The sequence below is a fragment of the Puma concolor genome, chromosome A3 (assembly GCF_028749965.1).
Source record: "Puma concolor isolate L17-30 chromosome A3, mPumCon1.1.hap2, whole genome shotgun sequence".
NCBI classification, from domain to species: domain Eukaryota; kingdom Metazoa; phylum Chordata; class Mammalia; order Carnivora; family Felidae; genus Puma; species Puma concolor.
This window is the reverse complement of record NC_141669.1, coordinates 93,775,083-93,846,700: the sequence shown is the minus strand read 5'-3', so window position 1 is coordinate 93,846,700 and position 71,618 is coordinate 93,775,083. Positions and strand designations below refer to the sequence as shown.

Genomic DNA, 71,618 nt, shown 5'->3' with positions numbered 1-71,618 from the left:
TGGCACCTCTCCTACTGTGTGACATTGAGCAGTCCCCTTAACCTCTCTGATCATGTTTCCTCATATATCAATATACAAATAACACCTAGCAACACCTGCCTTAGCTATACCTTAAGGATGTTGAGGATCCAGCAAGAAAACAGAACTGAAGCTATTTTGAAAAATACTAAAGACTGTAAGATATTATAATAAATTTCCATAATTATTAAGTCCAAGGACCACTAGCTGGAAGATGATACACATTTCTCTGTGTGCTGGTTAATTTCTGCTCATCATATTCAAAGTCATGTATTTGTGCTCAAAAGTGTCCCTGAATCAGTATATGGGTATCTATTATAAAATTCTTTTAACTTTTCTGTATGTTTGAAATTTTTCATAATAAAATGTTGACAGGGGCACCTGGGTGGCTCAGTCAGTTAAGCATCCGACTTTTGATTTTGGCTCAGGTCATGCTCTCATAGTCATGGGATTTAAGCCTCACATTGTGCTCTGTGCTGAGCATGAAGCCTCCTTGAGATTCTCTCTCTCTCCCTCTGTCCCTCCCCCTCTTGTATGTGCATGCTCTCTCCCTCTCTCAAATAGTAATTTGAAAAATGCTGACACTTAGTTTGTTCTCAGTTCTCAACAGTCTCTTATGCTTTGGCTCTCTCCCACTCTAACCTCTTTTTTTTTTTTTTTCCTTCCCCTCCCCCATGGGTTCCTGTTAAGTTTCTCAGGATCCACATAAGAGTGAAACCATATGGTATCTGTCTTTCTCTGTATGGCTTATTTCACTTAGCATCACACTCTCCAGTTCCATCCACGTTGCTACAAAAGGCCATATTTCATTTTTTCTCATTGCCACGTAGTATTCCATTGTGTATATAAACCACAATTTCTTTATCCATTCATCAGTTGATGGACATTTAGGCTCTTTCCATAATTTGGCTATTGTTGAGAGTGCTGCTATGAACATTGGGGTACAAGTGCCCCTATGCATCAGTACTCCTGTGTCCCTTGGATAAATTCCTAGCAGTGCTATTGCTGGGTCATAGGGTAGGTCTATTTTTAATTTTCTGAGGAACCTCCACACTGCTTTCCAGAGCGGCTGCACCAATTTGCATTCCCACCAACAGTGCAAGAGGGTTCCCGTTTCTCCACATCCTCTCCAGCATCTATAGTCTCCTGATTTGTTCATTTTGGCCACTTTGACTGGCGTGAGGTGATACCTGAGTGTGGTTTTGATTTGTATTTCCCTGATAAGGAGCGATGGGGGGGTGGGAGGGAGGAGAGGGTGGGTGATGGGTATTGAGGAGGGCACCTTTTGGGATGAGCACTGGGTGTTGTATGGAAACCAATTTGACAATAAATTTCATATATAAATAAAAAAAAAAAGAAAAATGCTGACAGATTAAAACAAAAAACTGTCCTGAAAACTGCAGTCTCACACATGTCTAAAGGCAATGAGTTTAGAGTTTCTGTTTTGGAGGAAAAAGAAGAGAAAGAAGAGAAGAGAAGAGAAGAGAAGAGAAGAGAAGAGAAGAGAAGAGAAGAGAAGAAAGGGAAGGGAAGAAAGGAAAAGAAAAAAATAAAGGAAAGGAAGACAAGAGGGAGGGAGGAAGGAAGGAAGGAAGGAAAGAAAGAAAGTAACTGGGGATATTATTAAATGCAAAACAAAATTAAAAAGCCATCAATTCTGATCCAGCAAGACATGCTGTAGTTCCTGGATATTCATTACAATCTTATTTATAATAGCATATCATTCTCCAAAAAAATAAAGATGTTTGAATTTGCTATGGCACAGTACTTTGAGGAAATGCTCTACACCCATTAAAACAATAAAAAAAATGATACAACAGCTTTCTGCCTATTATAGTGCTAACAAGCAACAGAAAGGCAAATTCTTACATGCTTATTACCACCAGGTTAAATAAAAAACAAAAAGAAAGACTAGAAGTAGAGGCACCCAAAAGAGCACGGTGATTGGATGAGGGGGCTGAGAATTCTAGGAAGACATTTTCTTTTAAGTATTTTTTCTTTGATGTGGTGATAATACATTTCCCTTTTTTTAAAGAATAAAAGATTTTTTTATTAATGTCATTTAGTGTAACTCTTTGATTTTGAAAAAAAAAAAAAAAAAAAAAAGAAATGGAGGGTTTTGTACAGGGGCCCTCCGGTTGGCACTGCTGGCAGGAGTAACTTTGTTTTGAAAGAAGACCTCATTGGGTTGCCAAATGCATTGTTCACCTGTAGCTGCATCAATGACTTTGAACACAATAGTTGCCAGGTTAAGGGGCACCCGCTGGGCAGCCCTACCCAGTGTTGGTTCAAGTCCATTGTTGCTTCCAGTACTCCTGCAAGGAGATCCTGTCGCCAAGCTTTGAAGTTAGGTTCACAGAGCCTGTTTTCTCTGAGCCTAAAGTTTATGTTGGAGCCAGATTTGGGGATGGTGGACAAGGTGTTCCACAATGATCCCAAAGATCAGCATGATCCTCCAGAAATGTGTCAGGAAGAGCTAGGGAGAACGGGCTGGGGTGTTACTGATAAGGACACAGGGCACAGGCGGGACCTTTATTTCAGAAATGGAGCCCTTGATCAGGCCAGCCTTCGGTGAACCAGCCTCTTGGCTTCCACTTAAACTGCCTCTCATAAAAGAGCCATAATTGCCCTTTGTTCTTAGGCAGCGAGAATCAGGGTCACATCTCAGAAGATCACATCTAAAGCTCTGGTTTCCCAACTAGGGCTGGCCAAGGCTGAAAGGTCATAATTCAAGGGCAGCATTGCACTGTGCACTTTGTCCGGGTAGCAGACCTGGGATCCCACCGCTGCCTTGTTCCCAGGTGCGTTGCTTGTGGTCTCAAATTCCCAGAGTCTTGGCTCCAGCCCCAGCCACTGTAGGGAAAGGTCCTGGGTGCCCATTTTGTTTTAGAGAATCTTAGGTTTTTTTTCCAGGCCATTGAGCCCAATGAGGCAACAACAATATATCTTGAAGAACTTCTATGTATAAAGGAGCTAAAGTGGTAGATATAAATACGACCCATTCTTGCCCTCAAGGAATTCATAGAGATTTAGGCTGTTGGGTGTCACTACTTACTTGACTTTGCTTCTAGAGACTTTGCCTCATTTAATGCCCACAACAGTCCTGTGATGTTGTTATGACAGCTCTATGGTATTGTGATTATATACATTTTACAGAGAAGGAAACTGAGACATGGGGAAACAAACACAAGCAGTCTGGCTCCAGAGCCTGGGGTCATAGCCACCTGTACTTCCAAGGGTGCCTCTCTTTAACATCTCTCAGTGACAGATGCCACAGGTATCATTAACTTAGGATGGGGAGGCAATAGCACTTACCCACATGTTTGGGAAGTTTGCTACTCCAATATGGGCTTTTCAATTGTCAGATCAAGGGTTCAAAGAGTTAAAGTCTTTATTTATTTCAAAATTTCACACACACACACACACACACACTATATATATATATACACACACACACACACACACACACACACATATATATATATATATATATATATATGTTTTACACATATATAAATATTTCTTCATCATCATTAAAATGATATAAACAAGGGTGCCTGGGTGGCTCAGTCTGTTAAGTATGTCAACTGGGGTCATGATCTCAAGGTTCGAAAGTTCAAGCCCTGAATCAGGGTCTGCGTTGACAGTGCAGAGTCTGCTTGGGATCCTCTGTCTCTGCCCCTCCCCGACTTGCTCTCTCTCTCTCTCTCTCAAAATAAATAAATAAACTTAACAAAAAAACAATGTAAACAAACTACAGAATGTTTCTTAATTCAAGAAAAGCCATTTTCCTGTAATCTCAATGTCCCAACCCACTTAGAGTGATGTTTTGGGGCTTTCTCTTTGCCTTCTCCCCATCACTTAGCAGGTGCAATAATGCAACATACAACAATTTTCCTCCTTTGTGTTCCTGTCACTTAAATGTTTACCAGGTACAAAGTTGCTCCATCATTTTTATATTCATTGTTTTAACGTATTCCTTCTAGTGGATGGTCAATAATTGACCATTTTCCTATTTTGTAGAATATTCTTCATTATAAATAACATTGTGAAGGGCATCTCTAGGTCTAAAGCATGTTTCACATGCCATATTACTTCCCTCACCTGAGTTATAGAGGTAAATTTACAGAATCAAAAGGTAGGAACATTTTTTTTAATTTTGATACACACTGCATATTATCCACCAAACTGTACCACAAGGCTGAATGTTTTACTTGTCAACATTTGATCACTTGTGAAGCATAATTTTGAAGAATGAATTAAGCATATGTGTGAACAAGGATATAGGAGAGTCCAGGCTGAAGGAAGGGAGAGTTTGAAGTTCATAGAACCACTGACAGGTGGTAAGGATGGCCTGGAAGAAGACGCAGGGGGAGGCAGAGGTGGGCTTGATTCTGGAGATCATGGGGACCCCCTCCAAAAGTGCTAAACAGAGTCTCTAGGGTTAGATTTGCAGGTGTGAATTTCTCTGTGGAAGGAAGCAGTGGGGAAGATGGGCAGGGTGGGTGTTGATGAGAAAGCAGAGCTCACAGGGGGCAGACAGGAGGGTGGGTGTGCTATCTAATAACAAAAGAAAAGGAAGGCTTGAAAAAAGTCTGGAAAGAGGTGCTCAGTGTAGCTTGAACATTAGGCACTGAATATCCAGGGAGAGCTATTGAAGAACTGTACACATGGGTTTGAGCCTGGGGGAGGGGTCTGGAGAAGAGGACTGGACTTGGGATCCCCACTGCTCAGGGTAAGCTGAAGCTCTCTGAGTGTTGTGATCACTCAGGAAGTGGTGCCAAAGTGGGTGGAAGGGAAAAGACTGGCAGAAATGCTGACATTTCTGGGACAAGATGGATGACAAAGATTCAGGAAAGGGGGATGAAAATGAGGAGTGGGCTGGAAAATGGAAAGAGACCATGACATGGTATAGCCGGCTCACAGGAGGATTCATTTTATTACTTTATTCTATTCTATTCTATTTTTTTATTATTTTATTTTATTTTATTTTATTTTATTTTATTTTATTTTATTATTTTATTCTTTATTTTGTTTTACTTTATTTTTAAATAATTTAAAAATATATATCTCATCTGATCCTGGGAGAAATTAAAAAAAAAAAAATAGGAAAGGGGGGGAGGGGGGAGGGAGGGAGGGAAGGAGTCAGGGAGGGGGGAAGGGAGGAAGGAAGGAAGGAAAGAAGGGAAGGAGGGTTAACTACATCAAATATTGCAGACATCAGCCACCACCCAAGGATTAATACTATTTGATGATTTTACAAACTCCCTGACTCTCAGTTTTCCTGTCTGTAAAATGGAAAATGTCACTCTGCCATTACAAAATTGTTGTGAGGTGTCGTTGAAAAAAATACAAGTGTGGGGTGCCTGGGTGGCTCAATGGGTTAAGTGTCTGACTTTAGCTCAGGTCATGATCTGCTGGTTTGTGAGTTCGAGCCCTGTGTCGGGCTCTGTGCTGACAGCTCCGAGCCCGGAGCCTGTTTCAGATTCTGTGTCTCCCTCCCTCTCTCTCTGCCCTTCCCCTGTTCTCTCACTCTCTCTCTAAAATAAAATAAACATTTAAAAAAATTTTAATAAAACAACAAAAAAAGAAAAAATACAAGTGTGACAATTTCCTATAAGCCAGCATTCCCCAAGGTGTATTTTGTAGAACGTTCCTCGGCTTGTGAGCTGTGAGATGGCAGATAAGCGTGTTCACAGTCTGATGGAAAAAGGACACGTGATGTTAGAAAATATTCATCAACTTTCCGTGGTGCAATTCCTGTCTGCATTTAGTGGACTCACATACATAGTGAGTTTCCAAGACAGAGTTACAGTTTTCTCAAACATGGAGTACTTTTCACAGAACAGCTTGAGGGATCAGTGCCTGCAAAACCCACTCTGGGAAAGCGAATACATTGGGTACAAGGACACCCACCCTACCAAGCTGGAAGGACTTGGTGTGCTAACATGTTCAGAGTCCCTGGCAGAGTTGGTGGTCAGTGAGCACCCATTCCTTCCCCACGTCAGGCAGAGAAAGCAGGGGAGTCATTCTAGAAAACTGGAGCTAAAATGCTTAAAGGAGGGGCCCCTGGGTGGCTCAGTTGGTTAAGCGATCTCATGGCTCATGAGTTCAAGCCCCATGTCAGACTCTGTGCTGACAGCTGGGAACCTGGAACCAGCTTCAGAATCTATATCTCCCTCTCTCTTTGCTCCTTCCTCAATTGTTCTCTCTCTCTCTCTCAAATAAATAAACATTAAAAAATGCATAAAAGGAAGTATAAAAAGGCAATCTGGGACACTACATTCTGCAACCTCTTCTGGAAAGTAATGGTGATGTAGGTTCAAGTACTGGGTCTACTACTTCCTAGCTTTGTGATCTGGCAGGTGTGACTTCACCTTTCTGAGAAAGGATGTAAAGATGAAATCAGATAACTTTGTACGTGTTATAAGTTACTTCCTTCTGTGTAATGAATTACCCCAAAACTTAGTGGCTTAACCAACACACACTTATCCCAGTTTCTGCTGGTAGGAAAGCAGGTGTGGTATAGCTGGTTCTCTGCTTCAGAGTCTCTTATGAGACCACAATCGAGATGTTGGCTAAAATTGGGGTCTCATCTGAAAGCTCAACTGGAACAAGATCTTCTTCCAACCTCACATGTGTGGCGTTTGATAGGATTCAGTTCCTTTAGGGCCTCGGTTCCTATCCAGCTAGTGGCCCAGAGACCACCCTCAGTTCCTTACCATGAGGCCCTCTCCAACATAGTAGCAGCTTGCCCCACCAAAGCAGACAGAGAGGCTACTGACAAGATGGAGTCACAGTTGGTGTAACTTACATGGAAGAGACATGCCCTCACTGTGCCCATGCTCTGTTTGTCAGGGGCAAGTTACTCAAGGGTAGCTATTACACAGGGACACGAATGCCAGGAGCTGAGTCACTGGGGGTCATCTTAGAGATTGCATGCCACATATACAGAAGCTTTTGTATATTATAAGTTCATATATAATGTTTGGTTATTTGTGGTCTTTTAAAAATTTCTTTAATGTTTATTTATTTTTGAGAGAGAGAGTCAGAGCATGAGCAGGGGAGGAGCAGAAAGAGGGAGACACAGAATCTGAAGCAGGCTCCAGGCTCTGAGCTGTTAGCACAAAGCCTCACATGGGGCTCGAACTCATGAGATGTGAAATCATTACCTGAGCCAAAGTTGGATGCTTAACCAACTGCGCCACCCAGGTGCCCCTGGTTTATTCATACTTTTAAAAAAATCATGTTAAAATTGAATATTCAGTGATATTAGCTGATTATCACCTTAGAAAGATAAAATATCTAGGAAACATGCTACTGAGAAAAGACAAAGGAAAAACAACACAGAACACGAGATTCACACATGGCCAGCTATGGTAATGGTAACCAGCCCCCTAAAATGATCTTAGATCATGAAGGGTCCGGAAAGCCACTGCACCATGGTTTGGATGCTGGGGGATGAAAGTTCTTAGAATTTTATACCACTAACCACTTTTTTGTTTGTTTATCTTTTGAAAGGCAAAAAGATAATGAAAACTCATTATTTTCACATTTCACACATAGTAACTCATTTAATCCACAGGACAACCATGTGAATTAGGTTATCTCCATCAATAGATGAGGAAAGTGAGGCACAAAAAAGGTCACTGGATGGAGCCCATCATGCTGTAGCTAGTGAGTGGTAAATGGGGGCTTCCAGCCATCTGTGTGACCCCATGCCTACATCTTAACCTCTATATCTTATGGCCTTGTAAGAGTGGGCCTGTAGTGTCTCTGGCCACCTAGTGCAAATTAATATAAGAGAAACCAGGCTCTAGACAAACACTAGAGATTTGGTGGAGATGGGTAGGATGAGAGGTGGGTGGGCGACAGACAGATTCACTACCATGTGGATTTGCCTAAGGTTCTTGATCGGTTCTGCATATCTGTGGATGTCAGTTGGCCAAAACTGGCTGGGTTCTTGCCATAAATCACAGGGGATCAGGGTCCTGGTTGCTCTGCTGTGAGTGACGATGAATTTCTTGGATTTCCTGAACGGCAAGGTAAGAAAGGAAGATACTTAAACTAAAAAAAAAAAAAAAAAAATCTCTAAGAGCCTTTCCCATTATCAAGCGTCCACAAATAAATAAGCCTGAGTCACCTTGAGAGGCAGTGTTGGGGAAGGGGCCATGCCCCAGTTGGTAGAGATCACAATGGACCTTTTTCAGACTGATGATTTGTGAGTGTAGCACAAAGCTTGGAAGCCTGACAACATGAGTGCTTGTTCCTGCACTTGGACAAATATCCCCAAATTGAGATATTATGAGGTAAAAGATGTTATTGTGGGGTACCTGGTAGACCCTGATGACCCCCAGAGAAAGGCAGCTTTTCTTCCAGGAAGAAAAGAACAAAACCTATCTTTCTCAGAAAGGAATCCTGGTGGTCACAGGGACAGTCCATGGCTATACTGAGGATATCACAGCACTGACAGGCAAGTTTAGAAGGAGCAGTTAGCAGTCACCATGTAACTGAGGAAATTGCTTGGAAGAGGGGCTGAGAAGGTGAGACCCCCAGCCACAATTACTCACCTCCTAAAAAATGGGAAGGCAGAAGGGGAGGAAACCACCAGTACCTGTGTCATTGTTCTGCTTAACTTTGGGGCCTGCTAATTAATCACTGAGCCAAATTAGCTGGGCCAGGAACAAAGATTGGTGGGGGCAGGGAGTAAAGAACAAAGCACTCTCTAGGGACGTGAGTTCATTCTCCAGGCCCGATATCTGGAAAGCTAACTGGAGAGGCGTCTGCAGCCTGTAGCCCTGGCATCAGGCTCCCATGAGGATCCTGCCATAAGATGCTCTCCAAACTTGTCTCAGGAGGAATTCTCCTCAGCACCCTTCAAGAATAATGCAGCCAGCACACATACTCGCGTGTACACACCCATATCACCTTCACCACCATTCTGCCATTTTGAGACACATTCCCTCAATAATTCTAAACATTGCTCTGACTTCTGGGAGTAAATCCAATCACACCCAGAGATGCAGTGGGATTATTAGAATCTGGAATCAAGGAACAAGATCCAAGAGACAAAAGCTTTCTGAGTTCCCCAGCAGCAAAAAGACTGCCTTGATTATAAATCAATGTCTTTTCTCTGGTGTTGATGTCTCTGTGGACAAGAGGAGAGTTTTAAGTTTTATGACCTGAGAAGTTCTCTTCTCTTTTCCCGCCACTGGGAGGACTTCATTCAAGCTCCCCACTTCTGAGTTGTGTGATCCCAGACTAGATGTTCAACCTCTTGGGGCTTCACAATCATTCATATAAGTCAGGATTATCACAGAGATTTGGTGTGTTTGCTGTGAGCACTGAGTCATTATAATGTAGAAGACAAGTCTTATTTTTGACCCTTCATTTTCAAAGCATTTCTGAGATGATTCTCAAAGGCACTCTTCTCTTGCCTTGTCCAGGCAGATAAGTAAGGGTTTTTCACTTCCTTGCCAGCATCCCCAGGCAACCAGCACTTTGCATCACTCAGGATTCTTGAGGATAACTGCCAATATGGCCAAGCCCCTTGGTGTCCAAACCACTGGCCAGCTTACCTCACAAAACAAAGACTAAGAACTTGATTGATTTAAGGTCAACCATCCTCTGTTTACTCTGTGCCATGCTTATCCTCCATTTTGGGACTTGCTGTTAAGGTAGATGTTTCTAGTAACCCCTGTGTGTGCTGAGTCTCTACTTCCCCCCACCCACATTTCCCTCTGTTTCTTGTCCCTCAACTGGACTCCTGGCCTTGGGCCCTTATCCTGCTCCTTCTTGTCTTGCTGGTGACTGCTTGGCTCCCATTTCCAGGCTCCAGTGCTCAGAGCTGACCCCCATTGGAGATTCCATAATTGCAGCTCAGACAATTCAGAAACTCAGACCAGGAAAGGGTCTCAGAGAACAGATTCCATGTCTAACATCTTAGCATAAGAAGTTCTTCTAAACCCAGCTGGCCAGCACAACTTACTGAGTTCCCATTATATCCCAGGCTCTATAGCAAGTCAGGATATTAAAAAAAAAAAATTTAGTAGAACCTCAGTAAAGTCATCCTCCAGTGAAAGATACAAGCACATAGACATGTACACACAGCATGAAGTGGTTGTTCCTCCTGGAGGCTGTTCATTCAGGCTATGAACATCCCCACAACAGGGCCTCTCTACTTTTTGATAAGGCTTAGTGCGTCATCGGGTATTTGTAATTGCTAAAATGTCCTTTCTAATTTTGAGCCCATGTCTCCTCTCTTCTACCTCCACCTATTGAGTTTAGAATTTGAGCCAAGTCAGTCTGTGACCAGACCTCATTCTTACCCCCTGTGTGACCTTGAGCAAGTCTTGCAAACTCAGATTGCTCCACTATAAACTGAGAATGATGATACTCATCTGGATGTGCTGTATCACATGAGATAGTGTTTTGCCCTATATCCCTGTTTTAAATAGTTATCAGTCCAGATGTCTTCTCTGTCTTATTGGAGCTAAGAATTCATTTGGCTGTACTCCCTCAGTTCTCCCTCCCCAACTCTAGCCTCTGCCACCAGCCTCCCTCCCCCACAAGAAATGCTAATGTCCTTCTGGTTGTCTAACCCAGTGGACTCTTCTTAGCCTCCCTCTGGAACTTCAGAAATGGTTCAGCACCCTCTCTTTCATCAAAAAGTCTGCTCACATGGCTTCTATATCACCATGTTCTGGAGAGTCTCTCTCTCTCTCTCTTTCTCTCCCTCTCCCTCTCCCTCTCTTTTTCTGGAAGACTCTTCTCAGTATATGTCATGTCCTCTCTTCCTCAGCCTTTCCTTTATCATCTGTGGCTACTTCCTGGCCTTCCCCCCAGCCTTCTGCCTGTCTCGTAAAAATTGTAGCAGTGAAGACTGTCAAATGCTTTGTCAGATGTTTCTCTAAGCACTTGCATGTATGTATCCGTTTCATTCCCAAATAAAGTCATACATGCTTGACTTAGTTTACAGGTGAGGAAGCTGAGACTCAGAATAGTTAAGAAATGTGCCCAAGGTAGGTCAGTCTGAGAAAGCATGCAAATGTAGGCTGCCTGGTTGTCTCCTGACTAACCTGTCTCTGTGTGAGTCTGTCCCTGCTAAAGGGTCTGTCTGCCAATCTGTTGCCATATGCCATGTGAGCGTCTCCAGGAAAGATTGTTCTTTTAGGCTCTAGATCTAAATGTTAGCTCTTCACAGGGTTTCTCCACTTGATGGCCCACAGCTACCTCAAGTTGACCATGAACTCATTTTCTTTCCCTACAAACCCATTCCATCCCATCTTCTCTCATCTCACCCAAGTCAGACGCTGAGAAGTCGCCTGCCCCTTTGCCTCTCACTTGCCTCTTGCAGCCAAGACCGCTAGTGCTGCCTCTTGCATGCTCCTCACTTCTGCCCTCCACTCCATCCCCTCTGCCATTCCCTCACTTCCTGAAGCCTTCATTCCTACCCTGGATTTCTGTAAATCTCCTTCAACTCCTCTCCCTCTCTCCTGTTGGACCTCCTGCAATTTGTTGTCCTGCCTGGTGCCCAAATGCCTCTTCTAAAACTCCCTACTCCTGGCTTCCAACCCTTCCCTGACTAATCATTATGTTGGAGATAACATCCACATTCCTTAGCATGCAATCCCAACCACCTCATCCTCTGTTCCACTACCTTGCCACCAGTCCCTGCTTCACCCCCAGTTCCCAAATCACTGGATGGCTTGAGGTTTGAGGATATCTGTGAAAACAGTGCAGAGCAGTCATGGTTACCAGGGGCTACACAAATGTTTCTTGTAATCCCTGCAACTACCTGGGATGAAGAAATTATTGACGTCTCATGAGTGAGGACACTGGAATTCAAGAAGGCTAAGTCACTTTCCCAGAATTTTCAAAATTAGGTCTGTCTAGCTCAAAAGTCCATGTTCTTCACCACCATGCTCTAGCAAACTGAATGACTGCTCAGTATGGACCACCTTCTATGTCCTCCCTGCCCACCCTCCACCCCCACTCCTCAATTCCATGTTGGCTGATTCCTTTAGGTCTTAATTCAAGGGTCAGCCTTCTGGAAATCCATGGTTGACCTCTGGTCCCAGGCTGACTCATTATTCTTTTCAATTAAAGATTCCTTCAGGGGCTCCTGGGTGGTTCAGTGGGTTAAGCATCTGACTCTTGGTTTCAGCTCAGGTCATGATCTCATAGTTTCATGAGTTCAAATCCCACGTTGGGCTGTGCACTGGCAGCATGAAGCCTGCTTGGGATTTTCAATCTCTTCCTCTCTCTCTCTCTCTCTCTCTCTCTCTGCCCCTCCCTCCCTCACGTTGTCTCTGTCTCTCTCAAAATACATAAATAAACTTTGAAAAAATAAAGATTCCATCATTTATAGGATCCATCCTTGGCTTAATATTATCTCTTTAGAAATAACGGGGCGCCTGGGTGGCGCAGTCGGTTGAGCGTGGGACTTCAGCCAGGTCACGATCTCGCGGTCCGTGAGTTCGAGCCCCGCGTCGGGCTCTGGGCTGATGGCTCAGAGCCTGGAGCCTGTTTCCGATTCTGTGTCTCCCTCTCTCTCTGCCCCTCCCCCGTTCATGCTCTGTCTCTCTCTGTCCCAAAAATAAATAAACGTTGAAAAAAAAAAATTAAAAAAAAAAAAAAAAAAGAAATATCCCACTGTGGTGAACGGACACATCCCCAATCATATCTCACATAGTTTACACCATACACACACACAAGATAACTCCCATGCAAACAACTAGGTTCATCTCCACTAGGCTGGCTACGCTGATCAATTTCCAATTCTAAGAGGTTAAGCCTCTTGAGGGCTTGTTATCGTGTTTTGATACTCCAATAATGGATACATGGTGAAACTCAGTGAAGGAAACGTGAGTAGATAAATAGTAAGTGGTAACAAAAATAGCTGGCATTTTCTGAGCACACACAACACCAGGCATTGAGCTAGGTATTTAGCATGGATTATCTTATTTTATTTGTTCCCAATAAAAACTATGAAATGGGAAGTTTTCTATCCACATTTTATGAACGTGGAAATAAAAATCAGAGAAGTCAAGGAAGTAACTTAAAGTCCACAGCTGGAGTGAGAAAGGATAGAGATTTTAAACCAGTTTGGTTGATGTCAGAGTTTGAGTTCTTAACCCTAGCCTGCCTTTGCAAAGACTGAAGACTCTTATTTTTCCTCAGAAGTGATGTTCATTTAGTTTCTTACTCTCCCACTTTTGGGGCTGCTCCCCATCCCCCAACCCCACCTGAGGCCAAACCCATCAAGATCATTCTCATCCTTCATTCTTATGTCAGTACCTCTTTTTCAAAAATTACACAAAAACTTAAGAACAATTCAAACATAGCTTGACCTGTATGGAAAACAATAGGATTAGTGACTCTTTTGAGTTGGATGTCATGATTTCCACTTATTTTAGCAGCTGAGACACTGTCCACGTTAGAGGAGCATGTCGTTCACCTTCACATCTAGATCTTTCTTCCAAAAACTAAGCCAGGCTGCATCAATCTTCCATTTCTTTATGTTGAAGACTCTATTACTGGTAAGGTACATCTTTCACTGAATATTATCTTTGCAAAACAAAGTCACCATGGCAAGTATACATGAATTCAATCCATACCTCATGCCATATATAAAAGGAAACTCAAAAGGAATCATAGACCTAAATGTAAAATTATAACACTTCTAGAAGAAAACACAGCAAAAAATCATTGTGATCTTGGATTAGGCAAATATTTCTTACCTTTGATACCAAAAATACAACACATGAAAGAAGAAATTGAAAAATTGGACTTCACCAAAATGAAAACCTGTTCTTAAAAAGGCACCGTTAAGAAAATGAAAAGAGGGTTGCCTGGCAGGCTCAGCGGGTGGAGTATGTGACTCTTGGTCTTGAGGTTGCTGGTTTGAGCCACATGTTGAGTATAGAGATTACTTAAAAATAAAGTTAAAAAAAAGAAAAAAAGAAAATGAGAATAGAAGCCGCAACTGGGGGAACAATATTTGCAAAACACATAAATAACTTACTCAGAATACGTTTAAAAAAAAAAAACTTTGAAATTTAATAAAAAGAAAACAATCCGATAAAAAAATCTGAGCACACATTTCACCAAAGAAAATGATTTATGGGCAAGTCGGCATATGATAAGATGCCCAACATCATTTGTCACTAAAGATTTGCAAATTTCAACCACCATGACATACGAATATGCTCATATTAGAATCTGTAAAACATGCCAGCAACACCAAGATGCAGAGCCCTTGTGCACCGCTGCTGGTGTGCCAGCCAGTACAGCAACTTTAGAAAACAGTTTCCTAAAACATTAAACACACTTATATGACTATTTACCCAGGAGAAATGAAAACATGTGTTCACACAAAACCTTGTACGTGAATGTTTATAAAGTGTTTATTTATAATAACCAAAACTTGAAAACAACATATACATTCTTTAAATGTTGAATGGGTGAACATTGTATGGGATATCTCTGCAATGGAATACAACACAGCAATAGAAAGGAGCAGACTATTAATACATACAAAAACATGGTTTAATTTCAAATACATTCCCTAAGCAAAAGAGGCCAGACTCAGAAAGTCTACATAAAAGTAATTTCATTTATATGACATTCTGGAAAAGGCATAACTATATGGGAACAAAACAGATTGCAGAAGGGAGATTTGACTACAAAGGGTCAAAGGGAACTTTTTTGGAGGTGGATCTGTTCTGTGCCTTGATTTTGGTGGCTGTTACATGACTGCACATATTTGAAACTGGAACTGTACAGTAAGAAGGACACACTTTAAGGTATGTAAATTATATCTCAATAAACATTTTTTAAAAAGTAAACTTTTTGGGGCACCTGGGTGGCGCAGTCGGTTAAGCGTCCGACTTCAGCCAGGTCACGATCTCGCGGTCCGTGAGTTCGAGCCCCGCGTCGGGCTCTGGGCTGATGGCTCAGAGCCTGGAGCCTGTTTCCGATTCTGTGTCTCCCTCTCTCTCTGCCCCTCCCCCGTTCATGCTCTGTCTCTCTCTGTCCCAAAAAAATAAATAAACGTTGAAAAAGTAAACTTTTATTTACTTTGAGACAGACAGAGAGTGAGTGGGGGAGGGGCAGAGAGAGGGAGAGAGAGAATCCCAAGCAGGCTCTGCACTGTCAGCGCAGATCCTGAGTGGGGCTCCAACACACAAACTGTGAGATCATATACTGAGTTGAAGCTGGACATTTAACTGACTGAACCACCCAGATGCCCTATCTCAATAAAAAATTTATTCCTGTGTAGTTCAACCACTGGTGGAGAAAAACCCAGGTGGCAATTAGGTAGACCTTCATCTACGTAAAAGTAGGTTTTCTATTTATAACTGCCTTATCTATTAAACAGCTAGTTGCCTCTGGCATAAATTTTAGGGGGCATGTAAAGTTTAGAAACAATAAAAGGCAGAGAAAAGTCTCTTAGACCCAAGGAAATAATACAGTAGTAATTTTGTGATTTTATAATTTACATTTTCTATTTCATCTAGTAAAGGTTCAGTTTATCAAGATCTTTTCTGACCCGGAGACTATGTTAGCCACACCTTCCCAATCAGTATCCCTGAATGTGGGGTGAACATCCCTTCTGTTTCTTTACCCAAACAGAATGTGAATATATTAGACAAGGCAAGAAAGCAGATGTCTGTCTATGTCCATCTATGTGGGTATTTTTCAGCCAACATTCCTCTTCAGGAATATCCTAATTGCTGGAGAATAAATGCAGAACCCGGGCTTCTACCTCCCAAAGCTTGGCACCAGATGTTGGGCCTCCCTCTGTGTCTAAGGCCCCAGATTGGGGTACATTTAGGAGGAAATAGAAAATATTTAGAAGGAAAGAATTATGATGTGTACACCTACCTTACTCTCAAATGGTCCAGGAAATAAATACTACTTTTTGAAATTATCGTTATTATTGTCAAAGTTATTTCCAAGTAGAAAGTTTTTTAAAATGCAGTCCTGAAAGCATACCATTTTAAACATACATTTAACACTGTGAACTTCATTTAATTACAGAAGATGGGGAGGAAGAAGAATGAAAAATGTGGCTTTCCAAGTGCTGTGAAAACCCTCTACAGACTGGATCCTTATGAAAATGTCAGTTCTAAATATCACTTGACAAATGTTTTTCCCAGGCTTCTTATTGGGAAGGATGTCAGGTACACCTTCTCCTCCAGACACAGTATTCTGTGGTGTGGTAGGCCCCTGAAGACATCCCCTGCCACTCATCTCCAACACAACACTCTCCTTTCTCCCCAAGATCCTCCAAAGAAGGATGGAATATTTACTGCATTCATGTTAACATTTCACCCTTTCTACTGTTTGACTTGGCTAAGACCTTTTTGGATATAGTCAGGAATCCTGTTGTTTAAAGATCTAGGCAGTCCCATGACCTCCTTCTTCTCTTTCCCAGTCATTTTACTGCTCACTACAACTTGAAGTGGGGGGAGGTGCACACATAACAAAGAGGAAGAAGAAACTAACCCCAGGTCCCTGCTTTCATTATGGATGTGTGGTCCTGATAGATGTGCTGCTAAGATAGGAAGAGGAATATATTGGCTCAGATGAATCTTTGGGATATAGTTAAAATTCTTGTAGGAATCACCAAATTTAAGAGGATTAACACACTAAAAGTTTAATCATCACATTTACAAAGGTTTATATGGGTTGGGTGGTCCTCCTTGACTTTTCTGTCATTGCCATCTCCAATATGGATCCTGCACAGTTGCCACTGCATGGGAGGAAAGAGTGGGTGGCACATGGATATTTATGCATAGGTCCAGAAGTGGTTTATGTCATTTTAGCCCATATAATACAATTGATGATCAATTGCAGTCATTGACACTCCTCCACCAAGAGGTGGGACCTACATCCCTTCTCCTTGAAATGGGGTGGATCTTTATAACTATCTCTACCAGTGGAACATGGTAGAAGTGACACTGCAGGATTTCCAAGGCTGGGTTGTAAGGCAATCTGGCTTTGGCTTGGTTCATTCTCTGTCTCTGAATGTCCACCCTTTCGACTCTAGCCACCATGTTGTGAAGAAGTCCAAACCAAAAGGAGAAGACATGTGTATGCTCCAGCTGACGCCCCAAACCATTCCCCAGCCAGCAGCCAAGATCAACTGCCAAACCTATAAGTGAGGGCACTTTCAGCCTTCTAGGACAAGCCCTAGACATGACAGAGTAGAAATAAACTATCCTGCTGTAACTGGGTAAATTCCTGATCTACAAAAATGATAATAAATAGCGGCACCTGGGTGGCTCAGTCAGCTGAGCATCCAACTCTTGATTTCAGCTCAGGTCATGATTTCACAGTTTGTGAGATTGAGCCCCACATCAGGCTCTGCACTGGCAGTGGCAGAGCTCATTGTCCCTCTCTTTCTTTCTCTCTCTTAAAATAAATAAATAAACTTTTAAAATGATGAGAAATAATCAATTATGGTTATTGCTTTAAGCCACTAAGTTTGGGAGTGACTTATGCAGCAATACAGTGAACATCATGCTAGTCTCTGCCACAATTCTCTAGCTTCTCTGCATGCAATTGCTCATTAGGACTCTCAGACAACCAGCTGGGAGAAAAAAAAAATCATCATAACCACTATCACTACTGTCATCCCAACAGCTATTGTATGGATCAGGGTCTTGGCAAGAAACAGAGATGCCACACTGAAAAGAGGAAATTATTAAAGGTGTTTAGGGCAGGGTGTAAGGGAACCTATTAGTGACACACTCAGAATGGCCAAAAATGGGGGGATGCTGCCATCCTAGGATTCAAAGTGCAACTTGGGGAGCTTTTACTACAGAGTAGGGGACTAGCTGAAAGGGACTGTGACCTTAGAATGGCACCACTGTCACACTGAGACCCAGCAAAAACAACCAGCAGAATGAATACCCAAACTCCCCTCTCACTCTGATTTTCCATTCATATTTCATGTTGGCTGAACCCAACAGGAAAGCAAAAGGCAAGGGAGCCTGGCTGATGCCGTCCATAGGGGTCAAGCTCCAAGGGGACAGAGTGGGATGACAAAGGTGGAGAGGAAAGGGAATGCAAATGTCCTGCATATTCATCTTCATCAACACCATCTTCACCATCATCATGCTTATACTATTCAAATGTGTATACTGCTTCTTGAATTTACAGAATAATTCCCCATACTTTCTCTTGTATCACCCTCAGAAAGTCACCCTTACAGTATCCTCTGAATCTGACAGAGGGCTTGGTACATAAGCGGTGCTGAGTTCAATCCCACAAATATCTCAGAATGCTTACTCTGTTCAAGGCTCTGGGCTTAGAAACATGGGTACAGAGAATAAAACTCCAAGATAAATATGTTGAATATCATTAGAAGGATATAGAGTGTTAGGAAGGCTTGATATGAAAAGACTAGTGGATGTGGTGGTGCTCAAGGCTGGCCTTTGGTGATGGGTAGATCTCAACAGGTGCTCTTGAAAAGATGGAGAGTTTCCATGTCCTGGGAACCACATGAAGAAAATGTTGAAGGTGAAGAAATAGAAAGTGTCCTCTGGGAACAGGAAATAGTTTCATTTTGCTGGAGCATAGAACTTATGGAGATAAGATGTATGTTATGAGGTTGAAAATACTGAGTGCCAAGGAGGAAGAGAGAAAAAAATAAAATCCCCTCTCTGTTTTCTGTAAATAGTGGCCTCAGCAATGACACAGATAAGCTATTCAATAAAAAAAAAACTTTATCTGAGAATAAGGAGGAGGAGGAGGAGGAGGAAGAGAAGGAGAAGGAGAAGGAGAAGAAGAAGAAGAAGAAGAAGAAGAAGGGCAGGGGGGGAGGAGGAGGAGGAGGAAGAGGAGGGGGAGGAAGAGGAGGAGGAGAAGGTAGTACTGCTTGCACAAACAGGGCAAGTGTCCACACATGTTTTATAAATAAAAAAATGTTGGAGTACTGAAAGTTTTCTTTCAATTTCAATGTTTGGCATATACATAAAGTCAGTTTAGAAATGATCTTTCAGAGCAAATTTGGAAAGGGGAAATGTAGCTTAATTGAGAGGTGTCAAAGAAGTAAGGGCTAGAGGGCTCAGACTTGGGTATCTATATGCAAAGATCCACATATCTTCCTGGCTTCACCCACTCAGTCTTCCCCGTGGGCCCCCACACCCACACCAAGTTGCCTAGGCCAGCGAGGGACATCATTTAGACAGTTCCAGTCCATGCAAACCAGAAGTGTGCCCCACTTAGTGATATTTTTTTAAGCCAAGAAATACAAGTACATGGCACACCAAAAGATGCTCAACATCACTTATCACCAGGGAAATGAAAATCAAAGCCATGATGAGATATCATCTCACAGCTGTCATACGTACCCTTAGTAAAAAGACAAAAAATAACAAGTGTTGGTGAGGATGTGGAGAAAAGGGAACCCTCATGCACTGTTGGTGGGAATGTACACTGGTGCAGCAGTTATGGAAGTTCCTCAAAAAGTTAAAAATAGAATGACCATACGATCCAGCAATTCCACTTCTGAGTATTTATCTAAAGGGAAAAAAACACCAATCCAAAAGATATATGTACTCCTACCTATGTTCATTTCAGCATTATTTACAATAGCCAAGACATGGAAGCAGCTCCATGTCCACCTATTGAGTGTCCATCAACAGATGAGTGGATAAAGAAAACGTGGCATGTCTATATAGTGGAATATTACTCAGCCATAGAAAAGAATGAGACCCTACCATTTGCAACAACATGGATGGACCTAGAAGGTTTTATGCTAACTGGAATCACTGAAGCAGAGAAAGACAAATGCTATATGGTTTCACTTACAAATAGAAACTAAAAACAAACAAACAAACAAAACAAACAGAAACAAACACATAGATAACAGAAACAAACTGGTAGTTACCAGAGGGGAAGAAGGGGGAGGGGCAGGTGACCTAGACATAGGGATTAAGAGGTACAAACTTTGGGTTATAAAAAAAGAAAAGAAAAGAAAAGAAAAGAAAAGAAAGGAAAGGGAAGGGAAGGGAAGGGAAGGGAAGGGAAGGGAAGGGAAGGGAAGGGAAGGGAAGGGAAGGAAAGGAAAGGAAAGGAAAGGAAAGGAAAGGAAAGGAAAGGAAAGGAAAGGAAAGGAAAGGAAAGGAAAGGAAAGAAATTTCAAGTACATGATCTGAAAAGTGCACTTATTCGGGAAAAAAATGGCACAGCATTTGAAAGTGGGCATCTCCCAGAAAATTTGCTGCCATGAACAGGTTTGTAGGCATCTTTACACCAAAGACTATGAGGAGGGCTTGGATTTAGGATTGGGTGAAGGGGAGAAGGTCATGAATGAGTCGTTTCCTCAATCATCTTTATTGAACACTTTCTGTTCTCAGTACTCTGCTCAGGACTGCCAGCCATGAGAGGAGCTAGACAGACTCAACCCTAAAATGATTGTATTCTTATCCAAGGAAGGGAAAAACGCCTATAGAGGAAATTAACCAGTTAGTTGTTATAAGCTCCAATGGCCCAGCACAGTGTCCAACTTCATTTAGGCAGGTGGGCATCCAAGTTGGGTTTATCTTCATTTTAAAATGGGCAAGAGACATTGAACACCTGTTTAAGACCGAATGCAGTATAGGACTAGCTAGCTTAGAGTGGTCTTTCCATTACATGCCAAGCTAACAATTTCAAACTATGGAGACACCATCTCTGATTTCCAGTAATTGGGTCTTGAAACAGGTAGGACTCACCCTTGCCTTGCCTCACCCCAGGCAGGAGGGAGCTGGAAAGTTTCAGAACTGGAGGAAGATGCTGTCTGTGAGGAGGTTAGTGTAGAGTCTGGTAATTGAACTAGTAACTGAGGTCAGATAGAGAATATTGGGGAAATAAATTGAGAATTTCATCCTACAGAGAACAGGAACTCTCTGACGGCCTTGGAGAGATAGGAGCAGGAACAGAGGGGCTTGGAGATGCTTTCCAGATGTGAGGCCACAGAGTGAAAGGTGCTGGGAAATCCAGAAAGGAGGTGAAATAGAGGGGCCTGGACATGAGCGTTGGAGGTAAGGATGGAAACAGAGATGGACGTGAGAGGTGAGGTATTATAAGGAGGAGCTGACAGTAAAGCTCATGTTTTAAGAAACATGGAAGGCGAGCATGAGGGAAAGGATTTATTTTGTGGAAATTCTGGGTATGAGGGGAATGATGTCTAGGGGTGTCAGAAGAAATTTCTGACAAGCATCTGAAGAGGTGAGACTACAGAACTCAGGAGGGAGGCAAGGCTAAAGGCTGGGTGGAGAGTTCTCTACACAAAGATGATGGGGAGCATGTATGGCTTCTTAGATGGAAAAAGTTGAGAGAAAGAAAAAGCAGAGAGCTGAACCCTGGACTCACAGAGGGGCTTCCGTGAACAAATAGGAGGAGGATGAAGAGTTAAGGAAATGATTACAACATCAGAAAAAAACCAGTAGCTGCACCATCATGGAAAGCAAGGAAAAGAGTGTCAAGAAGGAAAAGCTTGGGGCACCTGGGTGACTCAGTTGATTAAGCATCCGACTCTTTGTTTTGGCTCAGGTTATGATCTCACTGTTCATGAGTTCGAGCCCTACACTGAGCTCTGAGCTGACAGTTTGGAGCCGGATTGGAATTCTGTCTCCCTCTCTCTATGCCCCTACCCCACTGCGCTCTCTCTCTCTCTGAAAATAAATAAACTTTTTTTTTAAAGAAGAAGGAAAAGCTGTTGAAGCCACACTCAGAGAGAGATGACCATTAGGGTTTGTGATTCCAGAGTTGAACTGTGGCATGTGTTCTGGTAGCAAACAAAGCAGTGGGGAATTGGAAAGAACATGAGGAGCAAGCTAATCACAGCATCCCCTACAGAGAACTACTTGGACTAGATCAGCAGTCAGAGCTAGGAGGGGCCTTGACAAGAGTCTAGAAGATCATGTGGTCTCAGTGGATAGGCAGATGGCCCGCTCAGACTCCAGGCTGTCTCTAATATAAAACTGCTGAGTGATCTCGGGGGCCATAGCTTCATGAATGTGAGCCTCATTTTTTCCCACTTTTTAATTTGGGAATTTTCTTTTTTTAACAATTTTAATTTTTTAAGTTTATTTATTTTGAGAGAGAGAGAGAGAGCTAGCATGCATGAGTTGGTGAGGGGCAGAGAGAGAGGGAGAGAGAATCCCAAGCAGGCTCCAAGCTGTCAGTGGAGAGCACAATGTGGGATTCAATCTTGCCAACCATGAGATCATGACCTGAGCTAAAATCAAGAGTCGTATGCTTAACCTACTGAGACACCCAGGTGCCCTTATTTCGGAAATTTTCCAAACATGTTTGAGACAACAGTGTATCATATCACTTCACTCCCAGAGTTACCAACCCATAGCCAATTCTGATTTACCTTTACTCCTCACACTGTGTACCCCAGCTGCCTCATTTGAAAGTTAATTCTACATGTTAAATCACTCCTTCCTTCAATAATATTTTAGTGTTACTCTAAAAGATACATACTTTAAACAGGATAGCCACATGTCATTGCTACATCTAAAAAGTTGACAGTAATTCCTAAGTAGCACATATGTGATTAAATTTCCCTAATTAAAAACCTCATACTACTGCAGGGGCTGGAAGGGGGGTGGAGGAGGGAGTTGTTGTTGGTTTTTTTTTTTTTTTTTTGAAATCAAGGTCCAATTAGCTAACATACATATTCTGTATGCTTGAATCTATAAGTTCTCTCTCTTTTTCTTAATGGTTATTTGTTGAAGAAACAATGTACTGTGTCTAATATGTCCTGTTTCCCACCATCTGGATTTTACTGACAATACCCAAATGATGCATTCAGTTTCTTCAGTTCTCTACATTTCTGGGAGCTAGATCCAGAGGTCTGATGTGGCTCATATTTGGTTTTTGTCAAAAAAGTTGTTTTCTATTGTATCACATCAGTAGGTACAAGTGTCTTGTGACCTCTCTTTTTATAATGTCCAGATTGATGTGTGGGTCCAGAGCCATCTACCCCACCCATCTATGGTGAATTTCCAATACTTTTCACTACAGTGTCAGGGAAATACAAGTTCTTACTTTCTTACCGAAAATCTAATCTATTTTGAGCAGCAGAAAATTTAAGATTCCATACAAAATAGATCAATACATATAAAAATCAATATTTGTTAAATGAAAAAATATGCATGCTCATATCCAGGAAAACTATAGTTGATTTTTCTAAGATGAAAGCAATGTTCAGACTGTGGTCTGTCACTGACATTAAAATAATAGGTACAGAATGCCTCATAAAAAGTATGATAATTGGGGCGCCTGGGTGGCTCAGTCGGTTGAGCGTCCGACTTCAGCTCAGGTCATGATCTCACACTCCCGTGAGTTCGAGCCCCACGTCAGGCTCTGTGCTGACAGCTCAGAGCCTGGAGCCTGCTTCAGATTCTGTCTCTCTTCTCTCTCTCTCTCTTTCTCTCTCTCTCTCTCTCTCTCTCTCTGCCCCTACCCTGCTCCTGTTCTAGCTCTCTCTGTCTCAAAAATAAATAAATAAAAAAGTATGATAATTGGGTGTAAGCAGCTTGTTCAAGCTGCCCCTCTCTGTAGGCATGGACACAAACTTCTAGAAACTGACTACCAGTCACAACACATGTGGTGTAGAAAGTTGATTTTCCTTGTCATAAAGGGCCTATACGAAGGTGCTGGCAGGGAGAATGGAAAAGCAGTGATAAATGTGACATTACGAAAGAAGAATTAACAGGAGTTGGTAAATAATTAAAGAAAGGGAGAGTTGAGATATTGCCAATACCTTGACCAACTGACTCTCAAGTAACAAAGGAATGTGATTTGGAAATTTCACAAGAGTATGAAAACTGTCTTGCTGGGTTAGGCCAGTGGACATCCCAGATGGTATTGCTCTAACTTTGCAGATAACTGGTGTTCTCAGATAACCCCAGAAATTTCCCTAAGCCATCAGAATCCACCCTTTCATCTCTAGATATTTCTTAGAAAACTACTAATAAATAACAAGTAGGCCCATTACTCAGAGATATTCTAAAATGCTGAGTCATGTGTCAAACAGCATTTTAAGGGAATAAAATATTAACCTGTTTATCTGAAAAATACTCAAATACTTCAGTCCCTATGCAATAAATTGGTTAGGCAAATACACAGGGGAGGGGTGGGGGGAGATGCTGACACCCCTGAACATATAAAGAGTTCTGTAGAATAAGTAAGAATTATGCTTTCTGCTATATGGTGGATGTTATTAATGAGGCAGTGCATGACAGAGCCCAGGGGGCAGACAGCTTGAGCACTGAAAAAAGAGGCAGGAGACATGCAGGAGCCCACACCTGGGTCCTGGAGGTAGGGAAGAAGGAAAAAGGAGAACCGACAATGAAACCTAGAAAAAAGGTCTGAGAGAAACCACTCAATCCTGGAGCTGGCCCCAAATGCTTATTGAAAGCAATGTGTTATAATAAATCTTAACGGTTTAATTTAGACTCTCAATGGAAAATTTTCCCAGCCCATCACTGAACCTATATATCAGTGGACATTCCCAGACCAAAAAAAAGCCTATCTGCCAACCCATTTATACCCATGTTGGTGCAAAATCACCTTTGATGCAGGGCAAGGGTCTCACCCCCTCCCAGCTACCTCACTACGAAGAGACCCAACACAGACGCTGGCACTTGACAAGGAACAGCCACATGGGCATGCAGAACTAGGTGTCTGTTGGGATGGCCATGTAGGCCTGCTGGTATCTGGAAAGAGCCTTCTACAAACAATCAGACCCTCTCAGTGGCCTGCCTGCTGTGGAGGGGCCATGGGCTTTGTCCAGGGGGCCCCTTGTGGTCTGACATGGAAGGAATCAGTATTTCCTGGGAACAGAGAATGCCTTAAGGTGACATTTGTCATCTCTTCTCTGTTTAAGAAGAAGTCGGTGGCGGGCGCCTGGGTGGCTCAGTCAGTTAAGCATCCGACCTCAGCTCAGGTCATGATCTTGTGGTTCATGAGTTCGAGCCCCGTGTCAGGCTCTGTGCTGACAGCTCAAAACCTGGAGCCTACTTCAGATTCTATGTCTCCCTCTCTCTGCCCCTCCTCCACTCGTGCTCTGTCTCTGCCTCTGTCTCTCTGTCTCTGTCTCTCTCAAAAAATAAATAAACATTAAAACAAACAAACAAACAAAAAAAGAAATCAGTGGAGGTCTCTGGGCTCAGGGTTACATGGCAGGTCATGGCTCCTGTAAGAAAGCAAGCTTTGTATGGTAGAGGCAGCGTTCATAATGCAGGAGACAAGAAGAAAGAAAGTGGCAAATGTGTGCCGAGCTGAGTGAGATCTCAGCACCTTCCCTGGCAGTACTCAAGCCTCACTTGAGACAAATTCTTAAGATAATCATAAAAAACCATAGCAACCTTGTTGATGTTGGGATTTGCACTGGGATTCCAAATCGAGAGGTAGGGCAGGAGAAACAGGTTTGGATTTCTTTCACAGGGCAGGCAAAAGAATGCGAGTCCTTCTCAGTGAAGGTGGAGAGCTGACTGCTGACAGCCCGCTGGCCTTGCTCACACCCAGTTGTGCCCCATGTTTCCGTAACAAGAAATGAGTCCAAAAGGCATCACCGGCATCATTTATTTCCAGGGAACTTTGTGAAGCCAACATTTAAATTTTTTTTTAATTTTTTTAACATTTTATTTATTTTTGAGACAGGGAGAGACAGAGCATGAACAGGGGAGGGTCAGAGAAAGGGAGACACAGAATCTGAAACAGGCTCCAGGCTCTGAGCTGGCAGCACAGAGCCCGACACAGGGCTCGAACTCACGGACCGTGAGATCATAACCTGACCCGAAGTCGGCCGCTTAACCGACTGAACCACCCAGGCGCCCCTAAAATTTTTTTTAACAATGGTCTGTGAAATTGTTCCATTTTGCCCTCTGGCAGAGAGAGAGAGAGAGAGAGAAAGAGAAAAAGAGAGAGAGACTGAGGCCAAAACAGATGGGTTGGCATTTCTAAGCCTTCACCCATGTTACTGGATGGCGAGGGTGAAAATGCCAACCACCCCAGTCAATTCTGCATCAGTGGAAAAAAAGAATAGGATCCTTCTGAGAGCGTATGGCAAGTGAGCTCAGAGGCAGGAGTCTCCAGATTTATGGCGAGAAGGATAAAATGAAGGGGATAGTGAGATGTTTCTCCCACATTGCTCCTCAAACATGGACGGACTGGGCAGCCCCAGCGAGCACCTGGAGATTCGCGGAGGACAGCTCTCTCAGCTGCAAGTGGGAGGTGTGTGTGTGTGGCTTCCTGGGAAGGGGAGTTCAGGAAGCAGGAGTGAGGGACAGGGGACGAGGGGACAGGGAGGAGGATATGCACCACTGGGCTGCTCACCGCCATGCCCGTGGAGAGCTGAGAGGATCATTTATCAGAGCTGTCCCCAGAGGAGCAGCTGCCATGAGCAGTGACTTTGCCACATAGGCCAAGCAGGGTGGTGCCTCCCAAGGGCAGAAATCAACACTCTGTCAATGCCAAGAGCATCACAGCCCTTGGGGACTGCCCTCCACAGTCAGAGAAGGCATCAAAGGTGATGTGAAGAGTGTGAATCAGTCCCCAAACCCGGGAGGCCACCAAAGTCATCACCCAGCAAACTGTTTTCTTTACAACATTCTGGAAGGCACTCTGACATGCCAGGTTGGCCCTGCAACACTAATCCCCTCCCCTCCCCCTATCTCACCATGCTCTTTGCTGCTTCTCCTCTAGCAGAAGGGAGGAAGGGCCTGCAGGCTGCATACCCTGCAAGCACTGTGAGAGCCTCAGTCCTGTGGCTTCTGAGCCACCTCCCAACCCATCTCTTCTCACTTTTGCCCCTGAGCTCCCAGTATCAGGATGCCAAAGGGAGTCTGCCTGTTTTGGACACAGAGAATACAGACCGTGTTATTTTCAGAATTGCCCTCCTTGAAGCTGTGAGTCACACTGATACTTTTTCAGTTCATTTTCTTTAACTCCGGAGGGATGAAGATTATTAGCAATCCCTTCCCCTCTTAAGCATATTTAGAGGAAGGGATTTCCTCAGGTAACACCCCTAAAATGGAGTCTTCCCAAAGCAGTGTTGACAGTCCACTGAACCACCACAGAGGAAAGGGTAGCAGAGAAAGGGGCACTGGTTCCTTGCGAGGGGGATACGTCCCTTGTGGGGCCGAGGCCAAGGGCAGGGGACACGGTCTCCAAGATCAGAGTGGACTGGCTCTGCCTTACTGCCTGAGTGACCTTAACAGCATGATTTATTTGCCGTGTATAAGATCCATCGCCACATAGGTGGTGCCGAGATCAAGGTCATTGCACAGCCGTTCTCCCGAATATTTCAATCTCCAGTTTTCCCCTCACCTTCTGCCCTTGCCGAAGTTCCATAAGGTGAGTGACTGAAAATTACTACTAGGAGCATTTTCAGGGTGATTTACATTTAATGCATTTTTTTTCTAATTTTTTTTGGGATCTTTCTTTGGAGTAGTATTAAAAACACACCTCTGTACAAATTTTTCCCCAGAAGATATATCATTAACATGATTTAGAACAGTCAGATCACAATTCAGATAATTTAGGATGCCCTCACCTTCCAGACCGGTTGCCGCCAGTAAAAGTGTTGAGACCCTAGGATATGTTGTTTCTAGCCTTCACTCATTTTTCCTTCCAAGAGCTGCGACAGAGTTAAGTTGCTATTTTGTTTTGTTTCCAACAAGCAAGGCCTCCCCAGCCCTGGAACCTGGGTAGCCGGCATTTTAATTAACGTTAATGCCTGGGCTGACCACCCTCCTCTCCTAATGATTTTTAGTAAGGAAAATAAACTAGCAAACCGGAGAAAAGCCATGTATGAGTGTGTGAGCTCCTCTTGGAAATCGAACCCTCAGAGTAGTGCCTTCCTTCACAGGCCTGTTTCCATCCTCACCACCCCTAGTCAATTTGGAAAATTTCAGTTCAATAGAAATCTTTTTGGGGGGGATATTTCTCCTTTTAATAAAATAAATACTTCTTGGGACTCTGAATCAACTTAGAGTCTCCATTTTCTTATTACCAGGATCATTGTTATTCTGAGATCAATACTACCAGAATGGGTTAAACCATAATTTCACAACAAAAATGATACATGGCAAATGCCCTCAAATTCCTAGAATCTGGCCCTGGAATCAACCTAATATTTAAATCAGCATGGATAACCTTCTGTTGGGTCAAAGTATAGTCACAGTTTCCCCAGAGATATTGTGTTTCTTTTATCTTTTCCAGTAATTTTTTATCCCCCCCCTCCCCGCCAACCTTCATGGTTAAGCATTTTATCCAGTTTAAACGATGGGGATTTAAATTGCTATTTTAGTGGAAGAGGCTTGATTAAAACCTGTGTCCTCATCAAATTATTGGACAGTGGTTCTTGGGCTCTGTTTACATTAGTGTCAACCTTAATTTAAATTCTGCATAACTATATTTGCTTCGCTAAATGCATTCACCAGGAACACACCACAAATTACTTTGCATTATGAGCAGAGTCTCTTTGTCTATTGCAAAGTGTTTTGAAATTAGCACCATAAGTAACTAGCTGTAAGTGTCACTCGATCTCCTTAATGCCTCATTAATCAAACCCCGTGGCAGCTGGTGTGATGTCCAAGCCTGTCTCATATAAGATCAGTATCACTTGCTCCTTGCTTCTGACCACAGTCTTTTAAACTTGATTCATTATTTGTGCCTTTGCCCTCCACTATGGCATTCCTTCTCCCTCAGAGGCCTTCCAACACGTGCAACTTTGTGCTGCATACCAGTTGCATGTGCATTATGTGCAGAAATTGGCAATGAAGAACTGTTTCCCTTTTGTGGAAATCCATGATCTCAAAAGGACAAAAGTCATTTCCCTGAGTTATCCACAATGATTCAGTATGATTTTCAGATCACTCTTAAAATACGGGTGGGAAAAAATGTCCTTAGACAAGTCAAGAGTTAGAGAGAAGAAACATATTTACCCAAGCAGATTATGATTCTTTCACCTGGTCTCAGTTTCATAAAGGTGGCATACATTGAAACTTAGCACCTAATCAGAAAAAAAAATGTGTTTGTCCTTTGTTTTGTGGTAATATTTCAGTACTAAATACAAAAATTAAAAATCTATGCTTGCAAAAGAAATGCAAAACATCTGGTACTTGATACTTTTATTACAATCTTTATAGAGAAAAAAAGGTTATCCACTCATACATGTTTATACAAAATCATAAGCAAAAATGATATATTTCAAGGAATCTTTTTTTTCATGATTCCATCACATATTTGCAAATGTTTAAGTAGAACCCTTCTCCCATTTTTACTCCCACTTCCCTGCATCCTATGCAGGGCACAACACACACACACACACACACACACACACACACACACACCCCTCTTAAATCAAATTTAATACTCACTGACATTAAACTACTTAGCAGGGGCGCCTGGGTGGCGCAGTCGGTTAAGCGTCCGATTTCAACCAGGTCACGATCTCACGGTCCGTGAGTTCGAACCCCGCGTCGGGCTCTGGACTGATGGCTCAGAGCCTGGAGCCTGTTTCCGATTCTGTGTCTCCCTCTCTCTCTGCCCCTCGCCCGTTCATGCTCTGTCTCTCTCTGTCCCAAAAATAAATAAACGTTGAAAAATAAAAAAAAAAAAAACTACTTAGCAGCTCTACTGGACAATGGCCACACAGACATTTTACGGGATGCCTTGAGACTGAGTGGGCACATGAGGTGGGCGTTTCCCTGTAGGGGAGCCGGGGCCCCAGCAGTGGGGGTGGTGCGTGGCTCTCCACCGCCCACCCCCGGAACGTGCAAACCTCACCAGCGAGTGGCAGAGACGGACAGGTGCGCTCATCTCCCGCGGTGGTGGCACGTGAGGTCGGCTCTCCGCAGAGCACTGTCTCAATGGGAGGCCTTTGGCTTCGTGGCCTTTCCTTCTGACCACCCAGCAGGAAAAATATACAGAAGGGTGTTTTGTTTTGTTTTGTTTTGTTTTGTTTTGTTTTGTTTTGTTTTGTTTTTTTCTGCGAGTTTTGTCAGTGTGGAAAAAAAAAACAACAACAGCCTTGAAACTTTGTACTTCCCGCAGGTGGGCTTCTAGCCTGAGAACAATTAATGCAATCATGGTAAACCACGAATTTTCTTGGGTGTTAAACTTCTTGCCTTTTCACCTTATAAAACCATTCAGGCTAAATAAACCTTATTACAATAGAATTAAGCATTGTGGCCTGGTTTCCAAAACCAACATCGGTGGCAAAGCCCACTGAGTCGGAACACACACACGACAAGGCAAACCCCTGTTAGATTTTGACTTTAAAATGAATTTAATGTAAACGGTACTTTGCGCTTATTTTTATATTATTGCCATGTCTACTGTCTCTTATGGCATTTAAAATAGGCTCTGACTTTAAAAGAGCAAATGTGAAAGAACATTTGATTATATTTTAGGTGACATTTACTCTGATTAGAAGTGTAATTTATGGCAATTACAAAAGTACATTTTATGTTCATCTCCCGATCATCCTATTTTTAACTCTGATCCCAGCAACCTGTATTCATTAGGATTCTGAACAAAATAAGTTTGGAGGGGAGGAGTCCAGTGATTTTCAGAAGCGACAGATCATCATTGAATGCAGTGTTTAAATTGACAATTCAAAACTTTCCCCTCTTTCCTGCAGCCAGAGAATTTAAACCTGGTTATTTAAACCAAAAATTCTGCCTCAAAATCCCCCTCTTCCCTTCCCTGGACATACACCTCCTGCATTTCCATTCCCAAAAAGGCAACATTTTGGTCTAGTGACTGGTACAAATCACTGAACCCTTCCATTCAAATGCCCCACAAAGATTGTATCTGATCACATCCCGGATTTAAGAAAGAAAGGGGAAAAAAATCATGAATCAGATACAAGCAATGTCACAGTCCTTTCTGCCTCGCCCCCTCCCCCACAGGCCCTCCCTCCATTCGTCCATTCTCTCCCTCACCATCCCCTTGTAAAATAAAAGAGAGCCAAGTCTAACCCATTACAGTAAAGGCACCCCGAGATTTAGGGGGATAAGTACAGCCTTACTTAGCTGCAATGCTGCAGCTGTGCTCTTATCTGGCCAAAGGAGACAGGGGATAACAAAAGACCCCAAAGAAGGGACGGGGGGTGCATGGGAAAACCACTACCCCAGCATTGTGGTGCCCTTCTGCTGAGCAAATAGTTCAAACTGTTCATTCCCATCTTCTATTCTCTCCCTGGTACATTGTTTGTGCCCTTGCATTTCATTCTGCAAGGAAGGTTGCTCTCTGGGCCTATAAGCAAACAGTCCAGAAAAGAGCTAGCCAGCCTCTTCTCTTCCCGGGAGAACTAGCATTTTTATTTCGGCTCCAAGCTGTCAAAGACCTGGAGAGTTTATGTCAGTGTCCTGAATTAATTGCTTTAAGCTGGAGCAAGCTCCACGGGCTACCAAATGTCCAGAAGATGTTTATTAATAACATTTCCTCCAGGATTCTGGCTCCAAGCTGTCCCTTGGTGGTGGCCTTTATCTGGCTACCACCCTCTAGCCTCTGGCCTCTTGGTGCTGGGGGAGGGGGGAGTGCTTGCCTTTTTCAGTCATCGTGACAAAACTTAGAATTGTCTGGAGTGGAAAAAATAACCACTTATGAAGAAGGACTTGTATGGTGGACATCTTGTTCAGGCCCAGAAAGGTCCTGGAGTTACAGAAACTGTGTGTGTGACCCTGAAGTGGGCTGGGGAGAGAATCTGCAAGGATACTCCTCTGCGGAAGCTCATTTAGCCAATACAATTAGCAACGGGAGCAGAATAAATCGCTTCCTTCAGCTCCCCTTCCCTACTTCCTCCCCCAAAAGAAAATTCAGTGAGGCTGACAACATGATGCATTTTGAAGTTTTTCTGGTACAAAAAAAAAAAAAAAGCCTTTTAATAGAATGAAATAATAAACCAATTTATATACCGATATAAGACTAGGATCGTGAGTGCCATTGTGTAATTTTCCACTTGACTTTTCATTATCTACCTGAACAAAATCAATCTATATGTATGGGATCAACATACAATTCCAGAGATAAAAGCTGAAAATAAATGTGCTTTGCATATCCCGGAGATAAAAGACACAGTCCTTCCTACTGCCTTTTCTTCTCCAGCAGATGAATTTATAAAATAAATTGTATGTCAGAGAAAAAAACAAGACATACTTAGTGGTGTATCTTGAGTGTTGACTCCTTTGCTGGAAATATTGATCCCACAAATGAGCAGTGGTTAATAAGTACCCTGCAGACGATATCAGGTCTTTTGCCCTAGTTTACCCAGAGTGCAGTCTGGGTCAATGTTTCTCCCAAACAAATCTCTCCACCTAAAAAAAAAAAAAAAAAAAAAAAAGGACTTCCCCTATTAACTTGGATTTCAGGCTGAGGACTTCAAGGGCTTTCTGAAGCCTCTCTACAGAGACAAAGCACACTAAAAAATCACATTTTGTTAGAACCTCCACCCCTCCCCGTGCAGCTAATGGCCAGCTTGTGAAAGACAGTCAGTCTTCAAAAGGACAGGAGAGGTGTGCCTTGGGGTTGACATTTTTTAACTTGAAACAGGTTGAACTCCATCCCTTGTTTGCCCTTCCTCACCCCAATAATTGAAAATGGCACTGAGAACAGTGCAACTGTCTCCACGATGGCCATACCTAAGACCCGCAATTCCCTTCCTTTTTGGAATGTGTCATTGTCATCATGGTACCTGTGTGCCATAGTGGGCAGATAGCAGAGGCATAGGTGTGTGTGCCCTGAGCTGTTCGTGTGCCCGTCGGGTTCAGGGCTCCTTGGGGAAAGTGAACCTGTTCTGCCCACCCCAGGGGGCTCACAAAACCTGTTTACATGCTGGCCCCATTCCACTTTCTATGAGGCAGGGACCACAAAATTGTATCAGCCAGCAATGGAAGGCGTGTAAAGGGTGGGTACTGTACCACGTTTCACCCCAAGCAATCACTCTGTCCATTGACTCTTTCTGATCATTGAAAAGTAATGATGTCTTAAGACTCACTTTTAGGCCAGAGATGTATAAAAATTGGCTACTCATCATTATTTACTCATGGTAAGCTTTAGTAGCTTCATGGAAGGTTAAATGTCTATTTGGACAACGTGACTGTCATAACTTCAACTTATACTGCAGAACAAGTCAACACTTTCATATTTTAACCATCTTTGTGTTGACATATTTTTTTAGAAAAATTTTTTAGCGTTTATTTTTGAGAGGGAGAGAGCACGCATGAGCTGGGGAGGTGCAGAGAAAGAGAGGGAGACACAGAATCCAAAGCATGCTCCAGGCTCTGAGCTGTCAGCACAGAGCCTGATGCAGGGCTTGAACCCACAAACTGTGAGATCATGACCTGAGCTGATATCGGACGCTTAACCTACTGAGCCACCCAGACACCCCTGTGTTGACATATTCTAATGCTTCTTGGTCAGGGGGTTTGGTCCAAAGCTACAAGTCTCAATTTTCATATGCTCCCTTCCCTTTATCCCGAGAGCTCCATATTCATGCACACCACCCATCTGGACTTGGACCATCGCCTCTCTATTAACAGTCTGCTTTTGTGTGTCATTCCTCCGTTGATATTCATTGACAACTCAGAGGAAAGCATCCAGGAGCAATCTGAATCTGACAGCAGAGTTATGGCCTTTTGGGGACACTCTTGTGATGGTCAAAGTTCAGCTTGGGGAGAAGCTCATGTGCTTTCTATCATGTGCTATTAGGAAAACAACATTCTTCCTCCATTTCATCTTTTTGCTCGGGTAGCTGGGAATAAGCAAATCTGGAAAAAACATAAGAATGTGGTCAAGGAGAGTCAGGCAGTCATTCTAATTTTGTTTGAAAAGAGAACTACATCCTGATGGCATGTTTTGAAAAGTCTCTATATTCTCATTAGAAAATTGATGGCTTCCATGTCAAAATCTTCAGCCTCAATGAACTCAATATATATTTTATATATGTTTTAATTACTCCATGATTCGAACACTTAATTGGTATCCTGGAGAACCAGTATAATACATGAACTTCACCCATCGTACAGAAAATCCTTTAGGAATTTTGTACCCCCTGGCGTCCATGAGGAAAGAGAACATATTAGAACGGGTGTTCCTACTTCCATAGTCATATTTGGTCATGCTGGAAAATGTTATTGCTGAGTGACTTTATAATCACTTTCTTAGTCAGGGACAAGGCTCCATGCAAAAGCAGAATCCTAACAGAGTCAGACCACAATCCATGTTTATAAAATAAATATTTACTAAATGGAAGAAATGAAGTTTTTTTTAAAGGTATTTTTACTAATTGTGTCAGAGTTAAGCTGTCTTGATGTTATTTCCCGGGGAAGAAGAATGGACAGTTAGAAGTCCAGTAAATATATGTAAATGCATACATTCAGAAAAATAGAATAAGACAAAAAGTTATCAACTTTTGCTAGCTCTGGTATTTTAAAAACCACATATCAAGAGTTAAAATCTTTAAAGGAGGAGACAAAGAGTGTAAAAAATTCAGGAATGTGGTGAAAACATGCACACATCAAGTCTTCCAGGCTGGGGGTAAAAATGGAAAAGGACAAGACACCCAGGCTATCTGCACACTGCAGTTACTGAAAGCCTACCAGGACCTGGAAAATAGAAGAAATTATAAATTCATAAGGGCAGGCTGGCTTGATATTATATCTGCCTTGGTATCATAAGCTACCTTACTTTTCCCTCAATAATTGCCTCATTTTCCCCTTCCAGTGTGTGCACAGCATCTTGAAAAATAACCAAATTAGACAGTGCTGTTGAACTCCATCAATGCCAAGAGACACAGTCACAAAGCCTCACTGTGTCCCTTTATACCAGACTTGAAGGAGAAATAAGGAACCCATTTTACAGATGAGTAACTAAAATGTCATCCCTACCTTCCCCAGGCCTAGGGTAGGCATTTTGTTTGCTCTTTATAAAGGCCAACTGGGAATGCTTTTCAAAGCTGTTGGTTTTACTTTTGATTTTTGGTGGGCAGTGGAAGGGGGGAATAGGAACTGGATGAAATGTGACCCTAACTCAGAATCTCTTGCACAGGCTTCTAGAACCATCCACTTAACCTCAGAGAAGATTAAAAACCCCTCCTGCTGGCTCTCTGAATTGTCAACACCGAAATCCATTCAGAAGAGAGAGAGGTCTAGAAACAGAGCCAGGAGAGGGCTTTGCTATGCCCTAAAGATGCTGCAAACTTACCACAGTACTCACAAATGCCCTCAGGTGGTCCTAGATCAGGACCATTGTTTTTTCAAGAGGAAGAGAAAAATAACTGTCACTTATCTTTGGTGACAGTTTGGATAGTGAATCAAATTTTCATTTTAAACACACGTCACCGTGGAAAAATTACTGGATTATAATACTATAGAATGCTGGAGAGAGCCCAGGCATGCTGTGAAAGACCCATATAATTGCTTCTCTGTCTTCTGATCTACATCAAGTTGTTCCAAAATTTTTTCCAAATGGAGAAATAAATGAAAAATCTATAAAATGAAATTAACATTTGATCCATCACACGCTGCTTTTTGCACAGGGAACTTACAGGGAGGTAGATACATGCTGCAACTTTTCTTGATTTGCAAATGCTTTAAACTTTATTCCTTAAGTATGAACTTATCATTTAACAATAAGAACATGAATACTTACTCATTTTTTTCTGCCATGTTACTGTACACAAAAGCACATAATACCAAAGAGGGAAACGAATTTCTTTTGAAGAAATATGAAAGCAGTTGTTCTGTTACACAATGTGAGTAATAATGGTTTTATGACAAATTCCTTTAAAATAGCACTTAGTATTCTGCCACAGATGGAGAGTCAGACCCTCTGCTTTTCACATGGCTCCAGGCTGCAATGGCAGCAATTGTGTCAAATGGGTTAATATAATGTGGGATCCATTAGAATCGAACAAGGTATTCAAATGTACTTTATTTCCCCCCACCCCCCACCCCCGAGAAATTCTACAAACTAGAGGTGTGGATTCACACAGCCTAACAGAGAGAAGTTACTTAGTTCTCAATTAAGCCATGGTGTGTTTATTAAAAAGGAACTGTCCGTTCTCTGCCCAAATGACGAAATTCCTTGTTGAAAGCATCACTTAAAAGTTCAAAAGAAGTTATTTGTAGCCCAACCCAGGAATGTGTTTTACTTTCCAATTTACTTACTCTTTTAAAATGGTTAATATTGGCTGTGGACTTGGTAGATCAGGAAAAGCATCAGGGTATCTTTGCACACTGAAATTGTGAAACCAAAGAACATTTTCTCTGTTTTTGTTTTTCTTTAGGGGTAAGGGACAGAGTGAATGGACAGTAGAAAATACACTGGGAGTCTTTCGACTTTGAGGAAAGATAGGCATCCATTTTCAAGGAATTTGAAGAGTGAGAATTCTGGTCCTGAAGAATTTCAATGCCAGCTTTCCTCGAAACTTAAGACTGGTTCAAATAGCAAATACCGAGGTACAATTTATTTACAGTTGTGAGTTTCTTTTTCCTATTGAGTAAGAAAATAATGAAATTAAGGAAGGTGAAGAGGAGGAGGAGGAAGAGGAGGAGGAGGAGGAGGAGGAGGAGGAGGAAGAGACCAAAGAGGAGGATGGGAGATGGGGAGAGGGGAGGAGGGGGAGGAGGAGGAAAGGGAGCAGATTATTAGATATTTTGCTTGACATCACACGAAGTGATTTCACATTAATGAAGATATACCGGATTTCACTAATTCAAATATTACTGTTCTAGATAAAAAGTCATGCCATGCCCCCAAACAGGCCTGAGTTGATATGAGATTTTATAAGGATTTTAGGTCACATAAGAGAACTTTCTGGAAACCTATGTCATGGCTGGGCGTGGAGTTAAATAATGTGCTTAATTCCATGTCTATTTTGAGCTAATTTATGTTTACAACTTTCTCCAATTTTTGCCCGCTTTCTGCAGCTCCTGTACGCACACACAGATGGTTACATTCTCATACTGGGCACCCAGGGAAGGTCACATGCTTTACATCAATGGCAATTAGTTCCCTTTTTAAAATGGAAAATGTCGTTAAGTTCTTGAATAATTCAAGAGTAGAGGTCACAATACAGTGTCCCTTTTGGGGGTCTTTATGGTGCAAATGGCAAAACAAGGCGATCCTATCAGTAAGAGTAGATCTAAGGTTTACAATGTAGCTCTATTTAGTGTGACAGGAAAATTAAATTACACGAGGCACTCATTCATTGTCACCCGTTAACAGGCTTGGGAAAATTGTGGATCCCCAGGGGGCAAATCACTGACAACGTTGGAGGCAAATAAAAATATTTCATTTTAATTGGCTGCTGTTTCCTTTGCTTGGTTTTGAAAATAACAAACATAAACACGCCCCGGACAACTCTCCTTGGAAATAGGATCCCGAATCTCCAAAACACGACCACAACTTATGGGCAGGTTTTAAACTCTGGGGAACATGGGTTGTTTTCTCAGCCATAGTTGAGCTAGTCTTGATCCCTGGAACGGAAATAAAGCTAGTGTTGATCCATGGAAAGGCAATAAAGAGGTAGGCTTCAAATATAAATTGGCTTCCGCTACTCTTCATCCCGCTCCTATCTGGGTTCGTAGGACTGGATTTACTGCATTTCTGCAACAGCCTCTGCCCTTCAAATCTACAAGGGCTGAGCTGGAGGTCCGGAGGGAGGACTGCGTGACGCGGAGGCCACCGGTTGTCTCTGCTCCCCATGGGAGAAAAAGCCAGACCACCCTTGGCCATCCCGGACCTGCCCAGGTGGATGGATGTTCAAACTAGAGGAAGGCAGGCTGGGGAGGGTGGGGAATAAATATCCTCGAGGGTCATCAAATGAGATGAAAGTTTTCCAAGGCCACGCCAGCACAACCTAACCATTGCCGGCATCCCCAGCGTCCCCACAGTCCCTATTAACTCTGTGGGCGCGCCTGCCTGGGTCCGGCTTCCACCCGACCTGGGTCCGGCTGCCACCCTTGACCCCAGGCCGGGTCCGCGCAGAGCGCCGCCAGCGGTTCCACCTGCACTTCCTGCTGCGCCACTAGGGCTCTGCGGGCTCTCTCCGAACGCGGCCGCATTTGGCATCTACTGGAGAACGGCTGGCGCGCTGGTTTTCTCCCAGGCTGGAGAGAAATGGGGGAGGGGCGGGAGAGGACTAAAGTTTGCAGCACCCAGGCGACTGGGGGTGAGATTGGCCCCATCTGATGGGTTGGCCTCTAAGCGTGTGTTTCCTGCGCTTTAGAACTTGGAAAAAGGCAAGAATGACCCGCCCCCGCACGCCCTGCCATCCCTGCTTATTACTTTTCAGACGTCTCACTTCTAAAAAGTAGATTTTTGACACTTCCTCTTTTGGTCTTTCTCCATCAAGACCCTGGGAACTCCTGCGTTAGCGAAGCAAAGTGCCACGTTTCCATATTTCAGGCTTCCCCGACGTGGGAAAGCGCAACGAATGAGCGCGAAGGCTCCGGGGCTTGGCCCGCTACTCCGCAGACCCAGCGGCCCGGTAGCCCCGGCTGCGCCAAGCGTGTGTGGGGCCGGGGCCCCCAGCGCGCCGCCCGCCGCCCGCCGCCCTCCCGGACCAGCGCCAGCAGCCCCCGCAGCGTATAGCTTGGGTGGCTTAGGCTCGGCAGCGGCACTTACAGGGAGAAGAACCTGGCAGCCTGAGGTGTGGGGCTCATTTCGGAATAAGCAAAGCGGTGCCGCTCAGTTTCTGAAGCACGTCCGATTTTAGTGACACTAAGTGAAGGGAGACAATTAATTTCTAAGAAAAAGTTCTATTTCAGTGTGATTGATGCCAAGGAGGAACGATTGATGGCTGAGCCTCAACACATTTCTGGTAGAATTAAAGAACAAATTTCATACGGCGGGGGAGTGTGGGTGGGGGGGAATAGAAGGGGGCAATTTAGGGTTTTTCATTTTCTAAACGCTTCAATTTAAGCAAACACTTGGGGTCTCGAGGCCGCTGTAATTCCAAAGACAATTTTCCATGGTTTTAATTTGATTTGCATTTTTCAACTTTGATAATATTCAATTTCATGGCTGAATACACATGTAAACACTGTTAGGTCGTGTTTTTCGCCCCTTGCACCAAACATCATGTCGCTTGTCTCAGCCATGGGAGGTTACATACACCCTGTGTCCCAATATCTGCGAGTGTCTCCTGAATTATTTTTCAAAATTTAGCACGGCTTTGCCTGGGCTCCAGAGGTAGTGAACTATTACAAAATATCTAAACTACTTCCCAGGTGTGGGGCGATCTGCACAAACGTTGCACAAAGGAAAGAGGTAAATAGAACAAATCCCTCTTCTACATAGGATCTATTCTAACTCAGAAACATTTGAAATATATATTTTAACAGTCTTAATCCAAAAATGATCAATATATTTGCTACCCCCAGAAATGTTTTTAGTGTAAATTTCATAGCCAGAAAGCCAAACCTTGAGAAATACAAAGAAATCATCTTTGTAAGCAGAAATTTAATTAGCATCATTGAGCTATTTTATCAAGTATAAAATTTAGAGGCAGAAATGAAGTGGAATTGCATAATTAGCTTTCATCATAGCCAAGCTGATATTTAACAAAATAGGACTATCGATAACAATGGAGCTAGAATACTGTGAACTGAAGAGTAACACAAGTGGTCGAGGGACCGGCAGTCTGTTATTCTTTCGTTTCCTCAGGACACAGAATAGACCGTACATTGTGCAGAGAAATAGTTGAGCCTCATGAAATATGCAGATGGTTGGCCCAAAATAAATATATCAAAACCCAAAATGCATTTTACCCTCCTTCCCAAATTGTACTAGGAAAAGGGAAGGGGAAAAGAAATGGCATACTTTATTGGTTTGTACCTTGTATAATAAAATAGCAATCTAATTGCAAGAGCTACCCCTTGTTTAAAAAAAAAAAAATTGCTTAATGTGCAAAATGTTGTGGAACTTTCGATACTGTGGAATACATCCCTATCTTAAGTCCTAAGAATTTACACATTACTGTATTTGTTTTCTCCACCCCCCCCCCGATTTTTCTAAGATTGGAGAGGTCATGGACAAAATTAGGGACTTTAAAAAATAAAAGATATTAGAATTTTGGCATCTTGGGAAGAATAGAACCAGGGATTAGATTTGCAAGACTTTTAGAAAGCTTTCTGCTTGAGGCTGGCTAATATTGAAGACCTGTATTTTAAGTTGAGGTGATCTGATTTGAATTTTTTTTTCATATGAAAGGCATTCTAAACAAATAAGAAAAGAATTTCATTTGAAATAGTACCAACTTAGGGGAAAAAAAGTTTCTTAATTTTTAAACACACATCCATTGCAGGCCCGTTGTGTCTAACACCTTCGGGGAAACTGTGCTTTATCATTTGACTCCTTTTTCTAAGAATTATTGAATTTTAAATGATCATTGTTTAGGATTTGCACTAATCTTTTATATTGTGATGACTGGCAATTATGTCTTTCTATTTATTTTACACAAATAGATGGCAGAGTGCGCACGTTCAACACAATCACTTCAGAGCAAACCTGCTCCCGCAGATAGAACTAAATGAAGGGGACCTAATTAAAACAAATGGTCTATTCAGAGAATGGCAAATTGTGGACAATAGGAAGCATCTTTCTCTTTTACTACTAGTAATTGAGGCCTAAATGGGGATCTTGCTAAGAACTGCAGAAGTTTGAGTATCAGAGTAGAGCTTGCCAATTTAATTCACCTTTACCCCCAAAGAGATCTGTATCCAGGACCGTGTTGCCCAGCCCAGAAGCAGCGCCCCAGCATTGCAGACAGGGAATCCACCCCTCACCCTCAATTTTGTGCAGCTGGGTCTGAGCTGCAACAAGCTCATGAAAGACAACCCGGATCTCAGGGAAGCACTGGGGTGGGGGAAAGGAGGCCACAGAGGCCAAGTCCCTGGCAAGTCTTTTAGCCAGGTGGGGGCTTTCAGAGATGGCAGAGTAAGGGGCCCAAAGGCACAACCCTTTCTCAAGAGCTTTCGCTACAGACTTAGGAACTCGGGAGGCTGTGCCTTTTGGGAGAGATGTGAGTTCTTGGAGAAAGGTGTAGCTCTCCCCTACAAAAGATTCAGCTGCTGGAGAGTTAGATGAGGGTGTTCTTAAAGGACCTTGGTCTGACTATCCCTTCCTGATTAACAGGAGCCTGTGGGAGAGGAGGAGTGTATGTGGTGTGTGTGTGCGTGTGTGTGTGTGTGTGTGTGTGTGTGTGTGACAGAGAGAGAGAGAGAGAGAGCGCGCGCGAGAAAGAGAGGGATTCAGCTGAATGTAAGACAGAAATCCCGCAGTTACTTTTGGTTGTTTACTGAGCTACGACAAAATCTAAACAGCGCTTTCCACAATCAATGAAGGGATCGCCTCGGGTTCCAGAGTTGAGCTCCCTAAATGAGTCTGGCATTCTGATAACTTCAGGTTAGCACCTGAGATCAGCTCCTTCCCACTGCTCAATGCTGGCAAGAGATAGGGAAGCATCTTGTTCGCGAGCTCTGGGAAGGGAGAGGCAAGAGGGGGATTTAATTGTTTGGCTGCATGAATCGAAATGTCCTTTTAAAGCAAAGAAATCAAGAGAGATTGGCCTTTAATTGGCAAACTGCTGGTGGGAGGGGAGTGGTCATTAAATGGAGGATGGACAAAATATAGATTGGATGTCTGCCCCTACTTGTCCCCATAAACAGCCGGAAGATTGGATGACTGCCCTTTTCGAGCAGTCTCTAGGAAGCTCAGCACTCAACCTGAGAGTGGGTAACTGTCATTCTGGATGCATCGTCCCCACCTCAACCTAACATCGCAATTGTCCAGTTTGGAGTGAAAAGTATGGTTTAATCTAGAACTTTGTGTACTTCCAAGAGTCAGTTATTCCCATGCCCTACACATCATTTTGTGTGGCACTGGCCTTAGAATCCAGTTGTCCAGAGCCTCCCCACAAATCCCGAAATGGAAGATGCTAAGTATACAGGAAACCCCACACCACTAAAAACCATGGACACCCAGGGAACTTATCTTTCAGTAAGTGGAAAAGAAAAGGAGGCCTCCAGTCCAAGCCTGTGTCCAGCCTGTTCATTCCACATTGTGTCCCCAGGGCCTGGCACAAGCAGGTATCAGCCAGCGTTCCCTGCACATCCATGTACCATGCTCAGCTCAGACGTGAAACTTGGCTGGGGTGTGCTCTCCTCTCAGACTGCAGGCCTGCTGAGTGCTGGGTCACATCCTATCCTCCCTCTGTGACAGAAGCAAGCTGGTCCTCCTGGGCCAGCACCCGTCCAGTGGCAAACCTCTGAGGCAGGTGTTTATCTGGATCTGAATTTGTGTATATGTGGACAGCGGGGGCAGGGTGGGGGGAGGAATGCTGTGGGGGCTGGGGCCTTTTGCTGTTCTTGCAGCTGGTGCTGGCGTGAGGGCAGCCCTGAAGCCCAGCTGTGGGCGGTGCGTGCATTCCAGCTGTGCTGTCACCTGTGCGGTTAGGCCACCAGGTGTGGGTCAGAGGGAGGTCAGAAGCAGGAGTCTCTCAGAACATTCCTGGCCTCTGCTCCAGAATTCTCAGTAAGGAATACGGCTGGCAGGCTACACCTCAAGAAATAATTGGGCTATGTGCATTATTTAAGCCCGGATGCCAGGTCATTGTTTCTGCCCCTGACATTTTTTCCCCCTCTTCCCCGGCATTTTCTCTTTTTAATCACAGGCTGCTGATTCTCTCCCTCTCTCTTCCCCTCCAGCATTAGCCAGCTGGCTACAGCAGCTTCAATGGTGGTGCAGTTGTGGTCCAGTTCTGATTGAACCTCTGGCCAGCTTTGAGAAACCATCGTCACATAGGAATACACTGTGTTGCTCCAGAAGAGAAAATAAGAATCCAGCCTGATCCCAGACATAATGCATCCTAATCCCTTCTAGGATAGCAGGTGGAGTCTCTGCCATCCTTCTTCCTGAGATCTTCCTGTTTCTTATCACCTTTCTCCTAACATTCAGCCTCCCCTCTACCAACAACAGCCCACAGTGAAAAGTTGGGGGTTGTGGAGAAGCAGGTTTCCTACTGCATTTGAATCAAAGAGGTCTGTGCCCCCCCCCACCCCGCCATAGGAGGCCAAAAGAAGTTGAAAAAAACATAGAGTTGCAAGACTTGAGTTCAGTGGTGAGCTCTGAAATCTGAGCAGTTCCCTAACGTCTCTCTGCCCCAGGTCCATCTCCCATAAATTCTGTCATCTACCAGTGGGATGTGGGGAAGCTTAAATGAAGTCATGTTTATGAAGACACCTAGCACATTGTCTGGCACATGTGGGACCCTACTCAATGGTGGTTGACGTGAATACAATTGTGATAAAGAAAAGAGAGGTAGGGACTTGGGGGGGGGCAGCGGGAGATGAGAAACACCAAGAAGGTAGAATGAAAGTCAAAAGTTTTGCCAAAAAAATGGACTCTTCTGCATAGAGGATGCATTTCCTCAGCTAACAAGCAGTTGAAGTTACAACTTCTGTATGTGAACAGCTCGGTTCAATGTAATAGAGAATTGCAGACTAAATGAAAAATATATAATGGATTGGTCTTTTTTTGTTTTAAATTCCTTAGATTAGGCTTTAGAAGACAAAGCAAGCAGAAAGTTTGAGCAGATGGTTGCATATTTTTGTACCAGGGGGGTCCACATATTACATCCTGATTTGTCTCCATATAGAAGTTCTTATGATCCAGGTCCTGCCCTAGCTGACATGTCACCCTGTTCCCTCATGGGAAATGACACATAATCATCCTCTGCCCTTCCCAGTACTCCAGCCACCCACTTCATGCCTTAACTCTTCTCAAGCCTTCTCCAGACACTTCTCAGTATTATGTTTCCTCTTCCAATAATATGCTCTTAACATCCATGTCTTCAAATTAGGAATGTGTGTCCTTTTTCACATGAGCAAAATTTTCCCAACAAAATCCACTGTATAATTACTTGTGCTTTGTGAAAAAAAGAACAGCTAATGAACTGAGATCGTCTTTCTAATGAAATAACAAAGTCAAAACACACACACAATCTTATTTTGATTTGCTGGGGTCATTACCAACCCTGGTCCAAAAACCTTCCTGCTTACTCTTGAACTTTGTGGTTTTACTCTTTTCAGATAAACGAAACAATGGAAGAGCTGATTTACCTGTGAAGGAAGTCTGGTCCTCAACCACTTAAGCAAGCAGAAGCAGAACCCATTCTGCAAGGGGAACTAAACCACAGCAAAGGATCTCTCATTCCGAGGTTCTAACGGCATTGTACTCGAGCATTTCTTTGTCACCCATGTCGGTGATGCTGAAATTTTCCCTCTCAGTTAATTTGATATGTTAAAGTTAAATAAATATGATGTTGCTCGAATGATGTCCTGACATCAGAGGGAATATTACTGCCTCTAATTAGCTTCAAGAGAGGAGTAAACCCCAGGCAGTTACTCTAATGAGAATGTGAGACCTCTAGTTTGGGATGAATGAAAGCAACTTAATTTGTATTGCTTCTTTTAGCATTCCCAGCTATCAGTTGTGTTATCTGACAGTAAAATATCCCTCCTTCTTTGGTGGTGGTGGGAGGGGGGATAGAAAAAGAAGGAGTAGGAGGGGCAAAAGAGGAAGAGGCAGGAGGAGGGGAAGAGTGTAAAGGGTAAGTAGTCAATGCCTTTTAATGGGAACCTGGTGAGGAGGACGGGGCATGTGTGACAGTGACATCTGACCAGTCCACATCTTGCTGGCAATGAGCTCAGAAATCTCAGGAACAATCACTGATGTGAAAAATAGGCATGCTGTTGTGAGGATGTGCTGCTCTTTCCACCTGTGCAGGAGAGGGACTTGGGGGGCCGCTTCTGCAGAGGATATACAAAGAATCTGGAATAAGCCCAAAGGGTGCAGGGGCTGAGGGGGAGGGGAGAAGAGGAATCACCTCCAATCTGGCAATAGGGACCAGGATGGAATGACAGCTTGTAAAATAAGCCTCCATCAGTCTCCCAGGAGACAGCCGGCCTCAACTTGGGTGTTCCCCGCTTGTTAGCCTCAATCATAATTGGTCTCTCCTCCCATCCCACGTTGTTGGTTTTCTGTGTGTGGCTTTTGGTGTGAGCGTGTTAGGTCATCAACAAATACAATGGCGGGAGGGGGCAAGGGGGGACACACATGATTGTTTTAAAGAAGAAAGGAGAAAAAGGATAAGAGAGTGGGCAGGAAGGCTGTGAACAGAATGGGGAAGATGCCCCAGGATTTAGGCTTCCGAGGCAACCCCTGGAGAGCTCCGGGGTAGGGCGCTCCCTGGGAGTTTTGTCAAAGGGAGAAGAAACCAAGCTTGCCTGGAGGTGGGGACCCCGCTGAGCTCCAGTGGGGACATATATCTATTCCGTGTAATTTGTGTTTGCTTGTCTCTGGAGGTGCCTGCAACTTCCTGCCCATATCCGGTGAATCTCATCAAAAAGGAATTTTTCAAAAAATTCCAATCTTTGTGGAATGCTCTAGAAAGGCTGTAGGTCTGAAGTCAAAGGCCTAAAGCACAGCCCAGGGTCCTCTGGGGGCAACCAGGCACACAGGCACGTTCCAATCACCCTTTCTCCATCTCTCTATATGTTTAAAAATTTTCTCCCACTCTCCTCATGATTTCTTCCCCCTCCACCCCTCATGTCTTCTATTCTCTTCTTAGAGGCAAACCATTCCTGGGAGTTGAGGTTATGAGAAACTTGTGATCTGTAAAGCTGAGAGTGGTGCAGATACAGCACATGGTTTTTGCTCCAAGGAGGCATGTAAGGTTCTGAAACCTTGACAATTTATTTACTGTAAAACAAAAACAAACAAACAAAAAACACCTTTGATGGGGGGGAGGATAGGGAGCAGCAGAAACGTAATGAAATCAGTAGCAAACTTTGGGGAAATTTTCTCTTCTGTTTTCGTTTTCGTTTTAATTTCACTCCACCACCCCTTGGCTGGCCATGGTGCTGTGGCCAAGGCCGGTCTCCACAGTGTCCCTGACCCAGCAAAGGCATTTGGGGTCTGAAATCAAGCTCTTGTGCTACGACAGGGACAGCAAATTTGGGATGGTGGCTCTAAGGCGTGTGTGTTGGGCGCCTCTTCTGGGCGGCAGGACTTGGTACCTACAAGTCCGTGGGCATCAACCGGCACCCACTGTTCTGTGATGTCAGGCCCATGGTGGGTGGGGGGTCCTATTACCTCTTGCAGGGTGAAGATGCACTGCCTGAAAAGGTCCTGACGCTTTCTCCGGACGGTTCTGGTTTATACATTCCAGAAGACTTGTCCCGGCGCACCGGCCTTCAAAGCGGGCAGCCAGTACTTGGTCCAGGCCCCTGATGCTTAGAAGGATGCGCTAGAAAACTAGTTACCCCGAGGTGCCTCCAGGAACCTTCTTGAGCAAACACCTGCCCCGTGCCCTATTAAGCCTCATCTTTCGCTTCTCCTCGCCCCACCCCCACATTAAAAGGCCCCCAAAACACTGAGGACCGGCTTTTCCTTATAAAGCCGGGAGAAGGCGGGCGATAAAGATCAGGCGTTTAAATTGGCCATTTGGAAGATTACATCTCTTCAACTAAGGTCTTTCTTTCAAAACTCGCACTGAATCGAGGGCCGTGGCTACTCCGCACCCGGCTCTTCAAGGCCGGGCACTTTTTCATTCGGCCGTGAGTGGGCTGGGCTGGGTGACCGGGCGCCATCAAAGGCCCGAGGGAAGGCCGTGGGGCGACACTCGTCTAATGACAAGTAATTGACGGATTCGAGGCCGCGCATTACCAGCGGAACGGGGAGGCATTAATTATTTAAAAACGATTAGCCTAGCCGTGTGTCCTGCAGGCGTTCCATCTTGTTTAGGGAAGATAACTAGCCGCCAGCCGGAACCGCGGCTTGGAGGGCAGCGGGTGCGCTCCCCAAGCGGCCTCCGGTGCGAGGACAAAGGTGCGCGGTCCCGGACGCCAGGGAAGGCGGGGAGGGGGGCATGGTCCCCACACAGAGGTGCCCACATAACTGACCCTGCCAGTTACAGGGATCGATTCCGATTTCTGCCCCTTGGGTCCCGGGATCTGGTGACTGCGGGGAGGACGGAAAGAGCGCTTGTCTCCCCGCCTGGTGAAATACCTAGAAGTCTGCGCGGGCTTCAAACAAGGCGGGATGTCTAGCCCTTTAAAGTAAACACCTCCAGGGGAATGCTAATTTCAGGGGACACCTGGAAGATCCCAGAAGAAACACGCCTTCTCAGTACCCCATGCCCTGGCCTCGATACCCGACGATCCTGCAGTTACAACTGGCAGCTTTGGAACTTCTAGTTTTCCAAGCTGGTGCCTTCCCACAGGCGGGAGAAAGATGCAATTGGTTCTGTGTGGTCCTCCAAACTCCTCTCCTCCCGCACCGCAGCGCGCCCCTACCCGGGGCCAGCCTCTGGGAGAATGAGGATTAATTGCCCGGCGGCGCGTTTCTCTCTCCACCCTTCCCCCGCTGGGCCCCGCTTGTAACCCCCGAGGCTCCCGAAACTGTCTGCAGCCGTGCGCTTCTGTGCGTAAAGGGCACCCGCCGCTTCTTGCAGCGAGAACGAAAATATACTCCTTTCTCGGGGAAGGCCCTGTCCCAATCCTGCTGCCTCGAGGCGTTGACCCCAATGCTGCCCGGTCTGTGGGTTTCTAGGGAAACGCCTAGACCAGACTAGAACCCCTGCGCGCCGGGGAAGGCGGGGAGGGCTTCGCCACTCTCGGGCCTCTGCCGATGCAGCCACGGGATACCAGCATGCCGTTTTCCGCTGCCTCCACCCCTGACTCTGGGGCCAAGGGCGTTCCCCCATCCCCTACCCCCTCACTGTCCTTGGGAAACGCGCGTCCGTCGGATCGAGCCCTCACCCCGGATGGGCTGCAGGAGCCTGTAGTGGCTTCCGGTAGCTTCGGGGCCCCAACCCAACTCTATGTGCTCAGAGCCCAGATTGAGTCTGTTTGCAGCTCTTTGCCCCGTCGTCCACCCACACCGTGTATTCTCAGAAATCCCCGCACGAATAGGCCACCTTCCAAACTCCAGGGTCTTCACCGACTTAGCTTCTCATTCTCTACCTCCCCACCCCCAACCCCTAGCGTCGGGGCCCTTGGAAAGGAAAGGGGCTGGCTGGGGGAGGGGAGGCGCGCGGAGGGGAATGGGGGGCGGACGCTGCCCAGGGGACCCGGGCGCGGCCCCCGAGTGGGCGCGCTCCCTACCTGTGGTGCGGCGGGCTGGCGGGCGGCGGAGCGTCCAGCGCTCGAAGGGAGGTGGCCGACTGCTCTGAGCCGAGGCATCTCCGCATTTATTTGAGCTCAAACCGAGCGACTGTTGACTTTAGCACACAAAGCAAAGATTTCACTGCCCGCTAGTTTAAAAATGAATATTTTACCAAGATATCGATCAGCGTTATAAAATTCAGTTAAGTACAATGGGATCCTAGCAAAAAAAAAAAAAAAAAAAGAATAATAAAGGAGGGGGAGGCAATATAATATCTGTGCAAATTTGCTGAAGTGTGACGTGGCATGGAAAGTTTACCCTCCTGGAATTCGGATCTAGAATGTTTTTTTCGGTTGTTTACTGACTTTGTTTATTCACAGATCACGGTTGCTTAAACCGGCGCGCGGATGGCGCAGGGAAAAGGAAGAAAAAGAGGGAGGCAAAAAGAAACGCCGCACCCTACTATACTTAGAGTTGGGGAAAGCGGGCGGAGGTCACTGTGTGAGCTAGCGAGCCTGGAGCCCGGCTGGGGGAGGGGTCTGAAGAGGGGTGGGGGGGTGTGTGAAAGACCCAAGTAGCGCAGAAAAGCCTCCGAAAGCGCCCGCTCCCCGACATCCTTTTTATGTATTCGGACAGAACTATATCTTATCGGCCGGGATCAGTGGAGGGGGGAGCGCTAAGTAGTTTAAAACGACCCTCGCACAATGGGCGTGCGATACGAAACATAGCAGGTTAGGGCAGCGCTTTCAGCCTCCATTGTCCCCCACTCGGCCCCCGGCCCTGCCTCTGGGCTCCTTCGCCACGGGAGCCTTTTATGTGATAATGAAACACATTTCAGGCCGAGCTCACGACGTGTGTGTCCTTGCCAGGGGGAGAGACGGGCCTGATTGCTGGCTGCGGCCTCCGGATCCCCCCCCACCCCGCCCCAATTTCTCTTCCTTGTGTTCCTCGGGACAATGTGGCATGTTAAAAAGGGATTTGGAGACGGGGGGGGGGGGGGGGGGTGCAAGGGGAGGGCAAACCCACCTCAAGCGCGTGGGAAGGCCAGAGTTTGAGGGAACAGAGACCCCTGCAAGGTGGCAGAGGGCAAAGGGAGGTGGTGGTGGTGGGGGGGGACCTCAGGGTTGGGGCGAACCTGGGACATTCCACGTTTGGATGGTCAACAAGACCAAAAAATTGGTCCCTGAAAACAGGGCCCTGGGCTATAAAACTTTGAGACAAAAAGTCCCTACTTCAGAAGCCAGCGGAGAGTAATCACCCACCCACCGTAAGCTAGCTGTGCCTGGTATGTCCCTAAGTCTGCAGGGGACACTGGATCCTGCCTTCGCTTGGCCAGTTTGTAGGTGGGCACATGCCCCAGGCAAAGCCAAAGCCGGGTCCCCTTTGAGCCCCCCAGGCCGCGTTTAGCCTGTGGGGCTTCCACTTGGGTTGGCTGCTTATTTAGGGCCATCTGTGGGGAGATACAGCAATATTTGTAGGAATTTATTCTGGGCCTTTCTTTATACTTTTGGATTTTCTTTTAAGGCTCACAAAACACCTCTTCATCCCCTTGGCTCTGTAATCCTGGCTTGCCATGTTGGGCTAACTGGATGCTGTCCAAAGGCGTGGGTTTTTTGGGAAGGAAGGAGGGGTAAGCACATCTGCAAACCCTGGGATCTCACCACTGGCCAGTATCGTTTGACAAGCGGCGCAAGATATCCCACCCCCCTTACCTGAGAGTCATCCCCCAAAATACCTTATTTTAAAAGGGAGATTTGGACCATTATCCGGAGAGATTCCTGTAAACACCAATATCAGGAGAAAGTCTGTTTCTCCAGATGAGGTGCCAGAAGGGGTGGTCCCAGAGGCCTCACTGCTCTCATGCTACAGCTAAGTCTACCAAGGCCATGCAGAACACCTAAGTGAAGAAGAAGGGTGGGATAGGGTCCTGGTGTGTAGACAGAAGCTTGAGGCCGTAGGATCCAGGCAGTTCCAATTCCATAGGAGGGTAAAAGGGGTGCTAGAGACACAGAGATGAAAGAGCTGAGCCAGGAATTTGCAAATCCAATCTGGGTTCACTGACTTGAAGGGAGGCCTAAGATTGGAAATACAGTAAAAACATGTAAAATCTCGGCCTCTCCCCAGAGAAGTCAGCTCGCTGGGGCCGAACAGACATCAGCATTGCATCTTCACGTGGCCTTGATGGGAAATTAAGATATGTAGTTTTGTCCTGAGTTTAAAGATACAGCTGCATCAAACACAGGGAATGGTCCACCTGAGATCTTTGTGTTTCATTGTGTGTAAAGATAAACTCAAAATTCCAAAACTAATCATAAACAATATTGAGTTCTATTTCCTGATGTGCTTGCTGAAGTGTTTAGGGGTAAGTGCACTGATGTCTGAAATTTACTTTGAAATGCGTCTAGGTCTATGGCCATAACACCCTGAACGGTGCCTGATCTCCTCTGAAATGCATTTAGAAAAAATAATCTGAATGGACCAGTCGAGGTGTAGATAGCTGAACAGATATGTGATATAACAAGTACAGCGAGACAATAGGATCTGGGCAATGGGTACGTGTGTGTTTTCTGTCTGTCCAACTTCAGCATGTCTGAAAGTTTTAATAATAAAATGTTGTTAAAACAGCAACCACCATGGCCCCTCCCTTCACCAAAATAAAATAAAACCTGCAACCAGTCAGGATCTCTTTCCCCCTATTTTTAAATAATTTCTGGACCTGTTTAGTTTTTAAGTCAGGCAAAGGGAAAAAAAATTTTTTGAAGATTCAAAGGGTAAAACTGGCAATAACACTTTAATATAGATTTGTGGAACTCTGGCCCTTCCAGCCAGAACACACATTTATAAGCCATAAATAAAACACGCAGAAACCATAAATTAATCAGACCCGAGACCTGGATTTCACCGTGTCAAGAATGGGAATGCATTTTTTTCTTGGTCATTTACAACAGACCCTTACATCATTTTTTTTTTCCTTTTTGAACAATAATACAACTTTGCTTCTCTGTTAAAACTACATGGTTTTACACTGAGTCACTCACAAAAGTTTGTGGGATTTTTTTTGTTTTTGTTTTTGTTTTTTTTTTTTTGTTTGTTTTTTAATCAAGTAAGACTTCCCTGCAACAGCAGCAATGGATGAATAAAGACAACAACAACAACAAAAAATCAGAACTTGCAAATGCTTAAAGAAGCAGGTGTCTACACAGTAGTGGAAACCGGAGGCTCTTTTCACTTTTCTTTCTCTTTTTTCCCCCTCTTTTTTGACTCTTTATCATTTTGCCTTCCCTTCTTATATAGAATAATAGGTATCAGTGTGGCCCATCTGTTTGGGAGGGAAGAGCTGTTTGGGAGGGAAGGTGAGGGGAGACTGCTGTCCTTGGGATGGGGAGTAATGGATTTCTTCTCCCTTGGCTCTCTCCAACACCCCTTCCTCAAATTCTCCCCACTTTCTCTCTCTCTTGTCCTTGTCCCCGGCTAGCCGGCTGCAGCCTTCTTCTTAAGAAGAGTTCATTATGGGCCTGGAGTACACCCCCTGGTAGTAGGAGGTATCTGCGGCCAGGGGCGAGGCATCCAGGCCCGCTTTGTTCGTGACCGGACCCATGGCCAGGCTACCCGGCATAGGGGAACCGTAGCCAGGGTAGTGCATCACCTGTTCGTAGGCTTTGAGGTCCATTTTGTGGGGCTGGTGGTGATGGTGGCTGTGGTGGTGCTGCTGCTCCGAGGACATGAGGTTGTTGATGGAGAAGGGGTGGTTGAAGGCGTAGTGGTGCTCCGGCTTTAGATGGGCTTCGGGCGGAAGGCCTGGGTGATGGGGAGGACCCAGCAGGTGGGCCGCCGCCTGCTGCTGCTGCCCGGGCGAGGGCGCCGGTTCCGGGGGGCTCAGGGCCGCAGCCGGCGTCCCCTTCAGCTCCCCCAAGGCCCCTCGCTTGTGCTCCTGGCACGGGGAGGCGCTCGAGTGGGGCGACTCGGTGCCCGCCGGAGTCTCGGAGGCCGGCCCGGCGGCCTCCCCGAGCTGACCCTGCGAGGTCTGGGCCCCGGAGGCCGCCTTCTTGCCGCCTCCTGTGGCGCCTGCGGCTTCCTTCAGGGCCAGCTGCTTCTCGCACTTGAAGCGCTTCTGGCGGCGCAGGTAGCAGCCGTTTTCGAACATGTTGCCCGAGTCAGGGTGGAGGGTCCAGAAGGAGCCCTTGCCGGGCTTGTCGGGCGAGCGGGGCACCTTGAGGAAGCAGTCGTTGAAGGACAGCGAGTGGCGGATAGAGTTCTGCCAGCGCTGCTGGTTCTGCCGGTAGAAGGGGAAAAGGTCCATGATCCACTGGTAGATCTCGCTCAGCGTCAGCATCTTGTTGGGGCTCTGCTGGATGGCCATGGTGATGAGCGAGATGTAGGAGTAGGGCGGCTTGGCGTGCGTGTAGCTGCGCCGGTACGTCTTGGGGTCGCGCGCGCGGCTCAGGCCCGCCTGCCCGTACATGGGGCTCATGGAGTTCATGTTGGCGTAAGGGGTCAGGCCGCCCATGGCTCCGGCCGCCTGCCCCCCGAGCGGGCTCAGACTGGGACTCAGGTGCGGCCCCATGCCCGCCACGCCGGCCGCCCCGGCCGAGCCGCCCATGCTAGCCATGGCGCCCGCCCCGGGGGACATACCGGCCAGGGACGGGCTCATGCCCGCGCCCACATACGACGACATGTTCATGGAGCCGGCACTCATGTTGCCCGAGCCGCTGCCCATGGCGGCCGCGGACATGCTCATGTACGTGTTCATGCCGTTCATCCCCAGGCCGGCGTTCATGTTGCTCACCGAGGAGTAGCCCTGCGGACACAGCCCGAGGAGGGAGGCGCACAGCGTTAGCACCGCGGCTTGAGCGTGCCCTGACCTCCCACCCACCGGGCCAGCCCAGGCCCCCGCCTCCGGGGAGGCCTCTGGGGAGTCCTTCCCTTGCCCGGTCCCGGCCCCAAACACCCAGTGCGTTTCACTCGGAGCGCGCCGGGATCGCCCTCGAGAAGGTGGCGGGCAGGCTGCTGCTGTTTGCGTGTGGCGGGATCCTAGCCCTTCTACGCCTTGCTCAGATTCTAAGACAAGGGTCCCCTGGAGCACCCCTAGCCCAGGCTCCCCAAATGCATCTCCTCTCCCCAACTCTCCAGCCAGCATACCGAACCGGCGCCGCGGTCTCGGACGCCACCTCCGACCCTAGCGAACAACCTGTGGGTCACAGCCTAGAACGCCCCAGCGGCCTCAAGCGGAGTTTGTCCCAGGGTTCATCCTTCCTCCCGGGATCCCATCCTTGGCCTCAGGGGAACCGAAACCCAGTGCCTGCGCAGAGTTTGGGGCCAGCTGGAGGCACTGAGTGGAGGGACAGGGAGGAGACCGAGAACTGAAGTACACGCGGCTAAGCTTTGCAGCCACAAACTTTCGTTCTCTTTGTCCCTAGTCTTTGAATCTGCCTCTACCTCAACCCCCAATTCCTGCCAACCTTCTCCTCTTCAGCTCCCCACCCCCTCGCCGGCCGACCTCCCACCCCTCCCCAGCCGCGCGCTGCCAAACATAACTCTGTTAGGATAGTGCGTGGCTCGGCCACGAAGAGGATTTGGAGGCGCCGCAAGTCAATATTTGATCACAAAGTTAATATTATCTCAAGGCTAACAGTGTGTCGTATAAAAAAGAGACCCATTTGAGTCGAAGGAGGGTGGAAAAGGCAGCTGCCCAGAGCGGCTGGGGGTGGGGGGCGGGTGCCGGCAAAGGAAGCTGTCCTGAGGTTGGTGAACTGAGCGAACTCCGCCACCCCACTTCCCCCTGGAAAAGGCGAGTGCCTACCTCGGGCTCGGCATAGTAGCTGCTCCAGTCAGACGGCTCGTGCCCTTCCATCTTCACCGCTCCCAGCATACTGGAAGCCGAGTGCATGGCAGTTTAAAATTTAACAGCCACAACAAACGATCAGCAATCACCCCCCACCCCCACCCTCTTTAAAAAAAAAAAAAAAAAAGCTAAGGCACCGTCCCCTCCCTCCCTCTCTCGCGCTCCCTCTCTCCGGCTCCACTCCCTCTCTTTTCCTTGGCCGGCCGGAGGCGGTAGTTGGAATGGGCGGGAGGGGTAAGCCTCAGGAGGAGGGGGCCGAGGATGGGAGGAGGTCCGGATCGGAGCCCCGCTGCAGGGAGCGCCTGCCGCCCGCCGCCGCCGCGCTCGCGGGCTGCCGGGCGGAGGCCGAGGTTGGCAGTGCCGAGCTGCCCAGAGGCGGCGGGAAGCGCGAGGCGCGGGGGCGAGTGGGGGGGGGGGTGGAGAGAGGGAGGAGGAGGAAGAGAGGAGGAGGAGGAGGAGGAGGTGGAGGAGGAGGAGGAGGAGGAGGAGGAGGAGGAGGAGGAGGAGGAGGAGGTGTGGACCGCGGAGCGGACAAGTGCCGCAGTGACGTGGGCGGCTGGTGATATAGCGCGGCGCGCCGGCGCGGGCCTCCAATCCCCAGACCCGGGGCAGCCCATTTGAATAATCAGCTCACACCTAGGTGAGAGGGAGACTCCGCCGGCGCCGGCACCTGCCCCTCGGCGCCCGGCGCCCGCCCCACTGCAGCCGCGCCCCGCACCGGTACAGGGCTAGGCGAGCGGGCGAGTGGGCGCACAGACTCTCTACTCCAGCCCCCTTTTCCCCCCGAGCCCTCGGGAAGTGCCCGTGGGAGGAGGGACCTGGGAGGAAGCCAACCCGGAGCGGCCCAGCGCTCTGACCCCCGCCGGGTCCCATAGAGCCCGGCTCCTGTTGCGCCTGTCGAAGGGCGCGCCGGGCTTCAGCGCCCCATTGCCCCTCTGCAGAGCCTTAGAATTGCCGCATTTACTCATCTCGGGTTTCTTCGCTCTCAGTGTTCCATTCCCTGTCAAAACGACAAGACGGTGACAGAGCCAATTTGCAAAGCGCTGTCGTATTTAGAAAAACTGTGTACACACCTTGAACTCGCCTGCCGCTGCTCCTGGGAGGCCCCTCCCTGTTACAGTTAAGACTTGGAGCGGCTCCGGAAGGCGCGCGGGGTGCGCCTGGTCCGGCCGCCTCGGCTTTTGCCTCTTCGGAGCCCAGCCTCCGGCGACAGACAGAGGGGCGGCTGGCGGACAAGAGCACTGTCGGATCGCCGAGCGCAGGGCGCACGCGGCCCCGCCAACTTCAGTCGACGGTTGGGTGACTGCTATTTGTCTCTGACATTCAGGACGCCGTGTTTCAAGGTTACTTTGCAGTCGCAACCGAGGTGCCCACAGCATTTCGTAACTAAAACAAACAGGGCAGGAGGTTGAGGTTGAGGCGGGAGGAGAGAGGGGAATAAAGGAATCAATAATGGGACACATGGAATTTACTTCAGGGAGGGTCTCTGTTTTCTCGAAGGGCTGTTTTATAAGAATTAGACGCCTCAAAACCATATACTTGCTTTTTATTTTTCCTCCAGCTTCTGGGTTCAGATTATCATCTGTCCAGGGCCAGCCACCAACACCCCAGTGAGCCCAGATTGCAGGGGTTGTTATTACAGGTGTTTGATGTGGACTTCTTTTCTTGGTTCTGAAAACAGGCTGGGCCATGAGGATCCAATCCTGTGCCCCCCACATTAAAGGTAAAGAACAAATAGGAAATAGTGGTTATCTGGCCTACCTGTCCAGAGTGATGGGTAATGGTGTCAGAAGACAGGGGCGAGGTGGCAGGCACAGAGCTGAGCACTGAAAATGGAAGGGCTGGGTGAGTGTCAGGCTAGAAGGCCAGCAAGGAAGGACAGTCTGTGTAGGGAAGCCACTCCTTCCCTCTACCCAGGTAATTTAGGCCTGCATAGCTTTGAACCAGATACAACTGAGGGCAGCACCTTTTGTGCTGAACTATGCAAATGGTTTTACCAATTTATAGTGAGAGGGTTAATGAACCCACTGAGCGACTGTAGGGGCTGGGGGACAGGCAGGATACCCCAAAGCCAAAGTCTGCATTGCTTTGAAAGCCCTGAGCAGCGCTAAGGGATACCGGGAGGGGCAGGCTGGCCCAGTGCATCAGGGAAGTGTGTCATGGGGTGTATGCACATTTAGTGTAGGTGTGCAGTGGGGAGCCAAAGGGACCAGATCCCCAGCATTTCTCACCGGGTCTCAGAGCATGAGGGAGCAATGTGACCGTTCTGCCCAAAGCTTGGGAAAGAGGGGTGCACACTGGCACTCAAAAGATAAGTTATTTGTTTTTTCAAAGCTTTCTGCATGGGCTCAGGGCAGAAATGCAGGCGCGCACACACACGCACACGCACGCACATGCACACACACACACATCCCAAAACACAGTCAACCCCACTCCCCACAGGGCGCTTCTCATGTCCAATAGAAAAGTGACGCCCAGACAAACCTGCGAAACGATGACAAACAGCTTTCTGGTGTGTATGGAAGTGAACATTCTAGCTAACCTAATCTGTGCGTGTATGTGTTCCACTTCCCTTTCTCTTTTTACTACGGATCGAAAATATGGTTGTAGAAATTATTCCACGAACAAAAGGAGCGAGTGGCACGGAGAGAGAAGGTCCTCTGGAGGAAAGGGAACTACCTTCCTAAAGAGCGAACCTTCCAAGTTCTTGCCACAGTTGGTGGGCGGGATCCCGGCTTACCCAGGAGCACACGCCACTGGCTTCCGCAGTGACAGGGCGCCCCCTATCCGCCGCGCGGTCCTCGGGCCCGGCCCGAACCCTCTTTACCCCCGAAGTCCTAACCTCGAAACCCGGGAACTCGAGTGCCCCGGCATCTTTCCCGGCCTCTCCGACATGGGGATGGCATTTCTTTGGAGTTCCCGAGGTTCTGCGCAAACCCAGACCGCCTCCTGCCGGTCGGGTCGGACCTGCGGGTCTGGCACCCTCCCTGAGCGCACCGCCGTTCCGAGGAAGGCGAGGGCGGGCTGCAGTGCCCTTAGGCAGCTTGGAGCCGGGCTCAGGCGGCTGCGAGGAAGCAGAAACGTTCACCAAGCTTGGGGTTCGCTTTGCGTCCCCGGCGCGGAGCTCTTTGGAGGCGCTACTTCCCCTGCACACTCATGCTCCTCCCCGGCAGCTTCGGTTTCTAAAGGTTTATTCAGAGCGTCTGGCACGAAAGCCTCAGGCTGGAATGCTGTAAATTGCTCCAGGAGCTTCTCTCCAGGAAAAAGTTCGCGGGTAACTCGGGTTGAAAACAGATGTTTTCCCTGATACCCCCTTAGTTTAAACCCCTAGGACTGAGATGGGCAAATTTTTCCTTTGCCCGTGTCCTCCCCGTTTCCCATTCTTTTCGTTCGGTGCTGCCCGGTTTCCTTATAAAACCGCCTGATAACAGACGACTGTGCTTGGGGTTAGCATGCTGTTTTTATTCTGGATGCTGCCCCAGCGGATTTGACTTGGGCTCAAATCTGGGCCTCCGCTGCTCCTACATTCCTCTAGCAAAACCCCTTTCACCAGGGATCTCTCTCTGGGATATGAAACTAGCCCTTGGGGGAAGGGGATATCAATAAACAGAGTTCAACTTCCCTAAGAAATAACCTGTAAAATAACAGGGGCGGGGTGGTGGTGGTGGTGGTGAAGGGTGGCATTCAGCTCATCCATACTCCAATTCCTGAAGTCCTGCACAGAATAAATGTCCAGGGCAGGCCTTACTTTAGGGCATTATCAGGCAGATCTGCAGGTGAGATTAAGACAGAGAAGATGGAAAGGTGACTTAGGGAAGTCTTGTGAAAATACACGTTTTAAAAGTAAACTTTTGGGTTGGCAGAAATCAGGTGCCCACACCTCTCTGAATAATATTCACAGAGTGGAACTTTCAGGGTCAGTTTCAGGTCTTCAAAAAGAAAAGGCATATAGTTGTGCCAAAGGTTATAATCATCATTTCACTTTCTGCAGGTGGGTTGTTTCTGAAATTTTATTAAAAAAAAAAAAAAAAAAAAAGCCTGACCATCAAAATTAGTCTATTTGGTACTGAATACACCCTCAGATACTCTTACTGTTTTTCATAGTTCTTTGATGGCCCAAACACTAGTTGTTTACGAGAGAGGTCAACTGGAAAGATAATTAGCTCAGAATAAGTTATCTAGGGAGATTTATGTGAAAGATTGAAGAAAAGATTAAGCATGTCCCAGTCTTCGGAAAAAACACAGGAACGTGCTAATAAAAGTGGAAAGAAAGCATTATATAACAGTATAAGTTTAACACACAAGGCACCTGGATACAATGTAATCTTGCTCTCCTTGGCAAGATTTACAGGAAAAGATGGGAAATAAGTAATAATAAATGATGACAAAATAAAATGAGATAAATATGATGTGAATATGATGTCTCTGAGTGGTAGAATCTTACCTTCAATCTACATCTTTTCAGCACTACAGTTGTGCCATTTTATATCATTATTATATTATTATTAAATTACTTTTTATTATTTTATGGTGAAATATGTAATAAGAATATTAGATCTGATATCATGGAAACTTTAGCAAACTAACTTACACATATTTATTCAGTTCTCACACTTGAAAGGAGATGAGTGAAGCCATCATTAAAATGGACCAAGGGTTTGAGTTCCAAAAAGCAAACTAACATTATTTTTTCTCACCTGTGTCAGAAAATGAGCTGTGCTCTTCCCTGTATTGAGGAAGGGAGAGAAATAATATTCATGTCAGCCACAGATGGTGGCTTCCTAGCATGGAACAGGAGAAGGAGACAGTCCTTGGGGTACTACTAGAATGAATTTGGCACTCAGCTCTCTTTCTGTGCACATAGAATTTGATTGCTGTTTGGGAGGTTGGTGTAGTTATGGATTGTTCATCTTTTATGGTCTTTCTCAGTGATTGGCTTGTGTGCTTGTCAACTTCACTTGCATCTGTGTGGGTCTGAGGAGAAGGCCAGTGCTTTGCCTTTTGGGTCCAGGGTTCGACAAATATTTCTAGTATATACTTAGCATCCTGTCCACCATTCTTGAGTTTTTAAGCGCAGTTCTGGTATGTGAGACTATTATAGCAGGTAATTAACATAATTGGAAGAGATAAAAATAAAGAAATGACAACTTTTAGTAGCAATAATAACATGTCAACGTGAGTGAGAATAAACTCTTCTTTGAGGGATGCCTAAATTAGATGCATCTGCATTTGTAGCCCTGGGAGCTATTTCATATATTTGAATGTTATTCTTGGAGGAAATCTCAGTTATTCCTGCCAAAACCTCAAGGAGTAAATGTTGTTAGGGACAAGAGTCATGAAGATTCAGTCACAGACCTGAAGAATCAGACCCTGGGCATTTCTTCTTAGGAATCCATTGCTACACAGGCAGATAATTTTTTTTTTCTTTTAAGTTTTTAATTCCAGTTAGTTAACATACAGTGTTGTATTAGTTTCAGGTGTACAATATAGTGATTCAACAGTTGCATACATCACCCTGCACTCATCACAAGTGCATTTCTTAATCCTCATCACATATTTCACCCATCCCCCCTACACCCTCTAGTCTGGTAGCCATCAGTTTGTTCTGTATTTCTTGATTTGTCTTTCTCTCTTTTTTCCCTTTGCTCATTTATTTCTTAAATTCCACATATGAGTGAAGTCATATAGTATTTGTCTTTCTCTGACTGACTTATTTCACCTTTTTTTTTTTTAATTTTTTTTTTTAACATTTATTTATTTTTGAGACAGAGAGAGACAGAGCATGAACGGGGGAGGGGCAGAGAGAGAGGGAGACACAGAATCCGAAGCAGGCTCCAGGCTCTGAGCTGTCAGGACAGATCCCGATGTGGGGCTCGAACTCACGGACCGTGAGATCATGACCTGAGCCGAAGTCGGACGCTTAACCGACCGAGCCACCCAGGCGCCCCTGACTTATTTCACCTAGTATTGTACTCTCTAGTTCTATCCATGTCACTGCAAATGGCAAGATTTCATTCTTTTTTATGGCTGAATAATATTCCATTGTATATATACACCACATCATCTTTATTCATTCACCAATTGATGAACACTTGGGCTACCTCCGTAATTTGGCTGTTTGGTTTTTTTTTAGTTTATTTATTTATTTTGAGAGAGAGAGAGAGTGAACATGTACATGTGTGAGCAGGGTAGGGACAGAGAGAGAGAGAGAAAGAGAGAGGATCCCAAGAGGGCTGTGCACTGAGAGAGAGAGAGGGAGAGAGAGAGAGAGAGAGAGAGAGAGAGAGAGAGAGAAAGGATCCCAAGAGGGCTGTGCACTGTCAGCGCAGAAGCTGATTCAGGGCTGGAACTCACAGACCATGAGATCCAAGCTGAAATCAAAAGTCAGACGCTCAACTGACTGAGCTACCCACACCCCACCCCCCCATAATTTGGAATTTTGTAAATAATGCTGCTGTAAACATAGGGTGCATGTATCCCTTTGAATTAGTGTTCTTGTATTCTTGGAGTAAATACTCATTACTGTAATCTAGGGTAGTTCTATTTTTAACTTTTTGAGGAACCTCATACTGTCTTCCAAAGTGGCTGCACCAGTTTGCATACCCACCAATAGTGCATGAGGGTTCCTTTTTCTCCACAACCTGGCCAATACCTTTTGTTTCTGGTATTTTTTATGTTAGCCATTCCGACAGGTGACATCAGAGGTGATATCTCATTGTAGTTTTGATTTGCACTTCCCTGATAATGAGTGATGTTGAGCATCTTTTCATAGGTCTGTTGGCCATTTGGATGTCTTATTTGGAGAAATGTCTGTTCATATCTTCTGCCCATTTTTAATCGGATTCTTTGTTTTTTGGGTGTTGAGTTGTAGAAGTTCTTTTTCTATTTAGGATACTAACCCTTTATTGGATAGGTCATTTGCAAATATCGTCTCCTTTTCTGTAGATTGCCTTTTCATTTTATTGATTGTTTCCTTCACTGTGTGTCTCTCACAAGGTGCCAGCAGAATGGTTCTCGCCTGAGTGCAGCTGGACAAGAGCAATGTGCTGTCCAAATTACCTGTTACAAATTCACCATTTGCAATCTCCCTAGAGTATGGCATACTAGGGGGTTCTGGCTTTGGAAAGAAGGAGCCGGTGCCAGGGAAATGCTCCTGCTGGGGGTGAGTCCTGGCTTGAGAACTTTGTCCTGGGGGTGTGAGGACAGGGGTTGGCACAGAGAGTACACAGCCCTCAAGTGTTTGCGATATATGCATCTGTATTCAATGTAGGTTTTACTTCCAAAAGTAATTCTGGAAAGTGGATGGTGGAGCTCTCTGAAAAATGAGAGCTTTATTTTGGAGGGGTAGCGTAACACAGCAACAACAGCAACAGGGACCCACTGGGACTGAGGTAATTGACCAGGTCTGGGACCGCCCCTCAAATTTTTATGTGCATACGAATCCCCTGGGGATCTTGTTAAAATGCAGATTCTGGTTGAGCAGGTCTGGGGAAGAGGTCCAGAGTTTGCAACCTAACAAGCTTCCAGGTGAAGCCGCTGCAGGTCCGATGACCACAGATGGGCCAGCCCTCTTTTGGAGGCCTATATTCTCACTCAGCAGGCAGTCTGTCTCGAGATGGATGGGGGGATGTCACTCCATACAAGAACTGGTGTTAAGTCCATCTTCTCCTCTGTCAGTTCACCCCTCGCTGGCCTGTGGCCACACTGACCAGCCCAGCAGACTGGATTCACCTTCCCTGCCCACAGGATTCAGAAGTAGTTGGGTAGCCCTGCTCCAGGATGAGCCCCACCCCCGCCACTGGGCCTTGTTAGCTCCCTCCACCGGTCCTACACCTCCTCTGTTCAGAAGGGTCTTCCGGATACAGGGTCCTCCTCCTGGAAAAGACCTAGGCCTTTCATCCTGGTGACTGAGAGTGGGAATTTTCATCCACAGAGTTTGACCTGATGCTGAACTGACGCTGCCCGCCAGCGCAGGAGAAAAACAGAAAGGCCAGGAGTAAGTAAAACTGAAACCACAGACAACACCAAGATGAGTCCCCCTCCTCCTCTCCCCGCCTCCTGCCGCATTAAGAAACACACGGTTTCCCTGGCTTTGCCACTCATGTATTTTTGTATATAATAGGAAACATTTAGGAATTAAAATCTGAGTCTCAAAGGTGAGAGGAATTTAAAAATTCAGGATGTTTCTTTAATGCTTCTTCTATTTGCAATATACACTCCTAATTGGCGCTTAGACCACCTTTCCCTTGTGGGAATTTAAATAAGGCATTCATTCTGAAGAGGGCTCCTTCCTCCCAGGTAGGAACTGCTCAAAGAGAGGGAACATATTTTTTCCTGTGGGTCAATTCTTCTTCTTCCTCTTGCATTTATAAAAGCACATGGAGAATTAATGTCAACACAATAAGAATTGTAGACCAAGTACTTAATCTACGTTTGATTTGAAAGCAGTGTGGGCTGCAGATAGTGAGGCTGGTGAGGGAATTGTATGAAGCTGCCTGGAATCGGTTATAAAATACACACTGGCTTCGCAACTGTCTCCTTTGCGCCCAGCTGCTCGGCCATCCCAGGGCTTTCCTCTGTCAGCCTGAAGCCCGGGAATATGTATTGTTTTATATCATAAAGGAATTATATGGGCAGCATACTGTTCTTCAAAGGAGTCTACACAAATGGATCTATCCTTTCAAAATCCTGAGAGGTTAGCTCTTCCCTTTAAGAGTGAAACCTGGTGAATTCATTCCTCTAAGTCTTCAAAATCAAGTGCTAAGTAAATGCTAATGATGGGGACCATCTGGTCTTGGTGGGAGTCCTCTGTGCCTCACAGTTCCCTAGAAATTGGAAAGTGCAGCCTTCTCTCCTCTTCCCTGTTTGTTTTATTCTTTTCTCCCTCTTGACATGTTGAATTTAGGAATAGGGAATCTTTTCTTCATGTTTCTTCCTGGAGTTTCCCCATTCCCCCAACTGAAATGGATTTTGGAAAATAGGGAGGTTGTGGAAGGGCTAACATTTGCATCAGGCTCAGGGTTCACACGCAGGCCTGTCTCCGGTGGAAGCTCAAGTTGTCACTGCAGTCATGGGAGTGAGAGACGCTGAGGATCTGCCTCAGGTCCACCAGCCTTCCATACACACCCAGGCCCTCTGACCCAGATCTTGACCCATTTCCAGTTATGTTCTCTTGCTTCACAAGGGACCTTCCTATAGTGAGATGAGTCATTTCTCAAAAGCATGGGAGGAATAGGAAATGCTGGAGGAAAAAGTGTCCAGTTATTGGCACTATGTGTGTGTGTGTGTGTGTGTGTGTGTGTGTGTGTGTGTTGTGTACTAACAACATGCCCAATATCGGAAGTTTTGGGGTGCCTAGGTGGTTCAGTCAGTTGAGTGTCTGACTTAAGTTCAGGCCATGATTTCATGGTTTGTGAGTTAGAGCCCTGCGTGGGGCTCTGTGCTGACAGCTCAGAGTCTGGAGCCTGTTTTGAATTCTGTGTCCCTCTCTCTCTCAGACCCTCCTCCACTCACGCTCTCTCTCTCTCTCAAAAATAAATAAACATAAAAAAATTTAAGAAAAGAAAGTCTAGAGGAATGGGGTTAAATAAACATCAACCCAACTTTATTGTGGAATATTATGCAGCTGTTATACAGAATGGCCTAAATGTCTATGAAATCATGTAAATCGTACATCCATTTACATTGAAGGGTTAAATAGTTGCAAAATATGGGTAACTTGATTTAATTTTGATGAAAATAAACCCTGGCTCTGTCTGTGCGTAGAAAAGATTTGAAGGTCACACACAAAACTGTTAACAATGACACCCTCAGAAGCTGGGCCTTGGGATGTTGGGAGAAGAACTCCACTCGCCTTTTATATATTCCTCATTTCTTACAATCGTCTCTTTTGGTTTTGTTTTGTTTTGTTTTTTTTGTCATTAAATACTATTAAATGAACAAGCTTTGGTAAGTGCAGTTTTGGAGCACCTGAGTGGCTCAGTTGATTGGGCATCTGACTCTTGATTTCAACTCAGGTTATGATCTCACTGTTCAAGAGTTTGAGCCCTAGGGGCGCCTGGGTGGCTCAGTCGGTTAAGCGTCCGACTTCAGCTCAGGTCATGATCTCGCAGTCCATGGGTTCAAGCCCCGCGTCGGGCTCTGTGCTGACAGCTCAGAGCCTGGAGCCTGTTTCAGATTCTGTGTCTCCCTCTTTTTCTGACCCTCCCCTGTTCATACTCTCTCTCTGTCTCAAAAATAAATAAATGTTAATTTTTTTTTTTTTAAAGAGTTTGAGCCCCGTGTCAGCCTCTGTACTGACAGCTGCTTGGATTCTCTCTCTCTTCTTCTCTCTCTCTCTCTCTCTCTCTTTGCCCCTCCCCCTTTCACGCATGTGCACACTCCTTCTTTCTCAAAAAATAAATAAAATGAGCTTTAAAAAAAGTGAAGTTCTGTCACTGGATAGCTGACAGGCTTCACGCAATTATTTCTGGTTCTTATTAATGGAGACATACCCTTTTCTGCATGTTGCTTCAGAGAAAATGAAAAGGTATGTTGGAGGAACATAGATTATATTTACAAAAAGAGAATCACACTGGGAACACTCACAGGCCAAGAGAAATTAGGCAAAAACAAAAAACAAAAAACAAAAAACCAAAACAAAACAAAAAACAAACAAAAAACAAAAAAACACTGAGATTTAGCAGATCTGACCTAATTTAAAAAATTAAAAAGTGGATGTCACAGGGCTGACTTCAACAACCAGCTAGTACTTAAATGGCTGTGGCTCTTAATTGCTTATGGACCTCAGGAAGTGAACAGATCGGAATGCAGGCTGTCTGTGGTTTAGTTTAATTAATATTTATGACTGTAGAAGAAAATTAAATAAGGCAAACGGTGTAATTTCAAACAGCCTGTGGTCACAGTCAGCAGGACTCACTCACAACAAATTCAGAGACAAAAATGAGGGAGCTATGGGAAGGTGTGATTTCAGTTTTCTTCATGGCCCGGATCCATGTTTTAGGCTGCGTGAGATCTCCAGTAGTGGCATCTGGGAATGTCACAGTGACCATTTCCACTCATCTTCTTTGCTCAATTTCTTTATCTTTGTAACTGGTTGTCTGAAGGAATATTTTCTTATTTGGTGGGGGAGAGGGTATACCCAAAGACGTTGGCTCTGGAACCATCTAAATTGTTCTGTTGGGCACTTCTAGAATGTGTATCTTTCATTTAATGATTCTTTGCAAAGGATGGATGATTTGAATTTTTCCATCTGGTAGCTTAGCACTTATGATATATTATCAGTTCCTGTGATGGAGAATCTGGAAATTGGTTCACCTCTGCATGCTAATGTTTATTGGATAGATGGTAGATGCTTGGTGGATGGATGGTGGGTGGATGGATGGGTAGAAGGAAGAGTGGAGGACTGATGCTATGCAAAGTGAATTTAAAGCTCATACTTTACCTGGGAAGACTGGTTTTGGAGGGATCAAATCAGATTACAACAAATCCTAGCCAAGTCCTTTTCAAATTTCAATTGAGGGCTCATTAAAATGCTGTGACAGCAATATACTCCATTAAGAGTATCATTAAATGAAGGAAAGAAATAGAATAGAATCTCTCAGTACATCTCACATAACAAAGACGTGTTCAAAAAACCTGTTTCCATTATAAATGTATGTGTACCTACTTCAGAATAGAAAATATATTTCTTACTATTGGTTCTCATCCAAAAACTTGAAAAACTGAGTATACTGGGGACTGAAGACTTGTTAGTACTCCCTTGAAAGAAGCTTCAGATTTCTCATCTGTAAAAACAGAAGAAGAGCAGAATCTACCTTCCTGGACTGGGTGTGGATGAAATCAGTTGAGGCACATGATGATGGCTTAGCCTGCTGCCTGGTATATTGGGAATACCAGTCAATGTTGCTTTTCCTCCCTACATCCTGTGCAGTTTCTCAGCATCATACTGGTGGAAAAGTTCAATGTTTTGCATAGAGAGATGCTTTATACTACGTTTTAAATTTTCTTCTCTCAACTGTAACCCAAAACAACCCTCTTAGAGGAAAACTATATTTGTTAAAAATGATACCATATGTTTGAAATGATCATTCTGATGTAAACACTGTGCTTAGCTCTGGGCCAAGGACAGGTCCAGGTTTAGCAAATGGGTTCTCCCCTCTTCTGACTCTTCTTAGCAAAAAACTAGAAGTTGAAGAGTCTGCCTCAGCTGAAAAGCAGTCTGAAGCTCCAGTTGGCTTTAATTCCATGGCTTTCTCTTCCTTTGAAAGCTGAATTCAGCATTTCATTTTTCATGCAGACAATAACCCCAACCATTCCCAAACCCTTTACCACATGCTGAAATAATCTCTTTTTCCTCCCTGACCTCTTTCTGAAGTCCAGAAGACCTCAGCTTCCAAATGGTTTTCCAGCTCCCCTCTTTACCTTCAGGGGAATGTCTTGCTCACCATTCTTTCTGATTCCCTTCTTGTTCCCTTAAGCTGTACACTTCCCTGCTCTCCCATCCATAAAGCGGTCTTCCACACAAGTGATGTGCTCTGGGTGCCCCAAAACTGGCAGAAGCCCCCTTCATTCATTTTTCCAGAAGGGTCCTCAGCTGCCATCACCAGGCTGCCACTCCTCTCCCACCAGCTGTTTCAGGCCAGCCTAGGGAACTTGTTCTGGGATCGAATGTTTGCCAACTTCCACCCATTAAATTAAAAAAAAAAGCAAAACTTTCCACTTGGATTCGTTTCAGGTGACTTGAAAGATCTCATTCTCTTAAGCTGACCAATATAGCCACCTGTTTCATAAGAAAATGAAAACCTTGCTCTTAGAGACCAAAATTTCCCCCTTTTCCATGGGACCTGGTTAGTTGGCAAGTGGGAGCAGAAGACCCCATGATCAGCAGCTGATTTACTCATTACTTGGAAAGGCAAAATTCAGGCTGGCAAAAAGAAAGCAGGGGCACATGGTGGTGTGTTGGGAGAGAATTATGCCTTTGTTAACTTTCTTACAGTATTGCTCAGTATTATTCTTTAAAAACAATTTAAGTTTATTTATTTATTTTGAGAGAGAAAATTCATGAGTGTATGTGCACAAGTGGGGGAGGGGCAGAGAGAGGGAGAGAGAGAATCCCGAGTAGGCTCCTCACTGTCAGTGCAGAATCCAACATGGGGCTTGAACTCACAATCCATGAGATCATGACCTGAGCCGAAATCAAGAGTTGGACACTTAACGGATTGAGCCACCCAGGTGCCCCTGCTCAGTGTTATTCTTTTCCTAAAATGGTATTTTAGCACACACATACATATTATATTTCAATTTGCTTTTCCCACACAAAGGTATGTCTTGGCATCCTCCCATGTTAACACATACAGAGCCGTCTCTTATTTTTCACTACAGTTTAACGTATATATTCCACTGATCTTTAGCTAATCTACTACTACTGGTGTCTCAGGTAAGCTCCCAGAAGCAGAGGCTGGAGGGCTGGGACTCATGTGCGTGTGATTTATTAAGCTAGTGGTCCCAGGTAAGGGATAGGGAAAGGAGGAGTAGGCTAACAAAGAACCATCTCAGGCAAAGCCCCACAGACAGGAGCTGCAGCCTGACTTCACAGGAGAATTTAAAGTATGAGTCCTCCCTCCTATGCTCATCATTGGTTAAGGGACCCCCTGAGGTCAGGTCATACATTCCTAGGCACTTGGAACTCTCTATGGGAGCATATTGAGTGGCTCTCAGAGCCCAAGAGCAGGCTCTTATGGAGCAGCACATGCAAAAGCTTACTGAAAGCCCCACATCAAATAGCAAAAGTGGAAAGAGGGAAGCTGGGTAGTCTACCAATGAATGGTATATATTATGGGAGGAATGCAAATTTTGCTGTATAGAGAGTCCCACGATGAATATTCTTGTACATGTCCATGTGTGCACGTGGCTGTATTTCTCCAGTGCACAAAGAATCTGGAAAGATCCATATCATACTTTTCTGTGGAGATAAAACTGTGCACTGGGGTGAGGGGGATGTTAAAGGGGACTTTGCCCTTTTTTTGATGTGTTTAACTTTTTGCAGGAAGAATGTATCAATGTGTTGTTTTTATATTTAACTTATGCTAAAATATTTCCAAGATCACCAACCAATTAAATACTAGCAATTCTAGTCTAGAGGCTAGTCAAGTGTCTCTGCTCTGAGCCTCTTCCTTTTGGGTGGCAGCCAGAGATAGCAGTGATGAGAACTAATTCTCCATCCCTTGCTTGCAACCTCAGAAATTAGGAATTCCATGACACTGAGGCTCCTGAACATGGCCCTCATTCTTTTCCTGCCCCAAATGTGACAGGAGTGTGCATTAATCTTGGTCTTAGCTCTCATTTGAAGGCACATTTATCCATGTTTTGGGAGCAGCTCTTCCAATATGCATTGGACAAACATGTGCTGAATCCCCAGTATGTCTGTGGGTCCATAGATCATGGGCACCACAGATATCTTCAAGGAATTCACAGGATTGGGAGTACGCCAGAAACAAACTGTAAATAATGCAATGTGTTACTGTAGCAGCAGGCCATGTGCCCCCAAGATAGGAGGAATGTGCTCTTCCTTGAATAGAAAGGCTGGGTGCCTCCTGTCTGAGAAAGTGATATTTAAGTCAAACCCAGGGGGAAGAGGAAGATTTTTTCCCCAGGATGAAAGAACCAAGACTCCTCTAGTTGACAGGAAACACCACTGCAGGGGCATGGGCATAGTTCAGCAGGGGGGATTGGGGAGCATCCTGGCAGAAACAGAATGCTGGTGGGAGATGGAAGGGGTTGCCAGAGGAGCTGAAGGCTAAGAAGTTTGGCTTCTTTCCTTGAGATGGGGCATCACCAAGGGTTTGGAATGGTTGTTCTCTCAGCAGGGTAGAGGAAAGTGCGGTGGGACCCAGGATCACTACTCAATTGGCTCTTGTCAGAAAAGAACTGGTTGGTCAGTTGTCAGTCCTTTCAGGGTCACCTTATCTGCAGACATAACCTCCCTTGAGGTCATGGCCCTTCCTGGGTGGTCCACATCGAAAACCCGTGGCCTGGCTACCTCAACCCAATTCAAGACAACCCTGAAGGCCACACTAGCTCTGGGGCTCCCTCTGGGGTTGACCAAGGCTGCTTTGGGGCCAGTTTCTCCCCCTCCCACTCCTTCCTCCTCTCCCCACACCAGGCGTTGATACTTCATAACCATCGTACATGCCAAGCTCCAACTCAGAGGCTGCCTTCAGGGAACCCAGATGATATAACCACTTAGGAGCCTGCAGAACTAATCTGGGTGGAGAGGCTGCATTTCTGGGATCAACATTCTCTCTGGTTTCTATTATGCAGTAATGGACATTGCTTTGTTCTGGAAGGAGAGATCTGCCTCTGGCTTCTGATGGTCTCTCCAGATAACTGCAAACTGATGAGAGCCAGGAAAGCATCAAGTGAAATGAAAATACAGAACTGGGGATCAAAAGGTCTATATTTTAGTTTTGATACCTCTAGAAGTGGATGCAAACATCCAAGTGCAAATAGGGTGTTTGGGCCAGGAAATATTCCGAAAGGTATGCAGAAGTGAGACTAGGAAGGGAAGGTGGCCAATAAGGGACATGTCAGCAAGTTAGTTACTGCTAAGGGCAACTGAGGCTTAATCTTGCTGGGACCCTGGGAGACACAGCAAAACAAGCACCTCAGGGGTCTTCCTACCAAGGGGAGAGGAAGTTGGGGTATTTATGCACCAATTCCTGTTAGTCATTGATTAACAGTGTCTGTTGCTGGGCAGTCTTAACTCTTTAGGCACTTCCAGTCCTTTGTGGGGAAGGTAGGATTCTGCTGCCAGCATATAACAGCAGATGAAAGGTGGGCTTAGGGGTGTTATTTGGGGCTCTGACATCATCCATTTAAGTCCTACTGTCTCCATTTCCTAGTGCCAAGATTTTAGAGGCCTCATCCTAAGTCATAAAACAAGGATAATGATAAGTGTCTCATCATCATTGGGAAGTTTTAAGAATGGAGCACTGGGTGTTGTATGAAAACCAATTTGACAATAAATTATATTATTAAAAAAAAAGAATGGCTGATAGGGAAGGGGAAGGCAAGTAGACATATAATAATAACATTTATTGCATGCCCTGGATGCCAGAACTGCATTCCCAAGAATGGAGAGGCCAGGAGTCCTCTCCAACTCCTTCAAAAGAGGATCAAACTTCCAAATTTGAATTTTCAGAATCATGTGTAATCAGTCACCTGCACTCACCAGAAGTTATATTATGCCAACAAGCACTAGAACTATGAACTGTGCTACTCAGAAAAATGCCTCAGAATTCAGTAATGTAATTTCTCCACTTTTTAGGGATAACATTTAGGAACAGTGAGGACAATGTCAACTAGAGATTTAACAGGATTATGCCTCCACTGCAATGCTTGCTGAACCACAAGGCCTTTTCATTACTTGAAGGAAGGAGGTAGAAATGCCAAGTTTGAGCAGAAACACTTGAAAACTAGTCATTTCCACCACTCAGTGCTGCAAGAATCAGCTGAAGTATTGAGTAATGATGAACTTTGTTCCCTATTAAATAGAAGGTAAACTATTGCCTTGCTTCTTGTTTCCTGGTGAGATGATTCACTTGTAGTAAATGGGAACTCAAGATAAAATTATCTCATAATGGAAAATCCTCATAGTGAAGACTGGATATCTAGCTGCTTCCTAAACCCTGAGGCCAGAAAGTACAATGTACTGGGGACTCAAATAGAGTATAGATCACAGAGGAAAACTCTTACAATTTGACCCTAAACACTTTTGTGCAAAAACTGGGGCTGTGATAATTCCCACTATGTGTGAGAAGGGACATCCTATTTTCAGGGCCATTTCTACAAAGTACTGATGGAATTTCGCCTGTCCTTGCAAGAACTCTCACTCCCCGAGTCTTAGATTTACTTTTAACAGAAAGCCTTTGATTAGATCCCCATGAGGTTAATGGGACTTTACATCAGTCACAAGACTCTTCAGAATTTATCTGGAAATTCCACCCTCTCTTTATTTTTATCACCATCCCAATGGTCTTTCTTATAATTGGGTTTTATGTTCTAGACATTAATCATTTTAATTTTTAAATCTGGATAACATCTGAAGGACTAACTTCCCATTTCCTAATCTCTTTTTGGACAGCACTGAATAATAACTAAAGCTTTAACTTCCTCTGGTTAAAAAAAAATCCACACACACACACAAACTTGAGATGTTTCAGACTTTATGATCTGAGCATAAAAGGAAAGGGCTGAGCCTTTGATTCATATTCTATTCAACCATGAGTATAGCAGTGCTGAAGGGATTTGCATGTTTAAAGGAGTATTCAGAAGAACAACCCACATAATGAATTCTCCAGGGGTCTTCGCAGAGGAATTTGTATTCATCTCATTAGCTGATGTCTGCCGCAGGGTCTGTATTCCCTGGATGCAGTGATTGGACACCAGTGCTGAGCAGCAGCCAATCATATGGCGACAGAGCAGAGGCTTCCATCTTGGTTGGACTTGAGAGGGTGAGAAAGGATGAGTTGAGTGGCCCCAGGCCACCCCAACAGGTGGACGT

General features: G+C 45.3%; 1 protein-coding gene and 1 long non-coding RNA gene across 3 annotated transcripts; both read right to left on the bottom strand.

Annotated features, from left to right (window-relative positions):
- Positions 1-37,319: 37,319 nt before the first annotated feature.
- LOC147582604 (uncharacterized) lies at positions 37,320-48,431 on the bottom strand. The gene is made up of 3 exons (XR_015249332.1): positions 48,213-48,431; positions 38,671-38,766; positions 37,320-37,520 (listed from the first exon to the last, which is right to left on the bottom strand). It is a non-coding gene; the product is annotated as an uncharacterized LOC147582604 (long non-coding RNA).
- Positions 48,432-50,985: 2,554 nt separating this feature from the next.
- FOXA2 (forkhead box A2) lies at positions 50,986-55,378 on the bottom strand. Of its 2 annotated transcripts, XM_086701555.1 has the most exons (3): positions 55,129-55,378; positions 54,014-54,083; positions 50,986-53,011 (listed from the first exon to the last, which is right to left on the bottom strand). In XM_086701555.1, exons 2-3 carry the CDS (start codon positions 54,080-54,082, stop codon positions 51,707-51,709), a joined length of 1,374 nt encoding a protein of 457 aa, XP_086557681.1. In that variant the 5' UTR covers position 54,083; positions 55,129-55,378; the 3' UTR covers positions 50,986-51,706. The 2 variants fall into 2 exon arrangements, with proteins under 2 accessions (XP_086557681.1, XP_025788086.1); XM_025932301.2 differs by lacking the exon at positions 55,129-55,378 and having other exon boundaries at positions 54,014-54,441.
- Positions 55,379-71,618: the final 16,240 nt, after the last annotated feature.

Bases quoted from the DNA above. Each gene is read 5' to 3' on its own strand.
- FOXA2 (XM_025932301.2), bottom strand. From the start codon at position 54,100: ATGCACTCGGCTTCCAGTATGCTGGGAGCGGTGAAGATGGAAGGGCAC. The intron at 53,012-54,013 runs GTAGGCACTCGC...CTGTGTCCGCAG, and splicing joins GCTACTATGCCGAGCCCGAG to GGCTACTCCTCGGTGAGCAA.